Source organism: Zootoca vivipara, chromosome 16 (assembly GCF_963506605.1).
Source record: "Zootoca vivipara chromosome 16, rZooViv1.1, whole genome shotgun sequence".
Lineage (NCBI taxonomy): Eukaryota > Metazoa > Chordata > Lepidosauria > Squamata > Lacertidae > Zootoca > Zootoca vivipara.
In genome coordinates, this window is record NC_083291.1 from 10,577,850 (window position 1) to 10,638,797 (window position 60,948).

At 45.6% G+C, this 60,948-nt stretch overlaps 1 protein-coding gene across 1 annotated transcript; it reads left to right on the plus strand.

The window, feature by feature from the left end:
• The first annotated feature begins 28,495 nt into the window (after positions 1-28,495).
• TYRP1 (tyrosinase related protein 1) lies at positions 28,496-42,209 on the plus strand. The gene is made up of 8 exons (XM_035097391.2): positions 28,496-28,777; positions 29,488-29,962; positions 32,943-33,265; positions 33,520-33,724; positions 35,439-35,606; positions 37,433-37,612; positions 40,260-40,406; positions 41,924-42,209. Exons 2-8 carry the CDS (start codon positions 29,599-29,601, stop codon positions 42,127-42,129), a joined length of 1,593 nt encoding a protein of 530 aa, XP_034953282.1. The 5' UTR covers positions 28,496-28,777; positions 29,488-29,598; the 3' UTR covers positions 42,130-42,209.
• Positions 42,210-60,948: the final 18,739 nt, after the last annotated feature.

Below are 60,948 nucleotides of genomic sequence, written 5' to 3' on the forward strand. Positions count from 1 at the left end.
CAGAGAAGGCTTTGTTACTGGAAGCACACAGGAGCCATCAAAGCCATTTCTGTCTTGGAATCTGCTTTAAAACCTGGACTGCAGTGGATTCAAGAAATCGCTTTCCCCAAGAACAATCAAGTGATGTTTCCTTGAATAGCCTGGGCCCAGCATTGGATTTTTCAGTCGTGGAAGAACAGATCAGAGGCCAGGTAGACCATGGCCTGCTATGTGTTGTTGCACTCCAATGGTCAGGAAGTATGGAGACTGACAACATCCAGCAGAACATCTAGCAGACCACAGGTTCCCCATCTATACTCTAAGTAGCTCATCATCACAATTCTGCCTTAGGGGGCTTTTGGTGAAATGGAGGGTCCCATTAAGGCATAGCCCAGAAGCCATACATCTTCAGCTAGTGTTGGCCGCTTCCTTTTCCAGCACGAAGGAAAGGACCGCTTCTCTTCACATTCTCCAAGAAGCTGTGCCTTGTTGTTTTTGTTTAGTCATTTAGTCGTGTCCGACTCTTCGTGACCCAATGAACCATAGCACGCCAGGCGCTTCTGTCTTCCACTGCCTCCCCGCAGTTTGGTCAAACTCATGTTCGTAGCTTCGAGAACACTGTCCAACCATCTCGTCCTCTGTCATCCCTTTCTCCTTGTGCCCTCCATCTTTCCCAACATCAGGGTCTTTTCCAGGGAGTCTTCTCTTCTCATGAGGTGGCCCAAGTCTTGGAGCCTCAGCTTCAGGATCTGTCCTTCTAGTGAGCACTCAGGGCTGATTTCCTTCAGAATGGATAGGGACTCCATGGGACTCTCAAGAGTCTCCTCCAGCACCATAATTCAAAAGCATCAATTCTTCGGCGATCACAGGTAAACACAGGTAAGCTGTGCCTACCTGTCCCAAAGAAGTGAGTGGTGGTTAGAGGTGACAAAAGGTCAGCCACACCCGGCATGAGTTTAGGGGGAACGTGGCTTGGATCAGTGACTACAAGAAAGAGAATGAGGAGGTGTTTGTGTGAGAAGACCAAGGACAATGCATCTTCATTAATTGCAATGACAGGATAGGTTAATGAAGTTATTAATCACCTGGCTCTAAATTAAGGTGCCATTATTTATTCCCTTAATCAGTGTCAACGTCAAGCAGCCATTAAGGTTTATGTGAAGTTTGTAATTGTAAGCTATGGGAAACGTGTGTTTGACAACCATTTCATCAACATGCACAGTGATGTATGAAGACCAACTTGTTTCCCGGAGCTTTATTAAATTCTACACGAGAGTGTTCCTAGCCTGACTCCTTTATTTCCCAGCTGTCTCGTATGACAATAATAATTCTTCATACAAGAAATCTGGAACTCTAGCATCAATGGCCACACACACCATGATTCCAATTCTATTAACTTCCCCCATTACTACCGTATTTGTGTGGGATATATAGCTATATCTATCTGTACGTATAGCTACCTACCAACCAAGCATGCAATCAATGGCCACAACACAATAGCACCCAGTCTCCAAATTCTGAAAGGAGCAGCAGTAACCTTCAGAATGTGAACACAAGGCTTCCAGGAGTGCAAATTATTTTCAGTTTATCGGATATTTTATACCAGGCATTGGCAACCTCTGGCCCATGGGCTGGATACGGCCCATGGAGGCCGTTTATCTGGCCCACAGACCGCCCGTGAACCAAGCCGCCCGATCGGCAAGTCCCTCGCGCACTGCGGTAAACCGGCGCAGTGCGGTGTGGGGACTCGCCGAGCGGTGCCGGAAACTGCGTCTATGCAGCCGCAGAAGCGATTTCTGGCACTGCAGACATTTTGGAAATGGGCAGCCAGCACCGGAAATTGCTTCTGCATAGCTGTGGACATGCACAGAAGTGATTTCTGGAGCTGCACTGCCCATTTCCAAAATGTCCGCAGTGCCAGAAATCGCTTCTGTGCAGCCGCAGACATGTGCGGAAGCCATTTCCGGTGTTCCGGAAAATGGGCAGCGCGGCACCGGAAATCGCTTCTGTGCCTGTGCAGCCCATGTCCGGCCCACGGACAATAGTCCGTGGGAATCCTCCGGCCCACGGGCAGAAAACATTGCCGATGCCTGTTTTATACTGTTGGAATGCTGTTTAGCAGAAGTCCGCAAAAGTTTCCATTGTTAACTATACATTTAAAGCACTACAAAACCACTTGTGGCTTCCCACAAAGTACTGCGGGAACTGTAGTTTGTTAAGGGTGCTGAGCAGTGCTTTCCCCCCTACTCATATTGAAATACTGCCCCTCAATGAGGCCAAAATTAGATATACAAAATGTTTAGGGGTATGCATACCCCTGCGTCCCCTCAGGAAAAAAAGCACTGGTGCTGAGAGTTGCGAGGAGACATTTATTCCCCTCACACAGTGATAATTTGCATGAGTTTTCTCAGAAGAGGGATTTATTATTAAATCACTTTGGGAATTGCCACTGTGTAAGGGGAAGAGGGGATCTCTTAACAACTGTCAGCACCTTTAACAAACTATAGTTCCCCTCATTCTCTGTGGGGAAAATGGTATGTTACTTCTTAAAATATATGGCATAGGTGGGACCTATGACAACACTACAAAATCTTTCTCCCCATCAAATTTCCCTCCTTTCTTCCTCCCTCCTGCCCATGCTCTGGTTCAAAAGAAGTAAATAAATAAAATTATTATCCCAGGCATGGGGAACTTGTGGCCCTCCAGATTATCATAGAATCATAGAGTTGGAAAGAACCCTTAGGCTCTTTGAGTCCAGCGCCCTGCATTGCAGGAATATCCAGCTGTCCCATATGGGGATTGAACCTGCAACCTAGGCATTATTGGCACCATGCTCTAACCAACTGAGCTATCTCAGGTGTTGAAGAGTTGAAGCCCAGCAACATCTGGAGAGCCACAGTTCCCCACCACCACCACATTAGCTGGATTCCTTCTTATCTTCCACAACTTTTGACTTCAGAAGCAGAAATCATTCTCTAATCTGACACTTTCAAACCTCCTTAACCACATTAGAATATTTTTTCATGTCATGAGGGAGTCCTTTAAATGCAAAACTCTGCAACACCCTAAGACTTTTACACGTATTTCTGTAATGAACCATGATCAGGAATTATGAAATCCTTGCGTTACAAAACGCGTGTGTTATGCAACCAGACTTTGGTTGTCCAAATGCCAACATATTCCCTGTGAAGAAACGACGATAATCCATTAGAATGTCTTGTAGAGTGAAGCTGTAAGTTATTGTATTAAGTTATAATAAGCTCTCTTCAAATGTATTATAATGAAGGGCATGGTATAAATATCCCAAATATCTTTGGGACTTGCACACTGCCACTTTCAGTTCATCGCTGGGTTTAATTGGCAGCATAATTCCAAGCCTGGTTTCCAGCTGATATTAAATAAATGGAATGTGTTTTGTCGCTTTCTAAGAAAGAAAAGGAAAGGAAAAAAATCAGTGTTAAACAAGTTGCAAATATGCTCGGGGGATGCAAGGATGAGGAGGAGGGATTTTGACATCATAACCTCTAGCTTGTCAGCGCTGTGCACCACTGACTTCGGCTACAAATTGATTTTAATCCGCTTTCTCTGAATTCATCCCTAGAGAAGAATAGGTACACTTGATAAATACCTAGTGAGTTTGCTTCCAGAGTCTCTTTCCCTTACATCTGCAAGCAGCCTTTAAAACAAACGAGAGCAAGGGAGCAAAATGACACATTTCATTACATGCTTGGTTTGTAGATATAGATAGATATAGCTATATACCCCACACAACTAGTAATGGGGGAAGTTAATAGAATTGGAATCGTGTGTGTGTGTGGAGAGAGAGAGAGAGAGAGAGAGAGAGAGAGAGAGGGAGAGAGTCCAACCCATAGGTCTAATGGACAACAGACCATAGCTGCCAAGTACCCCGTTTTCTCCGGGAAAACCCCGATTTTACTTACCTTATCCCGGTGGTCCCCCGTATCACTTCGTCTCCCATTTTTCTCCGTTATTTTTTCCTGCCGGCGGCCATTTTTTCTTTCCGATTTGCCCTTCAAAAGTCGCATCTACGCATGTCCGGAAGTGCATAGACGTGACTTCCGGTGTCGGCGGCAACCATTTTTGGTGCCCATAGATGGGCGGATCGACACCGGAAGTTGCGTTGACGCACTTCCTGACATGCGTACAAGCGACTTTCGAAGCCGGCGACAGCCATTTTTGGTGCCCATAGAAGGGCAAAGTGACACCAGAAGTTACGTTGACGCAACTTTCGGTGTCACACGTCTGCTGTTCCCGGATTCTGCAATCCGGGACTTGGAAGGTAAGCAACAGACACATACGCCGAAATCGATATTTACCCCAGGAGATAAATTCTTATTGGTGCCAATAAAACAGAGATGTGATTTTTGCCACAAACACAGTGCGGGGAGAAAGCATTGAGTGCTAACCGCATCACAGTCCAGATCTAAATCAGGCTCCATGTAGCTCTATGGATTTGTTTGTTTTTCAAAGTCACGATTGCAAAGCACATATCTTATATATTTTATTATCTATCTATCTATCTATCTATCTATCTATCTATCTATCTATCTATCTATTGCATTTGTATCCAAGGAGCTCAAGGTTCTGCCTTGATCATTTAATCCCAGGCAGAGGGCCTTCTCGGTACTGGCACCCACCCTGTGGAACACCCTCCCATCAGATGTCAAGGAAATAAACAACTACCTGACGTTTAGAAAACATCTGAAGGCAGTCCTGTTTAGGGAACTTTTTAATGTTTGATGTTTTATCATGTTTTTAATTTTATCGTGTTTTTAATGTTCTATTGGGAGCCGCCCAAGGTGGCTAGGGAAACCCAGCCAGATGGGCAGGGTATAAATAAGTTATCATCATCATCATCATCATCATCATTCCCACAACAACAACCCAGTGAGGCAGGTTAGTCTGAGAGGCAGCGACTGGCCCGAGGTCACCCAGTGAGCTTCATGGCTGAGTGGGGATTCGAACCCTGGTCTCCCAGTTCATAAACCAATACGAAAACCATTACACCACACCAGCTCTCACAGTTTGGCCTTATGGTTGTATCAAGGATGGAAGATTTATACAATCTGAAGAGAACCCAGAGCATGATTGTATCAAGGGGCTGAATTTTGCATCTGGCACCAAATCCAGGGTTTCTTGACAATGGATGTAGTGATATTGAACCTTTGCATCCCCAGTAAAAGTTAAAGGTTGCTGCTTTTTATAGCTATTTTAGCCTGGCTCTGGGAAAGAGAGTCAAGAGACAAATGCAAATCTGTTTAGGAAAAGAAACTGCACTTGTCTTTGGTGCCAGTAAGGCACTGCTTTTTTTGTTGTTGTTTCTTTCTGCACTTTATTTAACCTTCTCCATGAGATAAACTCATGACTGGTATCACAGTCTGCCCATAGTTTCTCTTAATACCTGAAGGAATTCTAGCCTTCTAATCTAACCAACCACATGACTAAAAGGATCTGGAAATGCTCCGACTTTTACCATGAATGCACAACACTATGTGGTCGATCGCCACATGTCAAGCGAGGAAAGAAAGAGGGAAGATTTTCAAAGGCTGGAAGAGAAAAGCCCGGAATCTTCAGAGAGAGCGAGAGGAGCAGCTTCAGGGCAGTAAGAGATAGCACTTCACACCGTGCATTGCATAATCGGCGTGTGGAATTCCTTGCCACAAGGTGTAGAAAGTGGAGGTGGGGAAGGGCTTTGCTTGACAAGGGAAATGCCCCACCTGCAATCGGAGGCATCTCCAGGGAATGGATCAGGACACAGGGATTTGTTCAGACTAGCTGAATCACAGGGGCATTGTGCAGCTGCATTCCAAAAAATAAAATAAAAAATAAAAACTAGTAAATACAGGTATACCACTATAACAGCCCCTCCCAGTGTCCCTATTTTCCAGGGACAGTTCCAGAAGTCGCCCCTGGTTTCTGATTTGATCCTGGAATGTCCTGCTTTTCCTAAAGGTAAAGGTAAAGGGACCCCTGGCCATTAGGTCCAGTCATAACCGACTCTGGGGTTGCGACGCTCATCTCGCGTTATTGGCTGAGGGAGCTGGCGTACAGCTTCCAGGTCATGTAGCGAGCCAAAGCAGCACATGGAAACACTGTTTACCTTCCCACTGTAGCAGTACCTATTTATCTACTTGCACTTTGACGTGCTTTCGAACTGCTAGGTTGGCAGGAGCTGGGACCGAGCAACGGGAGCTCACCCCGTCGCGGGGATTCGAACTGCCGACCTTCTGATCGGCAAGCCCTAGGCTCTGTGGTTTGACCCACAGTGCCACCCACTTTTCCTTAGGATGTCCCTATTTTCATTGGAGGAATGTTGGAGGGTGTGTCATTGGAGGAATGTTGGAGGGGAGTTATGTGACCCCCCCCCCCCAAGCCAAGGAGATAAATAACTTTACAACCTTTGGAAGACATCTGTAACCGCACTTCTCTCAGTGAGGAAACTGCCAGAAGGCCCTCGGAGCTGGACCTCATAAAATGATGGTGATTATGGAATAGGATGAGTGGGATATAAATGATAGCAATTACTACTACTACTACTACTACTACTACTACTACTACTACTATTGTTGAATAGAATGTCCCTATATTCATCAGAGAAATGTTGAAGAGTATGCTATAAATGGAAAGTGTCTAAAAGGCCATAGTTACTGTGGGGGGTTTTAGGATTTGGGGGCATGCAGTCACCCAACACTGCCATTATGCACTTTTAAAATGTTCTTTCTTTTAGCACATGCCAAAAACAACAACAACAAAAAAACAGCCACTGACCTTAGCTTGGCACTCTGCTCAGCCCAGGGCAACCACCCAGCTCACCCAGCCCTTAAGGCCAGCCCTGGCTGTGTGGTCACTGATAGTTCCAGTGGAGGACCTAGTGATGTTCTTGTAGAGCAGTGTTCTACAAGGATGCCTCTGGAGACCAGTTGCTGAGAATCGGGTGAGATAAATTGTGCTCTGGTTTCAAGCACATTAAGTCACGTCACCAACGTCAAAGATGGAAGCATCAATTCCTGGGGAGGCTGCGAGTGCTATGGGCTTTAAATAGTGCCTCTTGACAACCTGCTACCGAAATAAAAACCCTCTTAATCCATGTTTAATAAGGGAAGGATTGTGGGTTGCGAAGACATTTCAGTGAAGGTGTTAAGGATAGAATGGAACCAATTGAGTGGGAGTCCAGGCTATGTTTGCAAGGCTGCACTAAGCAGCTTAATTCTCCCAACGCACACACACTTTGGCATCTAGCACGATAAAGGGTTTTAGAGAACTCAGTTACTTGCTCACCATTTTACAAAATGTAGCTGTTACAAAATGTAGGTTATTCCAGCTGGTCTTGCCTGACCATGATGTTTTGTTGTATGCGTAGTTTTTTCTCATGTGAATCAACAGAGCTCCCTTTGCTTTTTTATTTACCAAGGGGCGCGAGTGGTGGTGTGATCTAAACCACTGAGCCTCTTGGGCTTGCCAATCAGAAGGTCGGCAGTTCGAATCCCTGTGACTGGGTGAGCTCCAGTTGCTCGGTCCCAGCCATAGCTGCCAAGTCTCCCGTATTCCCCGGGAAACCCCCGCTTTTCCAGCTGTTCCCAGCAGAAAAAATGGATTTTTTTGTTTTTCCCGGTTTATTCTGGCACGGCGGTCATTTTGGAACTGGGCGGAGCATGCTCAGACGCGACTTTTGATGCAGCTCTACCCAGTTCCAAAATGGCTGCAGTGCGACTTCTGGCACGGCTGCCATTTTGGAACTGGGCAAAGCAGCATCAAAAGTCGCTGCTGAGCATGCTCCGCCCAGTTCCAAAATGGTGGCAGTGCTACTTCCGGTCTGCTACTTCCGGTCCGATCCCTTATTTCTCCGACAGGAACTTGGCAGGTATGGTCCCAGCTCCTGCCAACCTAGAAGTTCAAGAGCACATCAAAGTGCAAGTAGATAAATAGGTACCACTGTGGCGGGAAGGTAAAAGGTGTTTCCGTGCGCTCTGGTTTCTGTCACAGTGTTCCATTGCACCAGAAGAGGTTTAGTCCTGCTGGCCACATGACCCCAAAAGCTGTCTGCGGTCAAACACCGGCTCCCTCGGCCTGAAGTGAGATGAGTGACACAACCCCATAGTCACCGTTGACTGGACTTAACCATCCAGGGGTCCTTTACCTTTTCACCTTTTTACCTTTATTTACCATGGTGCACTCTCTAGGAAATCATGGATCTACATCAGTTTGAGAGGTAATGGATTTCCCTCCTCCCACCCTCCTTATAATATTCCCCCACCCCACCCCAGCTCAGCCAGTTGAACATGTTCCATATTAATGGGCCAGCTGGGGAACCTCTGTGCCCTTGCCACTCAAACCCTACACCTTCCAAAGGATTCTTGGATTCACACTCAGTTCACAAAAGACACTGGTTGGACTTCATGCCTCCCTGTCATCCCATATTTTTATTTATTTGTTGAAATTATATCCTATCCTTCCTCCTCAGAAAGCCCATATGAGTTGAGAATGCACTTTAGAATACTACCAATGTTTCCATGCTTCTCCCAGAGGAGATTTGTATAGGAGGTCAACCTTTTGGTTGGAAAGCTTGCCTTCCTTTACACAGCTTCTCACTGAAGTACATTGCAAGAAGAAGAAGTGGTGTTTGGACTTGATATCCTGCCTTTCACTCCCCTTAAGGAGTCTCAAAGCGGCTAACAATATCCTTTCCCTTCCTTCCCTACAACAAACACTCTGTGAGGTGAGTGAGGCTGAGAGACTTCAGAGAAGTATGACTAGCCCAAGGTCACCCAGCAACTGCATGTGGAGGAGTGGGGAAGCGAACCCGGTTCACCAGATTATGAGTCCACTGCTGTTAACCACTACACCATTGGTCTAGATAGCGTGTGTTCAGTCTACAACCTATGTATTCTAGACAGTGCCGGATTTACATATAAGCTAAACAAGCTATAGCTTAGGGCCCCACTCTCTTGGGGCCCCCAAAATATTTAAGGGGGGGGGCCTGGGTGTACTTTCCCAAAATATAAGATAAAAAACAAATAAAAGAAAGCCTACATACAGCAACAGTGTTTTGTGTTGTGTAGGCTCCTTCGATGTAAGTAATGGGATGGGCCCTGCCTGCTAGCCTGCTCCCTAAAATATCACTGGTTTGTTCATTTCTATGCCTACATTCTGCATGTGCAAATGGGTTTAGATACCTATTAGGTCCATAAATTACCATACAGCATATATTCAACATAAAAAACAGCAACAATTTGTTGTTGACAAAGGACAGCTGGACATATAAAGGGCCCCATTACCTTCAGTAGCTTAGGGCCTCATCAAACCTAAATCTGGCCCTGATTCTAAGGTTCATATCACTTATAAAGTGACACCCCCACAACCCCCATTGGGTTTTAGACTAAAGCCTTTATTAGTATGGGTTGAGAGGATTGCACTTTTGATTCCGGTGCTTCAGTTACAATATAAAATACAAAACGCAGTATTGAAACAAGAATTTCCTTGCATCTGAATGATACAAAAAGCCTCAAAGTCATCACCACTTTGACCAAAGTGGGATGATGTAGAAGCATATGACTGTGGATAAAACGAAAAGCTTGTTCCAAGGAATTTGCTGTGGGATATATACATATAATTCCTGGCATTTCTTAACCAAGTTGGTTACAGTTTCACTATTGTTACAGAACATGAAGAAAAGGTCATCCGGAAATCAGCAGGCTGGCAGTTATGAGCAAAGGTGGTTTGAGGAAGAGAAAAGGTGGTTTCAGAAAATCCATTTTGTACGTCATTCAATTTGCGTAATTGCGACTGCACTCTGCTGCTGCACCACAAGAGGTCCAGTGTCAGACTCTCTAAGTGTCCCTATTTTCCAGAGACGTCCCTGATTTAGAGAAACTGTCCCGGTTTCTGATTTCCTTAGGATATCCCTATTTTCATTGGAGAAATGTTGGAGGGTGTGGAGTTATCCGATGCCTGAGCTGTCTGAAGGCATTCCTGTATAGCGAAGTATTTTTTAACATTTAGTGTTTTGTTTTATTTTTATATGTGTTAGAAGCTTCCCAGAGTGCTAAGGCAACCCAATAAGATGTGTAGAGTATAAATAGTAAAATTGTAAAATTATCATTATGGAATGGAATGGGATGTCCCTATTTTCATCAGAGAAATGTTGAAGGGCATGCAGTCTGACTCTCAGCATGAAAAAGTGGGATTCGAATCTGGCGCTCTGCTGGTATAAACCAAGAGCTATTGAAATGGCTACAGTGCTGTGCTATATATGCTACACATGTTCTGTTTCCGTTGGGCTGAAGGGTTCTGAAACACAATATTTCTGGTCATCAGAAAGCTGATCTAGACATGTATGAACCTCAGCCTGACCCATCATGAATGTCCATAATAGTTTGTGATCTTTAGGAGAAACAGCTTGCTTTTACTTCAGGTTCATAAACAGCACAGCCTGAAAGCAATTTCTGTTCTATAATTTGCTCACTGCTGTCACCCAGAATTTTTGTATTATTGTTGCCAGTGTTGCCATTATTATTGCCTAATGTTTTCTGGGTGCTGTTCTAAAAGTGAGATTAAAAAAAACCACACACAATATGGCCCCTGATTACAGGCTTTGCACATGATACACCAAACGAAAAGGAGAAAGAGAAATCAAAGCAGATTCTGGCATAGGTTCTTCATAAAGTTTCTTTCTTTTTCTTTTCTTTTTTAAATAAATCTTTATTAAACATTCAACACATATTTACACAACAATATTACCATACTACAATTGATACAAACCACCTGCACAGATACTACAGGGGGGGGGGGGAGAGAGAGAGAAAGATACAGAGAATAGGAGAAAAAAAGAAAGTAAATAATAAAGATAAGAAAGATAAAATAGGCTTCCGATTGTTCTCAAAAAACTGAGTCTCATTATTATTTTGTACACAGTATCATATTATTATACTTTATTTCCTTAATTTCATTCAGATTTTTTTTGTTTATTGTCTAAACATTACAAGAATCATTCAAGGTCTGCCAGGAGATTTTTGCTATCACAATAATTTTTCAAATATTCTTTAAATATTGTCCATTCTTTATTCACCTTCTGCATTGAGTACCCTCTAACTCTCCACGTCATTTTTGCCAGTTGAATGTATTCTAACATTTTTACCTGCCATTCTGACTTTGTAGGTGTAATTTCACTCTTCCAATTTGTTGTGACTAGAATCATAGCTGCCAAGTCTCTCGTTGAAAAATCCGTTATCAGCAGCGGCGCGGCACCGGAAGTCGCTTCTACGCATGTCTGGACACGCGTAGAAGCAACTTCCGGTGCCGGCGTTGCCCGATTTCCGGTGCCCAGACATGGGCAGAGCGGCACCCAAAATCGGTTCTGCGCATGTCCAGACATGCGCAGAAGGAGCCTCCCTGGTAGGTAGGAAATTGGGGGATTTACGGGATTTTTTCTATTCGGGATAACAGCGGGAAACGGATTAAAATCCGGGGATTTCCCGCGGAAAACGGGAGACTTGGCAGCTATGACTAGAATCCTGGCTGCAGATGTTGCATACATAAAGAGAGGTCTTACTTCTTTCTTGATTTCTATTGACATTATCCCTAAAAAGAAGGCCTCTGGAATTTGAATATCTTTTTTTAATTCATTATATATGATGTCCGAGAACTCTCTGATTTTTTTCACGTTCCCACCACATATGCATATATGAACCTCTTCCCCTTTTATATCTCCAACAAGTTTCAGATCTATTCTTGTACATTTTGGCCAATTTGGACGGGGTGAGGTGCCACCGATACAGCATTTTCAAAATGTTCTCTCTTAGATCGTAACACGCTTACAATACAAACATAAAGTTTCACAAATGTTTAATGCCCGGAGATTGTCCCATGGTGGGGAAACAGTTCTCGTAAAAAGGAGCCAGCTGTTCCACCTCACTTTTGGAGGGAAAAATTCAGTCATGTTGCATTTTACAAAAAAAAGTTGACTGTTGTGAATGGGGCATTCAAAAAGAGGGGCCAGGAAATGCTTGCAATCCAGGGGACACTCATTCATTGGTGTTGCCACTGATTTCAACATTGACTTAAAGAGATTAATGCCCCAAAATGGCTAGTAAGGAGCAGTCAACCAGTCATCTTTAAAGAACCGGCGGCAGCTAGACTGGTGACTGGGAGTGGCCACCGAGACCACATAACACCAGTCTTGAAAGATCTACATTGGCTCCCAGTACGTTTCCGAGCACAGTTCAAAGTGTTGGTGCTGAGCTTTAAAGCCCTAAATCAGGAGTTCCAAAACTAAGGCCCGGGGGCCGGATGTGGCCCAATCGCCTTCTAAATCCGGCCCGCGGATGGTCCGGGAATCAGCATGTTTTTACATGGGTAGAATGTGTCCTTTTATTTAAAATGCATCTCTGGGTTATTTGTGGGGCATAGAAATTCGTTCATTTTTTTCCAAAATATAGTCCGGCCCCCCACAAGGTCTGAGAGACAGTGGACCGGCCCCCTGCTGAAAAAGTTTGCTGACCCCTGCCCTAAATGGCCTCAGTCCAGTATACCTGAAGGAGCGTCTCCACCCCATCATTCTGCCCGGACACTGAGGTCCAGTACCGAGGGCCTTCTAGTGGTTCCCTCGTTGCAAGAAGCCAAGTTGCAGGGAATCAGGCAGAGGGCCTTCTCGGTGGTGGCGCCCGACGTGTGGAACGCCCTCCCATCAGATGTCAAGGAAAAAACAGCTACCAGATTTTTAGAAGACATCTGAAGGCAGCCCTGTTTAGGGAGGCTTTTAATGTTTAATAGATTATTTTATTTCATTTTTCTGTTGTAAGCCGCCCAGAGTGGCTGGGGAAACCCAGCCAGATGGTCAGGGTATAAATAAATTATTATTATTATTATTATTATTATTATTATTATTATTATTATTAACCTCTTGGAAAAAGGTGTGGGTGGTTGTTTGCTCCCCATTAGCCATTTTAGAGGTTGTGCCCTCTTTATCCAGCAGTCCAATGGTCCCTTTGAGGGCATTTTGGGCGCTATAAGCACCACCAGTTCTCTATCTCTGGGGGTGGAAAGAGAGATCTGACCTCGAAGAAGGAAATGCCAGATTCCTTCTCCTTACCACAGCTGAATCATCCAGTGATTGCCCTACCAATGCCAAAACTCTAAGATTGGCAGGCTGAAAGAGGAGGGGTGCCAGGAGAAAACTTGGATTCAAATAATCCTAAGAACAAAGGAAGATCACAGCTGGATCAGGCCAAAGGCCCATCCAGCCCAACATGTTGTTCTCAGTGGCCAACTACATGCTTAGGGAAGCCGCCAAGGAGGACTGGACTTGTAATTGCCAGTAAATGGCATACAGAGCCATCCTTTCTCGCAGCAATGGCTGGTACCCACTGGGATGGCTTTCTCCTCCATGATTTTGTCCAATCTTCTTTTAGAGCCATCCACATTGGTGGACATCCCAACCCCCTGCAGGAATGAGTTTCATAGTTTAGCTACATGCTGTGTAAAGAATTACTTTCTTTTATTTGTCCTCATGCAGTTTTAAGATAGATACCCAAAACAACTGGCTGATTCCGATGGAAAACTAAGTTTTCTTATTGCTTTAGCTATTACGAAACAAATGAAATACAGCACTTTTTTATAAAAAAACACCACACCACGTAATTTCTTCCACAGCACAAGCTTTTCTTAAAATAGCTGTACATTTAAAGCAATTTAAAATTCACACTTCTTTCTGAACATTTTGTTAGCTACAATTTTTGTCTCTCAGGTGCTCCCAAGAGCACTTGGAAACGTTCTCTCCTGCTGTTGCAACTGATCCCATGCTGTTTCAGTAGATTTCTCATGCAGCAACAGAGAAAAAGAGAGAGAGCGAGAAACAGGTTTAAAATTGGAGCCAATAATATGAGTGGAGGCAGACCAATTTGGCAGGTAGTCTGTGACTGTTTCACACCTCATCTGAAACTAGCCACCTTCCCAGGACGCCTCTTTTAAAAATGGAACACATAAAGTATAAAAAGAAATGAACACTAAAACAGCAACAGATATCTTCAGAAGCAAGCCCTTTCGAGTTGAATGATGAAGAAAACTGCCCTGCAGATGATCTAACTGTACTGTCCTCAGCGGTATTGAGATCTAGGTGGGTTGGCTGTTTGAAATGGGTGTGTTTGGGCCTCATTTCTAAAGTTACTTTTGCAAAGATGAAGAGGCAGCAATCTGTAGTAAATCAAGAGGCATGGGCACATTCAGGCTGGAAGCATTTGAACTCGTCACCCCAAGCCCTGCCTCCCACAAACTGCCCCACACAGCAGAGCAGAGTGCAAGGAGTCTTGATTTTTTATTTTTTAATGTGTTGTGTGTCCACATCTAATCATGCCCCTTTCTAAAATGTGTTTTTGGGTGTGTTGTGTTTTTTTTCCTTTTTGTAAATCTGTCTAAGAATAAAATAAAATAAGATAAGCTTCCAACATATATAAAAATATGACAAACATTAAACATTTTTTTTAAAAAAAACTTCCCTCTACAGTGTATCTACAGTGGTACCTCCAGTTGCGAATGGGATCAATTCCAGAGGTCCAGCCGGATCCCAAGGTTTCCGCAAACCGAGGATCACTGTTCTGCGCATGTGCGCATGGCCAAACCCAGTCCGATACTTCCGGGTTTGCCACTTTTGTAACGTGAAGTTTACGTAACCAGAGGGTTACGTAAGCCAAGGTGCTACTGTACAGGATTGCATTGAGACAGATTTGGGGGGGGGGGGTCGGTCAGTTGACTCCAACATTTCTCCAATGAAAATAGGGATGTCCTAAGGAAAAGCAGGACATTCGGGGATCAAATCAGAAACTGGGACAGCTTCTCTAAATCAGGGACGTCCCTGGAAAATAGAGACACTTGGAGGTTCTGCCACCGCATGTTTATGGACTGGCACACTGGCATTGAAATGAAGTGTCAGCCAGCTGTAATGCTTGCATAAGTCTATGCTTTGCCCATCACTCATTTCAATGAGCACCCCATTTAAATTAGGTCTTCGTCACCGCTAAGGTACCAGCCTTTCAAACCAATAACATTGTGTGCCGAGGTACCAAGACATCCCCCCAATAACTCACATTTTACACAATATTTTAAGTTTAAGGTTTTTGGCATTAATTTGGCCACAACTTTATTTAAATACAACTGATGTGAGTGGTTGCTTAGGCATTGGTTCCAGCCATCTGTCCCCCGCCTGGGACAGATCTGACTCCCACTAGCCTAGGAGGGGAGCCAGTAGGTAAGCACCCTCTGGGAGAGATCAGGGCAGGGGCCCACGCCCTTGACCTCATCCCTCCGATGCTCCCCGAGGCTCATGTGCGGCCCTGGCCCCTAGCAGGATAAATGGACAAACATGTAGCGTCCCAGGATTCCTTTAGAGGAATACCCCTAAAGGCAGCAGCAACCATGAGGGGCAGGCCCAACCAAAATCCGTACCCCTCCACCATCCAATTTGAACCAATGCCTAACCGCCAACTTTACAAGTTGTGACTTATTGCAGTGTAGTAGGCAAAAACCACCCGGCAATCAGCCAAGTGGGCAAATTCCTACCAGGCCCCTGATCCAAAACAGGCGACCCCATGACAGGCGCAGCAAGGTCAATGCAAAGAACATCTAAAATTAGCGGAGGGCGGGCGGGAGATTCGTTGCGAGCAGCAAAAGTGGAACTGAAAGCTGCTCGCTAAACATATATAGGGTAAGGCTGTCAATCAATCATTTGCTACATGCAAAATTCCCCAGCAACAGCACACCCACCAATCACACATGTGGCCATCCAAACTGACCCGCCTCTCCAACCCTGGGATGTCTTGTTAACCCTTCCACAACCCATGTTCTCCTTCAAGGGGAGAACCTGCTTTATATAGCAAGCACGTCTCATGTAAAAGGGCAGTTCTCTAGTCTTTAGATGGTTTCAAAACTAGCAATCGCTTCTAATTAGGAAACTTACCTCTGTGCTTATTGTCTAAAGCTCAATTATAAGCAGGGGAGAAAGGAATAGCTTCTCTGGAAGCTGAAATCCCGGTGTTTAGTGGCTGAATTTCAGTCGGGTCAGCATTTAGAACTTACGAACTGGCAAGGAAACACTTTGCACTCACATCATAGAAATGATGCCTCCGGGGGAAATGATGACAGCTGTTATTCTGGAACTATTTCAAAGTGTCTACAACTGACACTTTCTTTTAATTTACACCTAGCTGCAATATTCTTCCAGGTCTCCCTCAAGCCTCAGTGGGCACCAGTTTGTCACCTATCATACATCATTCAGGAAATCCAGATATGTCTCAGCCCATTAATGCGCTGCGTGGTGAAGGCAGTCATGACTCCAGTCACTTACGCTGAGGAGATGAACTCAAGCGTGAAACTGAAGGCCCGGCACATGCTAACATTGTCAAAGCATCGTCCCAGGAGCTGCCCAGTCTCTCGATTCTCTCTTTCAGCTCCAGGCCACATGTTGGAAGGAAGCCAGTTCATATTATCAATTCACACCTGACCCTAAATCTGACTGGCTTTCAGAACCATCTTCTCCTAACCATCTATGATGTTGAAGTTGTGCCCATCTATATGAAAGGGACTTAGGGAGGCATTCATTATGGCCACAAATCAAGTCATTAGGTGTCTCTGCATTCAGAAACCAGCCTAAACAGTTTCAAAGTGTTTAAAAAAAAATTACTTAAATATTTCGTTACACCTTTCACAGTAAAAAAACCTCAGTTCACATATCAAATCCCCATAAAGCAGGTATCAAAAAACAGAATGAAACCTCATCGCGAATGACACAGAAAAGAAATTTGCTCTGAAACCAGCAGTAAAATAACAGCAACAGTTGAAATTGAAAGCATCATTCAGCAAAAAGCAGATTAAAACAAGCAGGACTTTAAGGCCTGTTTAAAGGAGCCAAATGCACGTCCCATAAAGACGGAGACACTACACAGGAGGTCCCATAGCACAGTGACAGAGCACCTGCTTTGCATACTGTCAGAGATGCTTATGCGGCTACTCTAGAGTAACGACTCCTCACAGCATAGTCCTTTCAGGCTTTTATTAAGTGCTGATTATTTACAGTGCTCAGAGCGATCTATATACATGTTGTCTGTCAGGTATCAGTACCTCCGAATGGAGGTTGGCGCGTTTTCCTCCAGCAAAGAAGCTTGGGGAGACCCAGCCTCTTCCCCCGACGTTTCTTGCGCAATTCCGGGGTCGGCGGGACTGGCCTTCCCCCCTTGCTCCCCCCTTCCTGTCCCACCTTGGTCAATGGCTCCGCTACCTTGCCTGAGCCTTGGACACCACTTCCTGATTCTCCGCTGGAGGCAGAACTCTCCCTGCTTTCCCCAGCGCTTGGGGATGGGCTGGAACTTAAGATGGGAGGGACCTCCCGGTATCCCCTGTCCCTCACATCCACCCCCCTCCCAGGCCCCCCTTCCCCCCTCCCTAGGGGCTCCGAGGGTGCCAGGGACGACTGAAAGCCTAAAAAATCCGTGTTGTCGGAGCCCGTGGGTGTAGAAATCTCCCCCCAATCCAACGATCTCCTTCCCCCTGAGAAGACAGAAAGCCCAAAAAGTCCGTGGCGTCAGAGCTGGTGGGAGTAAAAATTTGCTGCCAGTCCTCCCCTGCCTCTGACGTGGTTGACCTCAGAGAAACCCACACCTCTTCTTCAGGATCCTCAAATCCCGCTTCCCACCTCCATGGAGAGCTGCTCTCTGCGACCTCTTCCTCCGGCCCCTCCCCCTCTCCCTCCCTTTCCATGTGCCAGGGCTTGGGCCTGTGGGGGAAGAGGGCATGGAATTCTTCCACTAAGAATTCCTCCTGTATTTCCGTGGCCGGTACCCACTCATTGTGGGATGGCGGAGTGTCTTCCCATGCCATGAGATACTCCAGCCCTCTCACACCTCTCCTGGAATCCAGAATCTCAGTGGCCACATTGAGTTGCTGGGTGCCTCCCCTCTCCCCCCCTCCCTCGGGGGGCTGTTCGCTGCCTCTGAACCTGCTGCTTTCCCTGTACGGCGACAGCAGCGATCTAAGAAATACTGGGTGCACCCTCATGTCTTCCGGCAGTTCCAGCCTGAAGGCTACCGGATTAACCTGTTGCGTGACCGTGAAGGGTCCCAACCTTCTGGGTGCCAACTTTTTGCACCGTCCGCTGGTCGGAAGGCCCTCAGAGGACAACCAAACCTTGTCCCCAACCCTGATGACCTCCCCCGGTCGCCTGTGGCTATCTGCCCCCTTCTTGTACGCTTCCTTGGCCCTCTCCAAGTGCTCTCTGAGCTGCTGGTGCACCGTCTCCAGTTCCTCTGCCCAATCCTCTCCTGTGGGCCCTCCTCCTCCTCCTCCCTCTCTGGGAAAGATCTGAGGTCGCGCCCGTAGTTGGCCTTAAAGGGCGACACCCCTGTGGAGACGTGCACTGCATTGTTGTAGGCAAATTCTGCCAGTGGCAGGCGATCCACCCAGTTTGTTTGCCTCTGGCTGACATAGCATCTCAGGTACTGCTGCAAAATGGCGTTGACCCTCTCCGCCTGTCCATTGGTCTGCGGGTGCCGGGCCGTCGACAAGCTGACCTCCACCTGCAGGAGGTTCATGAGCCGCCGCCAGAACCTGGAAACAAATTGGCGGTCTCGGTCCGAAATAACCCTTAAGGGTAATCCATGCAGTCTGAATATGTGGTCAACAAACAGTTTGACTGTCTCTTCTGCCGAGACCGCCCTGGCACATGGGATAAAATGGCACATTTTGGACATGAGGTCCACCACTACCAACACTGCTGTTTTGCCCCTGGAAGAAGGCAGGTCGGTGATGAAGTCCATGGACACCACTTCCCATGGCCTGTGCGGTGTGTCCAATGGCTCCAGCAACCCTGCTGGTGCTGCTCTGACTACCTTTGCTCGCTGGCAGGTGTCACAGCCCCTTACATAGTCCCGCACATCCTCCCTCACCCCTGGCCACCAGAAGTGTCTCATGACTAAGTGAGTGATCTTGTCCCTTCCAAAATGACCCACCGTTGGGTTGTCGTGCATCTCATTGAGTACCTTACCTCTGAGCTGGGTGGTGGGCAGGTACAGGACTCCCATGTAAAAAAGCAACCCCCTTCATTCTGCAAAGTCTTTGGCTTGCTCCCTCCCACCTCGCAGATCTCTGAAGATGCGGGAGGCGAACTCATCTGCTGCCGTCAGTGCTGTGAGTTCCGCCTCGCTCACCACCGCTGCTCCACAGGACGATGCCGATGGGGGAAACACATGTTGGGGTGCTGGTGGCAACTCCTCCTCCATGTACTCTGGCTTGCGGGAGAGGGCATCCGCCCTGATGTTCTGCTCCCCTGGTATGTAGTGGATGGAGAAGTTGAAGTGCGAGAAGAACTCTGCCCACCGTATCTGCCGCTGGTTGAGCACCCTGGCCGTTCTCCAGAACTCCAGGTTCTTGTGGTCCATGCACACCTGAATGGGGTGCTTGGCGCCCACCAGGAAGTGTCTCCAGTGTTTAAACGCAGAATGGATCACCAAAAGTTCCTTATCAAAAACTGTGTAGTTGCGCTCTGGCTGGGTCAGCTTCCTGGAGAAAAAGGCACAGGGTCTCCACTCTCTGTTGGCATCCAGTTGCAGTAAGACCACGGCCACCGCTCGGTCCGACGTGTCGGTCTCGACGCGTAGGGGCGCGTCCTGCACCACGTGGAACAGGTTCTGGTCTGAGGCGAACACTCTCTTGAGGCCTTCGAACGCTGCTTGCGCCTCTGGTGTCCACCTGAACTTCTGCTTGCCTCTCAGGCAGTCAGTGATGGGAGCCGTAACACGAGAGAAATTCTTGATGAACTTCCTGTAGAAGTTGGCGAAGCCTAGTAGTCGTTGGGCATCCTTGCGAGTCCTGGGGCTGTGCCAGTCCAGGATGGCCTGCACCTTGTCCTTGTCCATCGCTAGCCCCTTGTCTGACAGCTTGTAGCCCAGGAAGTCCACCTCCTTGGTGTGAAACCTGCACTTCTCCAGCTTCACATACAGGTGGTGCTCCTTCAGGCGCTGCAAAACCTCCCTGACATCCTTCACGTGTTGTACTGGGTCATTGGAGTAGATAAGGATGTCATCTAGGAAGACCAAACAGTTCTTGAAGAGGAGGGAGCCTAGGACGTGGTGCATGAAGGCCTGGAAGCATGCTGAGCCCCCTTGCAAACCGAAGGGCATCACCCGATATTCAAAAGAGCCCAGAGGCGTGAACATCGTGGTCTTCCACTCATCGCCTTCCCGGATCCTGATCAAGTTGTACGCTCCCCGCAGATCGAGCTTGGTGAAGATCTTGCCCCTGCGCGCTGCTGTCAGCAGATCGTCCACTCTGGGCATTGGGAACGCCACTGGTTCCGTCATACTGTTCAGGCGCCTAAAGTCCACCACCAGGCGGCGCTGTTGCGTGTCCTTCTTGTCCACCCAGAAAACCGGGCTGCCCCCTGCTGCCTTGCTTTCTCTGATGAACCCCCTCTTGAGGTTCTTGTCTATGAACGCACGCAGATCCTCCAGTTCCTGATCCGACATGGAGTACAGCTTGGCAGGGGGTAGCGTTGCCCCTGGCACCAGGTTGATCTGACAATCAAAGGACCTGTGCGGGGGCAGGTGGTCGGACTCCGCTTCGCTGAAGACCTCCTGTAGGTCCCAATATGGTTTGGGAATCGCCTCTCCCCCCTTGACGTGCATGGTGGCCACCGTGGCTATCGGTGGCCCCTCCCCTTGTTGGCGCTGCATGCAATGTTCCAGACAATAGTCAGACCCAAACGTGATGCATCTCTGGTGCCAACTGATGGACGGGTCGTGGCGTGCCAGCCAGCTCATTCCCAGCACGATGGGGGGGGGGGTCAGAGATGGTGGTGACGTTGAATGCCAGTGTCTCTGAGTGCCTTCCCACCGTCATTTTCATGGGGGGGGGGGGTCTGGTGGGTGATGGCCCCTCCCAGCAACTCCCTGCCATCAATGGTGGAGACGTGCAGGGGAAAGTCCAGTTGCAGAAGTTGGATCTGGTGTGCTTCTGCAAAATCTCTCGAAAAAAAGTTGGTAGAGGCACCCGAGTCGATTAGCGCTAAAACCGTCAGTGGGTACCCATTAGGGAGTGTCAGAGTCACTTCTAGAACCACCCCTGCTCTGGGGGGTGTGGGCTGGCGCTGCCCCTCTGTGGAAGGGAGGGTGGGAGGGGGCTGGGTTCCGTCGATTGCGCCTGGCTGCTGCCCCTTGTCTCCTGCAGCCAGGCTGTCTCGTTTCCCTGCTGTTGCGTTGAGTCTGTGGGGGCGGGCATAACAGTTCCCGCCCTTCCCTGCCATTCCCTGCGATGCGGACAATTCTTGACGAGGTGGCTGGGGGAGTGGCACAAAAAGCAGTTCCCTCCCCTTCCCTCCTTGCGTTTCTGCGTCGCCGGGGTTTGAAAAGCCCGCGCGCGCGCTCCTCCGATCTCCATCGGTTCTGGATCTGGGACGGGTCTGGGCGGGGCTTGGGGCGGGCCCTGGGGTGGGGTTTGGTGATGTGGTCTGTCCTGGGAGCGTGGGAACCAAGGTCGGACTGCGTGCGTCGCTTGTTTGTCGTTCCATCTGGATTCCTGTCTCACCCCCACCGCCAGCGCTGCTTTACTCAACTCATCCATATTCCGCGGTTTCGGACCTCTCGCGAGCTCATCCTTAATGTCTGCGTGCAAGCCCAGATAGAAAGCTGATTTCACTGGGTCACTGTGCAGATCCCACCTCAGTTTGTGCACCAGCATGGTGAATTTTGCCCAGTATTCTCTAACTGTTAATTTCCCTTGTGTCAAATGATGAAGTTCCTCTTTGGTCGCTTCCATTTCACCGTCGCTAGCGTACATTATTTTTAAAGCTTCTAAAAATAATTTTACGTTCTTCATGCACTCATTTTTTTGCGCGATTAGCGGTCTGACCCATTTGCGTGCAGCACCGGTCAAATGCTCCACGATAAAGGAGACTCTGTGCGCGTCATCTGGGAATTCCGCCTCATGCAATTCCAGTGCATAGTTTATTTCCATCTCAAATCCTAGGTACTCTCTAGGGTCTCCGCTAAACTTGGTGACTAGGGTCTGCCCCCTCCTCACTTGGACCAGCTGCTGTTGGGACGCCCCCCACCTCTCACGGCTTTCTGCTCATCCAACTTTTTCTGTAGCTCCAACACCATCACCCTTAGCTGCTTCTCGGTCTCATCTTTCGTTCTCACCTGCTCCACCAGCTTGTTCAACTCCTCCCGCGTTCCGCGCGCTTCCTCTTGAGCGGCAAGCAATTGCTGCTGGGCCTGCGCTGTCAGGTTCCGTACCTCCTGCTTCGCTGCTTCGGCCTCCAGCCTCCAACGCTCAGCATCTTGTGCGCTCATCGCGGCAACTCCAAAGTAGCCAGAAAGATTCGGAGGTAGCTGTCAGAGATGCTTATGCGGCTACTCTAGAGTAACGACTCCTCACAGCATAGTCCTTTCAGGCTTTTATTAAGTGCCGATTATTTACAGTGCTCAGAGCGATCTATATACATGTTGTCTGTCAGGTATCAGTACCTCCGAATGGAGGTTGGCGCGTTTTCCTCCAGCAAAGAAGCTTGGGGAGACCCAGCCTCTTCCCCCGACGTTTCTTGCACAATTCCGGGGTCGGCGAGACTGGCCTTCCCCCCTTGCTCCCCCCTTCCTGTCCCACCTTGGTCAATGGCTCCGCTACCTTGCCTGAGCCTTGGACACCACTTCCTGATTCTCCGCTGGAGGCAGAACTCTCCCTGCTTTCCCCAGCGCTTGGGGATGGGCTGGAACTTAAGATGGGAGGGACCTCCCGGTATCCCCTGTCCCTCACACATACCATCCAAGTGTCCCTACTTTCCATGGACAGTCAAAGGAGGACTGAACTCCTTCATTTGAGGCTTTTAGGAAGGGTTCTAATGGTGCCTCTTTTCCATCCAGCCCTCTGATTGTTAAGCTAGTCTTTGAGTTGTCTTGTAGGATCATTGTATTTTATTGGGGGAGGGAGTTGATCTGTTTTCTGTTTTGACAGCTACTGTAAGGCACCTTGAGCCTTGGACAGGCAGCTTAGAAATGTTTCAAATCAATACATTTAACAAAGCTGTTTTTCTATTTCTCCATTGGGATAATACTCTGTTGGGATACTACTCTGTTGGGAGCTATCCAGAGTGGCTGGGGCAGCCCATTCAGATGGACGGCATACAAATAATAAAATAAAATTATTATTAATATTAATACAACTTATTAGAAATATTTGTGTAGCATCAAATGTCAGGTGGACTCTAGGTAAAGGTAAAGGGTAAAGGGACCCCTGACCATTAGGTCCAGTCGTGACCGACTCTGGGGTTGCACACTCATCTTGCATTATTGGCTGAGGGAGCTGGTTTATATCTTCCAGGTCATGTGGCCAGCATGACAAAGCCGCTTCTGGCAAACCAGAGCAGCACATGGAAACACCGTTTACCTTCCCGCTGTAGCAGTTCCTATTTATCTACTTGCATTTTGACGTGCTTTCGAACTGCTAGGTTGGCAGGAGCTGGGACCAAGCAACGGGAGCTCACCCCGTCACAGGGATCCGAACCGCCTACCTTCTGATCAGCAAGGCCATGGCTCAGTGGTTTAACCACAGCGCCACTGCACTCTACTTGCTAGCAATTAGAATGTTCCTTCAGAAAGCTATCAAGAGGGGTATCATCAGGATTATCTTTCTTACCGGTAGTAATGGATGGGTTCCTGTTCAGTGGTTCAAGAGCAGCTGCAGAAAAATATGCTAAAAGATCATTCAATAATAGAAATATGTAAGCAGTAGGCTGGAGATGACTTGCATTGGCCCCAGTTGCATGCTTATACCGAGGCCTCTACGAAAATAATAAAGAGGAAGTACTGACTCTGTGTATGCTTCCCAGAAGCACTTTATTCCAGCAAATTCAAGAGCCCGTTTCATATCTCCAGCTAAGATTCCCCAAGCTTTCCTGTTCCTCATCACTCAGCCAGTTATATTGCAGGTAACTCTATTACAAGCAGAAAAGCAAGGGGTGGTTCAGCTGTGAGCTTCCAAACATAAGATTGCCATCTCTGAAAATGTTTAGTTTTCTAGGGTACCTCATGTGCCTTCTCCTATATCACAAGCACGTCTCCTGGCCCTCATGTAGACAAGAGCCCCCAAGCCATTGCGCAAGATAGAAGCTGCCATGTTGGCCCAACCCAAGGTAATTTCAGGATAGTTAGAAAATAGCTGGAAGCACCTTTTCTTTCATGAAACACTTGGCAGTAGTTGCCCTACTGAAGATCTAGTCTTGTGCAGATCACTAGCAAACCATCACCCTGTTGCCCGTGGCAGATCAGCTCAGAATGAAGAAAGGGGATGTTATTTTAATCATATGCCTCTTCCTCTGCCATACAGTGGCTGAGAACAGATTCTAAATAAAGCCTTTGTTTGAAAAACTGGGGCATTGTGAATGAGCTATCGGTTCTGTAATCTCAGAACTGTTAACTGGTGCCCTTTTGAAAGCTGGAATTTTCAAAGAAACCAGAAGCCTATAACCTCTAGCAAAGATCAGAAGCTGTTGCATGCTTTGAAAAATCCCTATTCAGATTTTAAATTTAGGGCATTTCCAGACCTTATAACCCCCACCCCCACCCCGACTGCTTTATTAGGTTTAATACCTACCGCTGAAAGAGGAACTAGACACCAAATCACCTTGTAATAAATAAATAAAAATGGGGTGGATAAGGCAATAGTCAGGAAAAGGTTCAGGAAAAGGTGAGCCGAAAGCTATTAATTCAAATTATAAAAGAAGAGAATACAAACATCAAAAAGAGAAAAAGTGAAGTGGGGAAATTGTTGTTGTTGTCGTCGTCGTTGCTGCTGCTGCTGCTGCTGCTGCTGCTGCTGCTGCTGCTGTTGTTCCCCACCCATCTGGGTGGGTTTACCCAGCCACATATATGTATGGCTTCCAGCACATATAAAAACATGCCAGTGTAAGCTAGATAGAATTTGTGTTCTGGTAGTTATGACCTCAGATATGCAGATGACACAACCTTGATGGCAGAAAGTGAGGAGGAATTAAAGAACCTTTTAATGAGGGTGAAAGAGGAGAGCACAAAATATGGTCTGAAGCTCAACATCAAAAAAACCAAGATCATGGCCACTGGTCCCATCACCTCCTGGCAAATAGAAGGGGAAGAAATGGAGGCAGTGAGAGATTTTACTTTCTTGGGCTCCTTGATCACTGCAGATGGTGACAGCAGTCACGAAATTAAAAGACGCCTGCTTCTTGGGAGAAAAGCAATGACAAACCTAGACAGCATCTTAAAAAGCAGAGACATCACCTTGCCTACAAAGGTCCATATAGTTAAAGCTATGGTTTTGCCAGTAGTGATGTATGGAAGTGAGAGCTGGACCATAAAGAAGGCTGATCGCCAAAGAATTGATGCTTTTGAATTATGGTGCTGGAGGAGACTCTAGTGTTGGGAAAGATTGAGGGCACTAGGAGAAGGGGACGACAGAGGACGAGATGGTTGGACAGTGTTCTCGAAGCTACGAACATGAGTTTGACCAAACTGTGGGAGGCAGTGCAAGACGGGAGTGCCTGGCGTGCTATGGTCCATGGGGTCACGAAGAGTCAGACATGACTAAACAACAAGTTATGATGCTACCACGGGCATCAACTAATAGGTGCCTATCGACAGTGCTTTTTCCCCCCTTAAAAAATGTTTAGGGGTACTCTCATTTTCCTACTCATATTGAAATTGTTGTTGTTTAGTCGTATTTCATATTGAAATACTGCCCCTCAATGAGGCCAAACTTAGATTCACAAAATATTCTTTAGGGGTATACGTACCCCTGTGTACCCCCAGAAAAAAAGCACTGCCTATCGAACTATCACAAACTATGTCGACACAGCACTTTATTTGCAATAACTGTAGTATCAGGAGTAGAAGATGTAACACCCAAGAATCTCAGTATTGCCATTCAGAAAGCACAGCTTCTTAAGAATAGTGGCACTTATACTAACCGCCACAGTTTCGTACCTGAGGAGCAGGAGAATTCAACTGGAAAGGCCTTCATGCCCTCTCAGTGTAACAGAGCAATGATAAGGTGTCATAAAATTGAAAGCGGTCTTGATTTGCCGCCACCAGATCAGAAGTGAACATCTCCTTAAAGACAGTGTGCCTGCCGGAATGAATTCTCAGGTACTTCATGGCTAAGTGAAATGTGATATTTATTGACTTAAGAAGACACTGTTAGAAATGATGCATAAAACCCATTTCTGAGCACTACATTTTTAAAAGACTTGAACAAACTCAGACATATTTGGAGGAGGGTGCCAAAATTTGGGAAGAGCTTGGCAATCAAGTCCTACGAGGAGAAGTTGAACGAGTTGGCATATTTAGCCTGGGCAAGAGATGATTCCAAAGTGCTATGATAGTCATCTTCAAATTTGAGAAGGGCAGTTACACAGATAATGGAGCAAAAATTATTTTCTGTTGCTCCAGACAGGAGGGCCAAAACAAATGGCTTCAATTGACAAGAAAGGAAATGTTAGGTCAGATCTACACCATACATTTAAAAAATATCCAGTGCACATTCAAAGCACAAAACCTGACACACACACACACACCCCAAAAAACACCTGGAAACTGTACTTTGTTAAGTATACAATTCTGTGAGGTGGAAATGAAATGACAGTTCCCCTGATTCTTTGGTATAAGTCATCTGTTTCAAAAGTGCAATGGGTGTACTTTACATGCATGGTGGAAATCGCCCTTTGACTATTAGGAAGAACTTCCTGGCAAAGACTGTTTGACAATAGAACAGGCTGCTTTAGAAAGAGGTTGACTGTCCTTCCTTACAGGTTCAAGAGCATCGGCCAGCAGCTGGACTATATAACTATATAACCCTTAAAGTTTCTTCCAACTTCCAAGTTTCTTCCAGAGCCAGTGTGGTGTAGTGGTTAAGAGCGGTAGACTCGTAATCTGGGGAACCGGGTTCGCGTCTCCGCTCCACCATATGCAGCTGCTGGGTGACCTTGGGCTAGTCACACTTCTCTGAAGTCTCTCAGACTCACTCACCTCATAGAGTGTTTTTTGTGGGGGAGGAAGGGAAAGGAGAATGTTAGCCACTTTGAGACTCCTTCGGGTAGTGATAAAGCAGGATATCAAATCCAAACTCTTCTTCATCTTCTTCCAACTGTATGATTCCACATCTTGTTCAACTCACAGGTACAAATGCTAGGACCAGCGCTAGGCACCCCTTGCCCACATCAGTGATGCCCATTCGTACTCCTTCTCCTGAGTCCAAGAGGATGCAGTCAGAGGGAAATGCACAAGATTCACCTGAAAAGCAAACGGGACCAGATGATTTATGCTCCATTACCTGGGCATGAGATTACACTTCTCTGCAGTTCTCTGAACTTCTTATCTTAGTGCACCATAAAGAGCCCAGAAAGATGAACATGCTAGATTTTATCTGCCTTTCCTTTCCCCCCCGATTGGCTTGATTTCAGTATATGTAGAGGCATAGCATGGGGGTGGGGGCGTGTATACATATTTTGTATGTATACATGGCCCCGTATACATATTTTGAGGGGGCACAATCAGGAGCCCCCACGACCAGCACAGTGGCAGCTGAGGCAGGGCAGCAGGGCAGTTGGTCTAGCTGGCAGGTGGATGAAACCAGCAAGCAAGGAACCAGTTGGAAGTGGACTCCATACACAGTGATGGAGGAAGGGGCGGGGGGGCATCTGCCTCGGGTACCATCTCTGATGGGGGTGACAAGAAGGCCCCTTGCAGGAGGCTCGCCCCGCTGCCCCTGTTAATGTAACTCTACATGTGAGAGATATTTGACCCATGCCTAATATTTGTCGAATACTTATTTACTTACAGTGGTACCTCTACTTACAAATTTAATGCGTTCCAAACACACATTTGTAAGTCGAAAAAAATTGTAAGTCGAATCCCATAGGAATGCATTGGGAGAAAAAATTTGTAAGTCGAAGCAACCCTATATAAAAATTCGTAAGTAGAAAAAAATCCTATCTAAACCGCATCCAAGATGGCGGACGGAGCTCTGTTCGTAAGTAGAAACATTCATAAGTAGAGTTATTTGTAAGTAGAGGTACCACTGTACTTACTTACTTACTTACTTACTTACTTACTTACTTACTTACGTATTTATTTATTGGCCATCACATCTGACTTGTTGGCCAACATGCTTGTTGGGACTATTGGCCATGTGCTGATCGAATATAGAAGAGTTGGTTGTGGCATCACTAGAAAGCAGTTGACTTCAGAGGATTTGGCTCCTTGTGTGCAATTGAAGGTCTTTGTTTTCCAAATAGCTCCTTCCTCCTTCTGTGGTGTGTGATATGCCTTTGCTTCATTTTCCCTCCCCCCCCCCAAAAAAAAATCTCCTTGTGGCCCTTCCTTCACACACAGAATAAAGAAAGCTTCTTTGGTTGTGGGCTCTCTGTTTTCATTGCAATTACTTGCCCCTGACCTTTCCTAAAACGTGTAAAATCACAAGGAGATCCGCATGAAAGGAATCATGTGCTGCCAGAGTACTTATCCGGGGAAGCTCATTGAAGTAGAAAGGAATTAAGAGGAGCAAGAAAGAGAGAGAGAGAGAGGGTCACGCCAAACCAAATTGTTGGCAAGGCCGGGATTAGAAAGCAGACAGAAATCCAAAACAAAGTAGTTCGGCTTGGTTTAGGGCAGCAGCTGCAGCAAGAACGGCAACCTAAAAGTACAATCAGCCAAGAAGAAGAAGAAACAATTAACTAATAAAGAAGATAACAAAGCAGAGAGATCTTCTGGAAAAAGTATGTATTAAGATTGTTTTGTTGTCAACAAAGTGATAAAATGCTGGTGTGTATAGGAACAGATTTGTGGGATTTGGGGATGGAGGGCAGTTTGGAGATGCGTCTGCTAAAGCAGGAATTCAGAATGATCTCTTGCAAGCAGCTGCCTGACTGGAGCATTCTAATAATCAGTGTGTGGAAAACGTCCCCACTTTCCTGAATGGGAAACCCATAATTGTTCTGGTTGAGCAAAGGGTTGAAGTTAGAGGGATGTGGACAGAAATAGCTGGATTAAAATGGTTCTCGTATGAAGCAATTTAAACTGCAATCCTTGTATACTCAGAAATGAGTCCTACTGATTTTGCAGGGGCTTACTCCCAGGTAAACGGGATTAGTTTATACATCCGGTGAGGGACATGCTGTGTAAGTACTCCGAAGGAGTGACACTGATTGCTGCTTATGATTATTATGATTGATGACGACGATGCAGCGATCCAATAGACAATTGCGCTAAACTCTCCCTCTAAAATGCAAACCCTCAAAAGCAAATAAGGAGGTTTATTTCCATTTGTGAAGGAACATCGTCTACACCAAGCAAATATAGGGCAAAAGATTAAGAAATGGGCCCCCAAATGTATGGGTGAAAAGTGGGTCGTGGGTCTGAAAAGCTTGAAGATACCTGCTCTACAGCATTTCAATGCCCTCTTTCATTTTTGTTTCTTCCATTTTAGAGTTTTCATCACTATATGGAAAGGAAGTGAATTCACTGCATCTTGGCTCACAAGAAAGGACACTGACTTAGATCCATTCACTGTTTTTATTGTTGAATTTGGACCATCGCTATGCATCTATCCATATTACTTCTCTTTGCCCTGCTCGGAGAAATTAGTGCTCAGTTCCCCAGGCAATGTGCTACTGTTGATGCGCTGACAAGAGGGGAATGCTGCCCAGACCTGTCTCCAGTGGTGGTTCCTGGTTCAGACAGGTGTGGGTCATCTTCTGGAAGGGGGCAGTGTGTACAAGTGACAGCCGATTCCAGACCCCATGGACCCCAGTACATGCACGATGGGCGAGATGACCGTGAACAATGGCCTCTACGCTTCTTCAACCGAACCTGCCAGTGCAACCGGAACTTCTCTGGATACAACTGTGGAGCCTGTCGAGCTGGCTGGAGCGGACCTGCCTGTGATCAGCAGACACAAATAGGTAAAGGCAATAACAAGAAAGGGAGCATATTTGTGTGTTTTGGAACAGAGGTGCCCCTCTTTTCTGGTGGTTTCAGCCTTTTCAGTAACTTAGGCTGACATTTCTCTGAAAAATTGATCATCCATAATGATTCAGTTTTCAGAACATCTGTGAGCTCGCAAGCAAAATAACACCACATTTCAAATGTGTTGGCGTCTCTGCCTCTAAAGATTTTATTCACAGCAGAAGTTTTCAGTCTCTTAGAATGCAATACCCCCCTTACTTGGAATTAAGTCTTATTGTCTTTAGTATATCTTACACCTAGGCAAGTGGGTGTTGGATTTGCAACTTAAATCAGAATATGAAAGAATTACAAATAACATAAACAACCTTTTGGAAAGGTATGCATTATAATGACTAGATTGGCAATTGTGGGGCCAAATTCATTGCTTTGGTCAATAGCACCACACCTTTCTCTTCCTTCTGTATTAGCAAACTTCCTGAGTGGGATGAGGTTAGGAAATACAACAGGGAATAGAATAGAATAGAATAGAATAGAATAGAATAGTTGGAAGGGACCCCAAGAGTGATCTAGTCCAATCCCATACAATGCAGGAATCTCAGCTAATTTGTAAAAGGGCAAGAACTCTGGCCACAGAAGTAAAATAGTGCTGGATTAATAGTTCAAATGATTCAAATTTTTCAAGAAGTCTCTTAGGATAGATTTATTTCTTGAAGTTTATACACCAGGTGAACTCGAAACTACCAGTATACATTGACTTTAAGGCTATTTGTTGAAGAAGAATTTTCAAAACAGGTCTCTGTCCTGGCATATAAACTTCACCTGGTGTATAAACTTCAAGAAATAAATCTATCCTAAGAGACTTCTTGAATTTTATTTTATTTTATGAATCATTTGAACTATTAACCCAGCACTATTTTACTTCTGTGGCCAGAGTTCTTGCCCTTTTACAAATTTTCTGTGTCTGCTCCAATCAAGAACTCCAACTTCTTTAGGAATCTCAACTAAAGCATCCATGACAGATGGCCACCTAACCTCTGCTTAAAAACCTCCAAGGAAGGAGAGTCCACTGACCACTGTCCGAGAGAGTCCGTTCCACTGTCAAACAGCTCTTACCATCAGAAAGGTCTTCCTCATGTTTGAGTTGGAATCTTCAATCTGTTAAAATCATCTTGAATCCTGATTCTGTCATCTGCAGCATTAGCTACCCCCTCCTAGTTTGGTGTCATCTACAAATTTAGAATTCAGTAATGAAATGGGGTGCTATTTGGAATGCCAGGTAGGTTTACCACCTTCACCAAGAGTTCACCTTGAAGGAGTGACAGCAACAGGTATTATTTCAATCTGAGGGGGGGGGGTTCAGGGAAGACGTCAGTAAGAGATGCTACACTATTCCAATGGAATGATTTTAAGAAGAGGGCAGAGATGCCCCATTATCTTGTTGTTCCCAGCATTAGAGACATCAGTGATATTTTTTCTGGCAAAAGAGGTGCCTTAACTCACCATGAACACCTCCCTTGTTCTCTTAAGATGGCAATGGTGCCCACCTGAGAGATACCTGGTGAGCTCCGGCTGAAAAAAGGCCCCTGAGAGATATAGTAAAAAGATTGCAGTTCCCAAATTCACATGTACAACAGCAATGTGTGTGGTATGTTCTTTTGATCTCTCCGTCCTTGGAGGTTTTTAAGCAAAGGTTGGTTGGCCATCTGTCATAGATGCTTTAACTGAGATATCTGCATTGCAGATGACTAGATGACCCTTGGGTCCCTTCAAGCTCTACAATTCTATGATTTCTGAATAGATATTTTGCACTGAGGTGCAATATATCCCAGATGTGCTGGAAGTGCAGCCAGCTTTTATGCCTGCCTGGCGGAACCCACAGAAGACTGGCCCTGCCAGGTCCACCACCAGAGCACCACCCACTCACCAGGACCCTAACTGACCCAACCAAATTTAAAATTTGGGTGGGCGATCCTGCCAACTGCTGTAGCCGACTGAGGCCAATGCAGCCCTCCCTCGTTCTCCAGCAACCACACCAGGCCACAGTCGCTGCCACTAGTTATGGGTAAGTGGTATTTATTGCAATTAAACTTGATTGATTGTTTTTCTCTAGCTCAAACCGTTATATTATCGTAACAAAAGCCAGCATTTAGGGCTGGTTCATATTATGCATGTGTAACACCTGGTGGCTGGACAGTGTGAAAGAAAACCTTTAAGTGTCCCATGTCTTTTGAACTCCTGTAAAATTAATAAATTCTGGCTCGCAGGATACAAACACACTAATAACCTGGGGAGGAAACAGCTGTGTGGTCTGTCATACATAGAAATCTACTGATACTGGCAAATGCACATCTGCACCATCTGCACTGTGAATGACCAAGAGTTATGTGCTAGCCATATTTATGTAACGTTCTGCTACTCAAGACATCCATACCTGTGTTTGTTTCTGTTTGAATTGCCAGCAAAAAAGGATTCCGGTGTTAAGTTATGTGTGCAGAAAGAGACTTTCTGTATCTACCCATAGTCCACATCAGCAGAGGAATCGTGGCGAAATTTGTGTGTGCACTAAACAAATGTTTGACATGTGCCTGGTTCCTACAGTCTGCTTAAAGTAATTCCTGGATAGGAACGAAGCTCCATAGTGTAAATATGGACACTGTCCTTGAAAGATTATAGATTATAGATCATCAGAGGTTACTATTTGCTTTCGCAACGGAATCTCCATCTCTTCTTAGAGTTCCAATTCCCAAATCTTGAAATCCATAATGGAAGAATAAGAGAAATCTTTGGATTTAACTCCTGCATTTATTCCTGAATAAAATACAACAATCACATCATGCCGGAGAAGCCAGGTTCTGATTCTGAAGGCTTGGGCTTCATGGATATTCCTTTCTATATTGGCAACTGAGAGGCATGAATTATTGGTTTCCTATTTATATTTCCCTTTAATCCACACTATGATGTATTTTTAACCTTTAGTCAGAAGAAACCTTCTGGATCTGAGTAATGAAGAAAGGAATCGATTCCTAAGAGCCTTGCAACAGGCCAAGAATACCATTCACCCTGACATTGTGATAGCCACAAGGAGACGCGAGGAGATACTGGGCCCTGACGGCAATACACCACAATTTGAAAATGTGTCCATTTATAATTATTTTGTGTGGTCCCATTATTACTCTGTCAGAAAGACATTCCTTGGACCAGGGCAGCAGAGCTTTGGTGGAATAGATTTCTCCCACGAAGGACCAGCTTTTCTCACCTGGCATAGATACCATCTACTACAGTTGGAGAGAGACATGCAGGTAACGGTCTTTCTGTGATGCATATGCTATGCTACCAAGTCAAGGTGTGAACACGTTCCAAAATGTCTCCCTTTAAGGAACTACATCCCCATTCCCATCCATATAGTGAAACATTACTAGACTGGCATCATAGGAAGAAATGTCATGATTTAACGAGCTCAGGATTCCAGCTGACTTTTATCTGCAGCCCAGAGCAGCTCACCATTAACCCAGGTTGTTGTTGATGTTGTTGTTGTTCTTGTTCATCTCATCAGGACATGCTACAGGATCCTTTCTTTGCCCTCCCCTACTGGAACTTCGCAACAGGTAGAAACACCTGTGACATTTGCACAGATGACCTCATGGGAGCAAGAAGCAACTTTGACACCACTCTGATAAGCCAAAACTCAATCTTCTCTCAGTGGCGTGTTTTGTGCGAGGAGATTGAAGACTACGACACGTTGGGTACCATTTGCAACAGTAAGTCTGGGTTCTTTGAGCGTACTTTGTTGTTGCTAGGCCACTGCCCCCAAAAGAGCTAATATTCTCATCTTCTTCCCCTGGTGACCAGAACTGGAAACGAAGAGGCAAGACAGAAGCAGTGGTGGATCTCGGGGCCTCAAGTTTCAGCAATGCCAAAATTCAACACTCCTCCTGCCACTCACGATCCTTTCTAGATAATAGTTGTGGTGTCTGCTGTTGCACCCCGAGGCTTTGCTCCGAGTGTCACCAAGCCAGTTGTGCTCCCCTAACAGGAGAATGGGACAGTTGCGCTAGAGTTGTGTTTTATATTTACAAAGTGTAAATAAGAGTACAGGAAGCTCACCAAAAACTAATCAAGTTAACTGTAGCCAGTAAGCCAACCTCTGCCCAAGGCAAGAGGCACAGTTCCTCCTTTCCTCTTTATCTGAGCTGCATCATTAAAACCAATAGGGATGAGTTCCTGTCCCATCCATTCTTGAGGCCCTGCAACTCTAACATGGTGTTGCAGATCAGCCTCAAAGGCACCTTGTATGCTGCCCATGACTCCCACAACTCTGTGTGATGGGTGTCAGAAAATGCCCATCACCCACCAAGATACATAAGGGTGCTAGCCTGCTCTATTTCCTGCCATCTTTATTTTCCACACCTTGCTGCCCCCAAATTGACTACCACATCAAAGCAAGTATTGATAGACTAGATAGGTTTTACAGCTGATGCAGCAAAAAAAAATGAACATGTTTGGCAGATACATACACTTTGCTTCCATGGAACATGGTGGCCTTGGGTGCTGGTCTTCAACTGATGGGTTGGGATTCATCAGTGGGTCACAGACTGTTCCAGGGTGGATCAAAACAGGAGTGGTAAATTATTAAGAAATAGGTACATATTTGAGTTAAAAGTGGTTCCTGGGTTTGAAATAGTTGACGATAAATTGCCTTTGATAGTTCATTATCTTGGCATTGTTCCACATATGGTTTGGCTCATCTTAAATCAGCAGTAAAAGAGTCTAAAATCCTTTATTGGTCATTGTAGAGAGTCAGCATAATTCTCACACTATACTGACTTTGGAGTTTGGGGGGGGGGGTTCCCTGCTTGAGCACCAGTTCCCAGAACCCCAAGCAGAACCTGATTTTACCACCGTGGGTTGGATCCAACAAAGTCCATTGCAGAATAATTTGCACACATTCCTCTCCCAAACCTACCCCTGCATATTACATGCACATGCAGAGAGACAGACAGACAGACAGACAGACAGACAGACAGACAGACAGACAGACAGACAAGTGTCTGGTTGGCCACTTTGAGAATAGGATGCTGGACTGGATGGGCCACTTATTCCCAGGCAAGTGTGCATATAAGATTGCAATTGACTGCAACTTTTGAGCAGGGATCATTGTGGTCACTTACATAGGTTTGCATGGCCGTAGCTCTGGCTGTGAAACCTGACAATGATTATTAATAGCTTAGCTATCACTGCAGCAGAACTATTTCCAAGGCAGAAAGGCTACAGCTCTCTTATGCATATCTGATGGTGTTGCCAGTGAGAAATCCCTTGCAACGATTCAAGCAGTGCACAGAGTGGTCCTTAGCCAAAAGCCGAAGACATTGCCTGTTTTCTCTGAGTCTGACCCTCTTTTTCCTAGGCTTTGTAGTCTGCTAACACATCAAAGCTCATCCTCTTTCTACTCCCTCCCCTTCCTTCATATGCCAGGCACAGAAGGTGGCCCAATTAGACGAAACCCTGCTGGAAATGTTGCCCGCCCAATGGTGCAGCGCCTGCCTGAACCACAGGATGTTGCTCTTTGCTTAGAAGTCGGATTGTTCGATACGCCTCCGTTCTATTCAAATTCAACAGACAGCTTTCGTAATACAGTGGAAGGCAAGTAATTCTCAAATAAAAGATCTGAAACCAGAGGGACATGGAGCTCGCCACACTCACCGAGTTTGCGCGGGGTGAAAACGAGTCAAATTATTTTGCAAGAGAAAGAATCTATTTAGCAAACCACCTCTTTTTATACCAAGCCCATCATTAGGTGAGGAAAGTATTCTCAAGGTCTGGAAGTCAGATTGGGTGAAATGGAGACCCCCGTTATATCATTTACTATATTTCCCTAAACTGGAATAGGTTATAATAATGTACATTTCATTCATTCCTTCATTAATTTATAGAAAATTTATAAACCACCAACTATCACGCCAGTTTCATTGTGATCGCAAAAACATCATAAAATTGTAAATGCATAAGATGCAGAACAAGTGATCAACACTGAATCAATTATGAGTATTCCTTCACTTAAAAAAAGAAAAGAACAGAAAACATAAATCACTTACCATATCACTTTTTTCTCAATTAATAAAAACAGAGCAAATGAAGTGTTTTATTGCCAATTTCTCCAAGTATCCCCCCCCCCATGGCTAAATGTTGGTTTATAGGAGTCAAGGCTTTTCATTCTGAAACCCTGATCCATCAGAAAAAATAATTTCATTGCTAGCAAATACTTTCGAAGGAGTTTCAACATCCTTGACTTACAAACACACACACACACACACACACACAAAGGGCCTTATGTTTCAGATCTTTCAGGACATGTTTGCTGCGGGGGGAAATAGTATATAGAGCAGCAATCATGTTTATCCATTAGATAATACTGTCTAGATAATACTGATCTGGCCAGACCAAGGTTCTTACTCATGTGTGAGTCAGTTTCTTATGTTCCTCTGACATTTACAGAGAGGGATACATGGGAAAATATTGCTGTACAGTGGTACCTCTACTTAACAAATAACTCGACTTCCGAATGTTTCTACTTACGAATGGAGCTCCGTCCGACATCTTGGATGTGGTTTAGATAGGATTTTTTCTACTTATGAATTTTTAGATAGGGTTGCTTCGACTTATGAATTTTTTCTCCCAATGCATTCCTATGGGATTCGACTTACAATTTTTTTCGACTTACGAATGTGCGTTTGGAACGCATTAAATTCGTAAGTAGAGGTACCACTGTATTATATCTGTTTAAATATAAAGCCAATGCAGTGTTTAACATCTAATTGTATTCAGGCCACTTTGAGCTTTTGGCCTCGCTGCAGAAGAAGGTAGAATATTCCCCACCTAATTATTTCAGTTCTTCTGATGACCAAGATTCTGACATTACAAGAATTTGTTTAGAGGTGAGCTGGAGAATCAGCGCTGAGAATTTCTGGGCTCCCTGAAGCAGAAGGTCCTTCTCCAAAGTCAATCTGCTGGCAGCCATTCAGGAAAAGACATGTGGGGAGCGGGAGGAACAGCTGGCCCGTTAGGATACATAAGAACATCTTGACACTTGTGTCGGCGGTTAGAAAATGCACGTGGTGGTTTCAATTATGTTTGCTGCCATTCCGACCCAGAAGCTGCCGCTGTAGCTTGATGCAAGACAGATTTGTGTTTGTCTTTCACCACCAACGTGCAACATTCCACTTTGCTTGCGCAACAAACCCACGAGCAAGCAAATCACTTTGTATTTGTATAGTATCGTTATTTAATCTCAAAGTTGAGTGTCTTGAGGAAATAGCAATTGTGAAGAGTCTGTGATATGCACGGAGCAATGCCATTTCCCTAAAGAAGTCAAGAGAGTGGTCCAAAATCATGGCAAACTGAATTATTACCAGCTGCTTTAAGCTCACTGCTGTTTCCGATTTACACCTCTTCTTTATTCTTACGCGCAGGTTACAGTGACCCTTCGGGGAAGTACAATCCAGCTGTACGTAGCCTTCACAATCTGGCCCATCTGTTCTTGAACGGCACTGGAGGGCAAACCCATTTGTCCCCAAATGATCCCATTTTTGTCCTCCTGCACACATTCACCGATGCTCTTTTTGATGAATGGCTGAGAAGGCATAACCCTGGTGAGTTCTTGTGGTTTGCATTATTTCCATTCTTTAACCTTCAGGCAAAGAGAACGATTCGCCCACTACTCGAGTCCCACTTAGCAAAGTGGGTGAGAAGCACAGGACAGGCTTCCTTCCCCACTTGCACAAAGGAGCTGCTTTGATCCCCTTGCAGAGGCCTGGGCTTGGGGCTCAGGGGCACAAGCACATCATTTTACTCCTTTCTCCAGAAGCAGAATAATATTTAGCCAAAGAAGGAGCTATTGTCTTGGTTGATGATGCAGGATAAATTACACCCAGGGATCACAAGATCTTAATGGAGTTTTCCCAGGTCAGTTGACCAGAACAGTAGAAATAGTTACATACTCTTTTCTAATCGCATAAATTCACAAATCACACACTGCTGTCCTTCATTCTCTACCATGTTTCCTCAAAAACAATACACTGTCTTATATTTATTTTTTCCTCAAGAAGACACACTATGGCTTATTTTCAGGGGATGTATTATATTTTATTACACGTCTGGCCTCGCCTCTTCCTTGGCGACCTCCAGAACTGCGCCTATCACTATGTCTTATTTTGGGGGTATGGCTTATATTGCGCAAATGCTTAGAAATCCTGCTACAGCTTATTTTATGGTTTATGTCTTATTTTCAGGAAAACGGGGTACCTCTCTTGCAAACAAAGAAGGGGGGGGATAAGCCAAACAATGTACTTGCTGTTATATTTGCATATGGTCTTTAAAAATCTTCTAGCCATTTTTGTGTGTGTCTTACAATAAGTCAAGTGGCAATTCTGGCAAGTTCAAAAAGAGCTGTTTGTTACTGCTGTAAAATCACATAAGTTTGTGTCATGTTCCCCTAACAAATACAAAAGAAAAGCAGATGGCATGGCAGGAGGCAGCCAGTCTCTCTGGGTTTCTGGGCAAAGAAAGAGCAAAAGGAAGGAGAACAGAGAAGAAGCAAACATACAAGGCTTCAAGAGTATGTTTTTCAGCTGCATTTTCAGGGGTTGACTCTGAGGGTGCTCAGAAGCTTATCAGGGAAGGCAATTGTTGGTGGATAAACATAATTGACCGATTGCTTGTCCACCTTTGCTGATCTCCTCCTGCACCTCCTACAATGAAAAGTCACAGGAAAATGTTGAGCATGAGCCCTCTCTCTGCTTCTGTGAGGCTAGGATGACATCACTGGTGTCCCCTGCAAGGATGTCCCAGATTGCTTATTTATTACATTTGTTGGTCACCTGACACGGAAGCCTCAGGGAGAAGGGTCACCAACCCATCACCTACCGGTATGGGTGCCAATGTACTTCTGATGGCACTCATGAATGGTCTCAGCAAATAGCCCTTGCTTCCGTCTTATTTATTCTACCTCTCACTTAATTGAAGAACTAACAGGGATGATCTGGGGTAAACTGAGCCTCCCCCTATTGTTCCCTTTAGCCTATCCTGTATTCCCTCATGCACTCGAGGGTTTTATTCTTTTTCTTCTCTTTTTCTGATGAGTCCTCTTCCAGCGCAAACGTGGCCAGGTACCTTTTAAAGTTCAGGGCTATATCTGAGACTATCCCTTGTGTCCACAGTATTGGGAGTTCTGCCTCTAGAAATCCCTTTCTGTAAAAGCTTGCCTCTCCCCTGAGGTAACTTTATGACACCCTGGGTGGGTCTGTCTGCCTGGCTCGCCCTCCTGGTGCACCTCAAAGATACAAACTAACTGTCGAAGGAAGTGTTGTCTTTTTAATGGATGCCCTCCTGAATGAGTTTTCATGTACCTTGGCTGGAAAAATAACACAGACGATTTTCTAATTGGCACTTTAACACTGGAAATTTTATTGCTCAAGAACGTAATGGTTGCTTTAAGGTTTCCTTTGTACAAGCTTAGTTTCAACAGTCATAACTTTGTTACTCGTGTACTAGATAACCTATCAACTACCTCAGCGTTTCTCAACCGCTGTTCCGCGGCACACTAGTGTGCCGCGAGACGCTAGCTGGTGTGCCGCGACGTGCGGTGACGAGAAGGGCGATTTGCATTGTCACGTGCCTGGCGGCCGCCAATATTCAACACTAACCCGCCGGAAAGCAATATTTCTCCTCCTCTTTCCCAAAGCTCAATGCAAACGAGCCTGGCGGCCGCCAATACGCATCACTGACCCACCAGAATGCAATATTTGGCAAGTGTTTCTTACAGTCATAATTGTAATATAGGGCGGCACAGAGTTAAATTTTTTAACTTTTTTAATGGTGGTGTGCCTCATGATTTTTTTCATGGAACAAGTGTGCAGTGGCCCAAAAAAGGTTGAGAAACACTGGACAACCTAACCTAAACCTACTCTCCTAGAACTTCTTTTCAACCACCTTCACACTCCCGCTCCCCAGCGCCCTCTCAACTGACAAAATGGCTCTCCCTTCTCTTTAAACATTCAACCATTCCCCTCCCCTCCTGGAATGTCCAGTCAGTCAACACGGAGTCTGAGTTAACCCTTGATGGGTCGGGTTGAAAAGGCTATACCAAACAGTGTAAAATCCCTGTTGCAAAATATTGACAGTCTGGAGGCACCCTTATTTTTTGTAATCTGGGACTGGCCACAAAGGCTCCATGTGTTAATGTTATTATCTTTACCAAGTTCCTGAAACTGAACAAGCAAAACATTTTCCCCCCTTTAGATATCTCGATCTACCCACTAGAGAATGCCCCCATTGGACATAACAGACGGTACAACATGGTACCATTCTGGCCCCCCGTGGCCAACAATGAGATGTTTGTTACAGCACCAGGAAATCTGGGATACAGTTATGAAGTTCAGTGGCCAAGTAAGTTATTCAGCCTCTCCTTTTCATTACATAACTCTTTCTTCTTTTCTGTTCAAGTGGTTCAAACGTTGATTTACTATTTACAAATATTCTGTGCATGAAATAGCTATTAAGGGCTGTGCTCCTTTCCACAGCTGCTTAAACTTGAACTGTATCTAATTCGAAGCCCAGATTTTTTTCAATCTACGTAGTTTGCTTCACCTTCAATGAACAAAGAAACATTGAGTGGGAAATGCACACTGAATATTCAGGATTCAACAACTGAGTCGATGGAGCAAACAAAGCAATAAAAAACAAGTGCAATCTCCTTACCTAGTATAGGAAAACTAAATGATCCAAAAAGACACTATCAGAGTAGTAGATTGGCTCCTTAGTTTGCCCATGCTTTCTGTCCCCACGTTTACAATTTAGAGATAATTTATTCTGTTTTGTAAGGAAGGTCAGTTTGGCTACATTAATGCACAAATTCTGAATACATAGCCTAATGATAGTCTATTTTAAAAGATGTTTCCCCATTCTGATTTAAAGAGGAATGAATTCAGGTTGCATGACTTGAATTAAGTCTCTCAGAGACCCACCATCACACAGCTCTTGAATTGCTGTGGAACTTCGTATTAGACAGAAAGAAGTACTTATTATTATTATTATTATTATTATTATATTATTATTATTATTATTAATTTTATTAAGAATATTACAATGAGTTAAAGTAAAAGAAATAAGTGCATAAAACATTTTTAAAGTTGCAATCACCAGCAACTTGAAATGACTGGGACTTGGTATTATCCATAAGAAGAATATTCAAATGGATTAGACTTTTATCTACATCCAGTGGATTCTCGGCATCCCAGGCATGCGGTCTGAGTCAGCGGCGGATGAGGGGAGGGGAGCGGAGCAGAGGGAGGAAGAGGCTCCAAATGGCCCCTCGATGAGGGCAGATCTGAGGACTGAGGCACCCCATTTGCAAAGGAGGCAGTGGCTGCCAGAGCCTCTTACCTCTCCTTGGTGGGGGGCAGTGGCACCCTCCCCCTTGGCCGGCCCAGGGGCATGTGCAGTGTCCCTTTGCCAGCCACAGCCCAGAAGAGGAGGGGGAGGAGGAGGAGGAGGAGGAGGAGGAGGAGGAGGAGGAGGAGGAGAGTTTGGATTTTATATCCAGCTTTATCACTACCCAAAGTGTCTCAAAGCGGCTAACAATCTCCTTTCCCTTCCTCCCCCACAACAAACACTCTATGAGGTGAGTGGGGCTGAGAGACTTCAGAGAAGTGTGACTAGCCCAAGGTCACCCAGCAGCTGCATGTGGAGAAGCGGAGACGCGAACCCGGTTCCCCAGATTAGGAGTCTACCGCTCTTAACCACTACACCACACTGGCTGAAGGCCCAGCCCAAGTGCCCCTCACACCAGGCCCCCTCACGCCCTTTCCAAATCTGCACCAGGGTCATGACCCCCCCCCGGCCCTCCCGTGTCTACATCACTCAAGACTTTAACCCTGTGTGCCCTTCCTTCTGCTTCTTTCTAGCTCGGGCTCTCCAAGTCACGGAAATCATCACTATTGCCATTGTCACTGCCTTGATCCTGGTTGCAATTATATTCGGTGCTGCCACTTGCATCGTCCGTGCCAGGAGAAACAAAGATGATCTTCATCAGCCGCTTCTCACGGACCAGTACCAGACCTACTCAGACGATTATGACAGCATACCAACCCCAAGCCACTCCAGGGTGTGAAGTGTCAGCGGTTTATCTGCACCCTGTAGCATTCGCTCTTTCTGATCTGATTCACAATAAAGAACATGAAGAGTGACAAAGCCTTCCTTAGATTTCATCTCGCCAGGGAAATCTCGAGTCACTTGTGTCGGTAATGTGTGTTTTTCTGTTAGACTGGCTCGAAATTTCCCTTGAGTTCACTCGCTTCACTCCTTAGCCACCTACCTATGAAATAAACGCCCTGCACTTCCACATTGTCAAAGTCTGATGATGAACATTTTCCGCTAGTAGCTGGGTTGCAGTTTATTAATTGCAGCTTCTTCCATTTAGCTTTCTTCTTCGAGATTCTAATTCTTTGCCTCTGCATGGGCAGAATTAAGCTGAAATGAGAGGGTGGCTTTTCCGAACATTTTCAGCATCTTCTAAAAGGACCCAGTCTTTCAACAATTTGTTGTGGATTAATTGAAAAGGAGGCAAAAGTGTTCCCTTGTCCAGGAAATGATATCCACAGTGGACTTTGTTTGTCCACAGTGATTCTTGATTGGTCAAGATCACCCATGTGACCAATCTAGAAAGCATTCCTTCCATTCAAAACTGGCTTAGTTTCCCTCAAGTGAAATTGGCTTGTGGATAATTCTTATTGGCTATATATCATTATGATGTAATCATACCCACTTCGTAAATTGTAAATGCCTAAGATGGCAGAGAAGCAGAGGCACAAAGGTGAAAGGATGGCACTGAAGAATTTGCTGGGGGGTGGGATGGAGAATACACCATGAACGGTCCCCTCCCCACACACAAAACATTTACACATTTCTCAAACAGTAATTTCAACCCTAAAATCAAAATGTACAAATTTTCCGTCCTCCTGCCCCAAATGTGCAAATTTTCAGTCCTCCTACCCAAACACACGATAGAACCATAGCTGTCAAGTCTCCTGTATTCCCCGGGAAACCCCTTTTTTCCAGCCGTTAATTTATAAAACCCCGTAAATCCCCCGGATTCTTACCAGCCTGGGGAGGCTCCTTCTGCGCATGTCTGGAGTCTCTGGACATGCGCAGAAGCGATTTCTGGCGCTGCAGCCATTTTGGAAATGGGTAGAGCATGCGTAGAAGCAACTTCCAGGGGTGCTCTGCCCAGTTCCAAAATGGCCACAGTGCGACTTCCGGCGCTGCGGCCATTTTGGAAATGGGCAGAGCATGCGTAGAAGCAACTTCTGGTGCTGCTCTACCCAGTTCCAAAATGGCCGCAGTGCGACTTCCGCTGCCGCGCCACAGCATATCCCGGATTTTTCAATCTGGGAGTTGGCACCTATGGATAGAACTCAGTGGGTAGAGCATGAGATTTTTAATCTCAGCGTCATGGGTTCAAGCCCCAGGTTGGGCAAAAGATCCTTACATTTCAGGGAGTTGGACTAGATGACTCTTGTGTTGCCTTCCAACTGTATGATTAGATGACAGCCAGATGCAAAAGGAATCAGATGTCTTGCATCTTTGATAGTTGTATAAATTTCAGACGGTGCAGCTCTTTTGCATCAATGCCATGCCTCTACTTTTACACTCAGGAATCTGTTCTTCTTGCTATGAGTCCCCCCCACCCCCAGCACTTTGTTCTGAAACAGTCTGCAGGTTATGTCTACATGCAGCTTGTATCATACATTAACTTATATCCTTGAGTAACATATGAGGTTCTTATGAAAGAAATATAGGTTCATTTGATTCATTTTCATATCTGCAGAAAGAATGTTCCCATCTTTTGCAAACTGCATGCACATCAATTTAAATGAAGGGATAAAACAATTGCATCAGAGGGCCAGGAGATGGCAGTGCTAGAAGCAATTTAATTCTTCCTCGCCGGGGGGGGGGGGGGGCACTGATCCATTTCTTTAAAATCTGATGCGTGAAGGGGCTACGTACAAGGAATCACGTCCAAATTCCCATTCAACATTTGGAACGATTTTCAGACAAAAAACTTGAACGTTTCATTTTAAAGAAGACACCACTGTAATATGTGCTGTAGTTTTGAATAATCACAGGTTATTTGAATACTCTTTAGCTCAGTCAGTAAAGCATGAGACTCTTAATCTCAGGGTCATGGGTTCAAGTCCCACATTGGGTGAAAGATTCCTGCATTGCAGGGGGTTGGATTAGATGACCTCTGTGGTCTCTTCCAACTCTACAATTCTGTGATACTATGACATTTCAGTTGTTCGAGGCTGCCACGATCTGAGGCATGAGTGGCAGGAATGCCGGGACTGGGGTAAGGGTGGCGGCATTACTAGCAGAGGCCGATTCACGGCCAAGATGCCACAAGCACATGCCAGGATAGGGCCAAGGCTAAGGCAGTCCAAGGTGCCGGCAAACGATCAACCCAATTCCCACCTCAGGCCACAAGCAAGAGGTTGTCCGAGTAGCCAACTAATGCACAAAGGAGCTGAATACTTGTTATGTTTTATCCAGTGTTTTTTTTGGGGGGTGCAGGGGTACGCATACCCCTAAACATTTTGTGAATCTAAGTTTGGCCTCATTGTGGGGCAGTATTTCAATATGAGTAGGAAAATGAGAGTACCCCTAAACATTTTTAATAGAAAAAAAGCACTGGTTTTATGTATTTCATTAGCTGTTTTGAACCTGTTAGGGTACACACACACCCATACACGCTTACCGGAGAAGAGCTGCCATGAAACTCAGTGGCATTTACTTCTGAGTAGACATGCTGATGATGACATTGCGAATATGCTATCACTCAGGCAGCCCTAATTGCCATGTAGTCAGTGTATTTTACAGTGAATGGCTAAAGAGCCAGTAAGAGTTGTGTAGTTCATCCTAGTTTGAAAACCCAGGTTAGGTTGAACAATGCACTTTAAGCAGAAAAAAAGATTACACTATTCATAGAATCAGAGAGTTGGAAGGGACCCAAGGGCAATGCAGAATGTCTGAGTCAAGTTCCACAGGAGGGGATTCACTGGGACATCCGATCTCAGTGATCATGGGCAGGAGGAGGAGTTATGCTAAGACAGACCATGTCATTACCGAGGAGGCAGACTTAGTCGTTGTTTGAAGACTATCTCTGCCTCTGGGTCTGGTCTTGACCGGATGGATACTGGAATCAACAAGGGAAACCCACATGACCTGAAGGTGTTGCTGTGCAATGCTAGGTTGATGATTCATAAGACCACTGCCATCCATGACTTGACCGTGAATGGAGGACTTGACCTGGCATGTGTAACAGAGACTTGGTTGGATGAAGCAGATGGGCCTGTCCTAGCTGCTGCTGATCCATCAGGTTTCTTTTACACACAGCAACCCATCCTTGTGGGCGGGGAGGGGGGGTTGCAGTGATTTTTTAGGAAGTCATTAGTTTGCATCAGGCATCCTACTGGGAAGACCCAGTTCTCGGAGTGCATGTTGTGGAAGTTGGGCAATAGGGGCAGTACAGGATTCCTTCTGGTGTACCGACCTCCCCGCTGCACCAAGGATTCCCTGCCCAAGCTGCTTCAGGTTGTGGTGGATGTTCTCCTGGAGACACCTAGTTTGGTTGCCCTAGGGGATTTTAACATCCATGCCGACACGACCTTACAAGGGGCCGCCTGGGACTTTGTGGAAAGCATGGCCTCCATGGGGCTGTCCCTGAATAAGTTTGGCCCAACTCATAGTCACGGACATGCCTTAGACCTGGTGTTCACCTCTAGTGACATGGGTGAACTGACACTAAGTAAAAGTGAAACAAAAGAAGTGTCATGGTCAGATCACTTCCTGGTGCAACTGGACTTCTCCGCGACCCTTCCCCTCTACAGGGAGGAGGGACCAATTAGGATGGTCCACCCCTGTCACTTAATGGATCCAAATGGTTTCCAGAGAGTGGTAGGAGATGCTTTATCCCATGTTGATGGCTTTCAGCTGATTTCCTGGTGACCCGTTGGAATATGGAGCTAACCAGGGCTATTGACTGTCTGGCTCCGAAGGGCCCTCTCTGATTGCATGGAGCCCGGAAAGCCCCATGGTTTTCCCTGGAGCTGAGGGTGATGAAACAATCGCTGAGACAGCTAGAGCGCCGGTGGCTTAAAACTCACTCTGAATCGGACCGGACACGGGTTGGACCTCAACGTCGAACCTACCAAGTGGCAACGGCGAATAAGACTTTCTTCACCGCCTCTATTGCATCTGCAGAAAACAGTAGCAGGAGAAAGTTTTTTGCAGATTAAGTCACTCAGATTCAGAAGGAGGTAGACACCACCGTGGGAGCAGGGCTGAGGCAGGAGAGTGCTGGTCTGGTCAAGTTGCATGGGATCTATTTCAATCAGTTACCCCCGAGGATGTGGACAGGCTGCTTGGATGCGTGAAACCAACCACCTGTCTCCTTGATCCTTGCCCATCCTGGCTAATAAAAGCAAGGTGGGAAGGGCTGGGCGATGGGCTCTGCAGAGTGGTGAATGCTTCCCTCTGTGAGGGAGCGCTCCCAGAGCCGCTGAAAGAGGCGGTCATTAAACCGCTTCTTTAAAAAAACATCTTTAGACCCAGACAATATGGCCAACTATCGCCCAGTCTCAAATCTTCCATTCTTCAGCAAGGTGATTAAGCAGGTGGTTGCTGAACAACTCCAGGCACGCCTGGAGGATGTGGACCATTTGGATCCTCATCATAGGACTGAAACTGCCTTGGTTGCACTGGTTGATGATCTCTGGCGGGCTAGGAACAATGGTGAGAGCTGTTTCCTAGTTCTGCTGGATCTCTCAGCAGCTTTTGATACATAACATCCTTGTGGACCTCTAGACTGTAGAGGAGCTGGGAGCTGAGGACACTGCTATACAGTGGTTCCGCTCCTGGGCTGTGTCCAGAAAGTGGTGGGGGGGGGATGAGTATTCAGACCCCTGTGCCCTCACTTGTGGGGTGCCTCAGGGTTCCGTCCTCTCCCCCATGCTTTTTAACATCTACATGAAGCCACTGGGAGAGATCATCAGGGGGTTTGGGCTGGGTGTCCATCAATATGCAGATGATACCCAGCTCTACCTCTTGTTTAAATCGGAACCAGTGAAGATGGTGAAGGCACTGTGTGAGTGCCTGGAGGCGGCTGGAGGATGGATGGCGGCTAATGGATTGAGGTTGAAACCTGACAAAACATAAGTACTGTTCTTGGGGGACAGAGGGTGGGCTGGTGTGGAGGACTCCCGGGTCCTGAATGGGGTAACTGTGCCCCTGAAGGACCAGGTGCGCAGCCTGGGAGTCATTTGGGACTCACAGCTGTCCATGGAGGCGCAGGTCAGTTCTGTATCCAGAGCAACTGTCTACCAGCTCCATCTGGTACGCAGACTGAGTCCCTACCTGCCTGCGGACTGTCTCGCCAGAGTGGTTCATGCTCTAGTTATCTCCCACTTGGACTACTGCAATGCACTCTATGTGGGGCTACCTTTGAAGGCGATTCGGAAACTACAACTAATCCAGAATGTGGCAGTTAGACTGGTGACTTGGAGCGGCCGCCGAGACCACATAACACCGGTCCTGAAAAACCTACATTGGCTCCCAGTACGTTTCCGGGCACAATTCAAAGTGTTGGTGCTGAGCTTTAAAGCCCTAAACGGCCTCGGCCCAGTATACCTGAAGGAGCATCTCCACCCCCATTGTTTTGCCCGGACACTGAGGTCCAGTGCTGAGGGCCGCTCAGTCCATGCGGTAGACCGGAAGTCCATGTCATGCTGACCTTTAAAGCCCTAAATGGCCTCGGTCCTGTATACCTGAAGGAGCGTCTCCACCCCCATCGTTCAGTCTGGACACTGAGATCCAGCGCTGAGGGCCTTCTGGCTTTTTCCTCGCTGTGAAAAGCAAAGCTACAGGGAACCAGGCAGAGGGCCTTTTCGGTAGTGGCACCCACCCTGTGGAACACCCTCCCACCAGATGTCAAAGAGATAAACAACTACCTGACATTTAGAAGACATCTGAAGGCAGGCCTGTTTAGGGAAGTTTTTAATGTATTGTAGCTGGATCAGCTTTCTTCTTTGTTTCTGTTCAGGGAAGTTTTTAATGTGTGACATTTTAATGTATTTTTAATCTTTGTTGAAAGCCGCCCAGAGAGGCTAGGGAAACCCAGCCGGATGGGCGGGGTACAATTATTATTATTATTATTATTATTATTATTATTATTATTATTATTATTATTATTATTTCAGCATAAGCATCCATGAGAGATGGCCATCCCACCTCTGCTTAAAAACCTCCAAGGAAGGAGAGCCCACAACCTCTTAAGTGAGACTGCCACCTCAAGTTCTTCCTGATGTTTAGTCAGAATCTCCTTTCTTGTAACCTGAAGCCCTTGGTTCGAGTCCTACCCTCCAGAGCAGGAGAAAACAAGTTGGCTACATCTTCGATCTTTCCCCCCCCCCATGAATGAATGAAAAAAAAAATGTTTGCTTAACCCTAGACAACAAGTCATTGGAATAAGGTTTTGATTTTCTGAAATATGATTCAGGTGCCTTGCCGCATTTCAGGGTAAAGGTTGCCATTAAACCAAACATATTCTTATATTGCAGCACTGAAAATTGTAAAGGCTCTTGAGAAAGATTGACGCAGAACACACGCATCTGCAGCAGTGCAATGTATATACCATAATGATGTGCTGGTTGATGCTTGCACTGTGTTGGAAGCAGCAACAACAAAACAAAAAAAACCTTTCTTTTGCATTCTTTGTTTTTCCCCCCCATGATGTTCTTGATTCCAGAGCATCAGATTCCACCAGTCTGATGTCAATAAAAAGTCAAAGAGCACAGCTCATTTTTAAATACCACAAACTTTTCTCCGTCCCGCCCAAGGGAATTTGAGAGGCTTTGCAAATAAATCATTTGCTTATTAAGAATTGCTCTGGCAAGTGGATTCCTCTTGTGTGTTCTTTGGGTTCTCATGGATTGTGATGTATAATTGCTGTAGTCAGTTTATGCATTGATGACATCATTTCCCAATCTCTCTCTCTCTCTCTCTCTCTCTCTCTCTCTCTCTCTCTCTCTCTCTCTGATGTAAATGTAACTATTTCCCAGCCACCACTATGCAAAGCTATCTCAAATAGAGATGGATGGGGTCCCCTCGGGGTTGATTTGGGTTGGGACGAAAGTGCAGAAGGAAACAAGGGTGGCGGTGGAAGTCCTACGATTAAAATCCAAGCTGGAAAATAACCTGGGCGTCTTTATGCTTGCATTATTTTTATTACAAGTTGCAGAGATTTGTATTTTGAAGCCAATGAATTATGACGCATTGTGACATCTCTAGCCATTCATGAGGCTTGTCTTGTCTTATTTCACATTGAAAAAAAATGCTTGTTTTCTGAAAGGCAAGCTCAGAACAAAGCAGAGGTATGACGGCAGGGACATATACAAAACATGAAATACTGGCATGGAGAAAAAGATCTGATTATGAGATGGATGATCAAAAGGGAATGCAGTTCATGGATTTAGAATAGGCAAGGACCTGGTCAGCATTTATATTTCTTGGAAGCCCACTTTGAGAAGGGGCCAAAGTAATTAAGCTGAGATTTAATCTTTAACCACAAGTGTGACTTCCCCCCGAACCTTTCTGATGGGAGGGCAAACTGTGGGTTGATTCTAGTACAGGGACCATAAGTTGTTGACCTCAAGTTTAGACCAACAGCTATTTAATAAGAGTTCCAGGGCTCCCAGGACAACCAGGTAACTGAGGAAAGAAACACAACATTTCTAGACTCCTTTATTTTAGGTGGCTACCCCCCCAAAAAAGTTAATGGGCATTCAAATGGTGTGTGCGCGCCCCATCATGTGATTGATTATGCAGGGTGGAGCTTACCTGGGCCTGATGGGAATCGAATGCTGGAGATGTGTGAAGATGGGCTTGAGGGCATCCTGAGCAAGTTTGCAGATGACACCAAATTGGGAGGGGTGGCTAATACCCCAGAAGACAGGATCACACTTCAAAATGACCTAAACAGCTTAGACAACTGGGCCAAAGCAAACAAGATGAATTTTAACAAGGAGAAATGTAAAGTACTACACTTGGGCAAAAAAAATGAAAGGCACAAATACAGGATGGGTGACACCTGGCTTGAGAGCAGTATATGTGAAAAGGATCTAGGAGTTTTGGTAGACCACAAACTTGACATGAGTCAACAGTATGATGCAGCAGCTAAAAAAGCCAATGCAATTCTGGGCTGCATCAATAAGAGTATAGCATCTAGATCAAGGGAAGTAATAGTACCACTGTATTCTGCTCTGGTCAGACCTCACCTGGAGTACTGCATCCAGTTCTGGGCACCACAGTTCAAGAAGGATACTGACAAGCTGGAACGTGTCCAGAAGAGGGCAACCAAAATGGTCAAAGGCCTGGAAACGATGCCTTATGAGGAACGGCTTAGGGAGCTGGGCATGTTTAGCCTGGAGAAGAGAAGGTTAAGGGGTGGTATGATAGCCATGTTCAAATATATAAAAGGATGTCATATAGAGGAGGGTGAAAGGTTGTTTTCTGCTGCTCCAGAGAAGCGGACACATAGCAATGGATTCAAACTACAAGAAAGAAGATTCCACCTAAACATTAGGAAGAACTTCCTGACAGTAAGAGCTGTTCGGCAGTGGAATTTTCTCCCAAGGAGCAAAGGTGGAGGTGAAGGTGGAGTCTCCTTCTTTGGAGGTCTTTAAGCAGAGGCTTGACAAGAATGCTTTGATGGTGTTTCCTGCTTGGCAGGGGGTTGGACTGGATGGCCCTTGTGGTCTCTTCCAACTCTATGATTCTATGACACAGGTTGCCCATTGATACAGCAAGCAGTGGATTTCAGTACATTGCACCTACATGCTCCTTTGGTTATAAAAATGGACTGTACTTCCCATTTTATTTGTGATTGGAACTGGCCTGAGCAGGGCCGTCTTAAGCCTATCCGGCGCCGTGGTTCAAAGATCCCTCCACCCACCCCGCCCCCCGTTTCCCAGAGTTGCTGACCTTTTTACAGCACTGCCAGCAGCTTTGCAGAGCTGGAGGAGACGGGCAGCGGCTGGAGGGCGGCTCCTCTGGCAGGGAAGAGGCGGAGGCTCCGGGCACGGCGCTGCTTCAGCGTGACAGGTGAGGGCACTGCGCCACGCCCAGCCTAGCCTCCGCCTCTTCCCTGGTGCCCATGCCTCGATGGCCATGGCAGGCAAAGGCTCCGGGCGCGGCGCTGCTTTGCCGTGGCAGATGAGGGCAGTGAGCTGATGCCAGGAGGTGCTGCATCCAGCCTCCACCTCTTCCTAGGCGCCTTCCAGAACTCAGCGCAAACTTGGCTCCCTGGTGCCCCGCGCCACTTGCCTCTATGCGCAAGATGCCCCTGGGCCTGAGTTGAACGAAACATGCCTGCTACTGCCACCGTGTGCAGTTTGAGCCTGAGACTTCAAAAGCCTATTCCTCAAGCCATGCAAGACCTGTAATTTCTATAAATGCATATTATGAGTTGTGCGCTTTAAAGAGCAATGAACTAACTATATAATTTGGCAACTTTCAAAGGCAGACCTAGGCCCTGTAATAATACTGGAATCGGTAACAGAAATGATATGTTTGGAGGGTGTAAAATGATTACTCCCTTAGGTGCAGTACTAAAATACTTATTTGGTCCATTTAGCAAGTACAAATAATAGCTGCTCGATACAAGATACAGTTTATGGAATGCAGCACAACTGAGTGAAAAGATGGGCCTTCAGGGCAGTTATGGAGAAGAAATTCCTTTGCATGCATTACAGTATCTGGTTCTGATCATCCTTGAACTAGATGATATTTTGGGACCATTCCAATGTACGCTGAGTCCAGCCTTCCTTGATGAAGCTGTAGCCAGGCCAAAATTGATTCCCCATTGCTCAAACAGCAAAAGCTAACTAGAATAGCTTCCCCTTCGTTCCTCACTTCTATCCCTAAATAGAGTTCTGATGGGCTAGCCAAAGCCAAAGTTTGTCAACATATAATAGGAACTGTCCTATTACAAGCCCATTCAAAAAAGGGGGGGAGGCTTCGAGAGCTCATTTGTTCCTATGAGATTTTTTTCATCTCTCTCTCTCTCTCTCTCTCTCTCTCTCTCTCTCTATATATATATATATATATATATATATATATATATATATATATATAATCACCATGCTGCAACCGATCAATGATGCAGCTCACATGAGGTCAAAGAAAGTTTGTTAAGTTTGGGTGTGCATCTGAAGTCCTGGGCATTTGTCCAAACCATGAATGAAAGGAGACAGTATGGGTTGTCATTTTTTAAGCATACATGAAATCTACAACTTTTAATTTATAGTTCCTAAGAGAATTGTAGTAATAGAGGCCATTCGAGTGTGTAAACTACATGCTGTCGGTGCACATTTAGTTTGTCCTTTAAATAGATACATTTTCTAAACACCACAAAATGTTCCGTGATTACATATGCTTTGCATCCAAAATAACTCTCTCTAATGCCATTATATCTAAAATGAAGGGCTTTATAAGAAGTTCAGGGCATATATTATCTTTGTTGAACTCAGGGGGTGGGAGTGAGGGACTTCATCAACAGAGAGGAAAATACATGGGAGGGTTCAAAGAAATTATGATTATGATTATTATGATTATTATTCCCCACCCACTGGCTAGGTTTCCTAGTCACTTTGGACAGCTTAAAGGTAAAGGGAGCCCTGACCATTAGGTCCAGTTGTGACCGACTCTGGGGTTGCGACGCTCATCTCACGTTATTGGCTTCCGGGTCATGTGGCCAGCATGACAAAGCCGCTTCTGGCGAACCAGAGCAGCACACGGAAACGCCGTTTACCTTCCCGCTGTAGCGGTACCTATTTATCTACTTGCACTTTGACGTGCTTTCAAACTGCTAGGTTGGCAGGAGCTGGGACCGAGCAACGGGAGTTCACCCCATCGCGGGGATTCGAACCGCCGACCTTCTGATCGGCAAGCCCTAGGCTCAATGGTTTAACCCACTTACACTACATATAAATACATAGTAAAATGTCCAGCACTGATCACTACTCATAACTGGAGAGGTGAGGAACAACCTTAGACTAATTTATTATTCTCCATCCCTCTGTATATTGCACCTTCAACAAAAATTTCCCAGGTTTCTTACTTATAAAGAAACTACAAAACAATTAACAAACGATGCAGGTGCAAACCAAGATAAAGGCACCAGAACTCCAAAACCATATGCCCATTGCTGTGGTGTTCATGTGGAAAAGCAATGTGGGTTGGTTCCAGCTCATCAGTTTTGCTCATTAGACCCATTGAAATTAATAGGCAAGGACTAGCTGTAACTCAGGGTTCCTCAAGATGCTCTGTTTATTAAGCAGCCATCAGTGGAATGCCATTCAAAGACTACTGCAGATACTAATATTGGACATCATAAAGCAATTGGATGCATAAAAACTGACTCCTTTGGAAATAAAAATTGTCCAGACCCATTCCAAAGCGTTACTAACCAGAACTTCTTCAAAACAGGTACAAAAACAATCAATGATACATCCAGAAAGTTGTATAAAGCACATGCGTATTCAAAGAGGCAACTCCCTTCAAAATAAAGATTTGTTATTGAATACCTTCATCACATGACCTAAGGTTAAATACTCACGTGAAAGAGCAGAGAACACCAACAGAGAACATCGACCTCAACAGAGAACATCAACATCAACATCAACCTGCTTCAATTGAATTTTCCAATGCTAAACCTTTCAGCAATATAAATACAGGCATTCTCCATTTCAATGTGCAATTAAACAATTCTACTTCACAAGGACTTCCACTAGTGCAACTGGTCTGCCCCCCCTCCCTCCATGCCTTCCCGCACTACCCTAATTGGTTTGGGGAGTCAGAAGCAGTGCACCGACAGAATGATCTCATAGCACTACATTTAATTTCTCCCTATGATTTTTTCATCCTGTCACTTTCCTAACTGCATAAAGTCCACGTTTGTTACGTTAAGTGGGTTTGTTGTGACAGGGCAACAGACTGCTTTAATACACTTTAATTGTGCAAATCTAAATTCCCAATATGCACTTGAAACCCTCCTCCAAAATATTGACAATCTAGAGGTGGCCTCACTTAAGAACACAAAGAGAGTCTGTTAAAAACAAATGGGAATTCCTTCTCTTCCGCCATTTTGTTTGTTACCACTGCATTGGACATGTATGTTATACTCTGTTGGTGGCAATTTCTATAACATTATTGCAACACATACAAATTTATTCAGCGCTATATGACATGGAGACGCATTTGGCTTGTGGTTCGGACAACCTTCTGCATCCCTTTAAGACATTAAGCATCTCCAGCACATTGTCTAATGGCTATGGCCATAAAAGGAAAAAATGGAAACTTCTGAGATCAAGAGCTGAAAGACAAATGATGTGATGTATTTTAGCTTTCACCAAGTTTCTCTTAGGGTCATTACTTCCAAAACACGACTGCTGCATTGCTTAATTGATTTACATTCTGGGGTTTCAACCAAAGATGTGCCTACAGCACAGTGACCTGAACTTAACAGGGATTAACAGGCCCAGACTCCCTCATCATGGCTTCAGGTAATGGGAATGTGAAGCTTCTGCTATCTTTGAAAATCTGGCCAAGTTCAGTTAAAGGTGTAGAAGTTCAGTTGACCAGAAATTTACAAAAGCCTGAATCCTACATCACAATGTAGAAGGAAGTGAAGCTGAATGGCTGCTGTGAGAAAGGGATTTGTTTATCACCAAGTGCCTATTATTTTCTGGCTGATGACTACAGCATGAAATGAATGACTCTTACAATGTGAGACCGCAGAAAGGCTTTCATCCCTCCTCATGTCATGTCAGATGAAATCCTTCTGAATGAGTCCTACTTGCACATTTTCCAGCCGGATATAAAACCTACTCCTGAGGAGTATGGGTTGTAAAGGGGGAAAGAAATGGTGAAACATAAATATTGCAAGACTTCATCGATGCAGAAATCAAATTATGTACAGCCCTGATTGTGCCTTAGATTTGATCTTCTACCATCACTGCGGCCAAATGAATCAGGCTGGGGTGTAAATGGTACCACAACATTCTGTAACGTATCGCTTTCTCTAAAGGTGTTGAAAGTTTAAGTATAGTTAATAAATATGTAAAATGGAGTGAGGTTCATGAGCCATTAATTTTACAAACATCTGTGTAGGAAATAAAGATACAACTTTGTCCTCTAAATCCCCCCCCCAAAAGAAAACAGCTGAACTTGTTCTTCCTTTATGTTTCATTTGAGAAAATACCCCCCAGGTTTAAATGCAGAGGGTATACATACTACCTCAGATATGCAGATGACACAACCTTGATGGCAGAAAGTGAGGAGGAATTAAAGAACCTTTTAATGAGGGTGAAAGAGGAGAGCGCAAAATATGGTCTGAAGCTCAACATCAAAAAAAACCAAGATCATGGCCACTGGTCCCATCACATCCTGGCAAATAGAAGGGGAAGAAATGGAGGCAGTGAGAGATTTTACTTTCTTGGGCTCCTTGATCACTGCAGATGGTGACAGCAGTCACGAAATCAAAAGACGCCTGCTTCTTGGGAGAAAAGCAATGACAAACCTAGACAGCATCTTAAAAAGCAGAGACATAACCTTGCCGACAAAGGTCCATATAGTTAAAGCTATGGTTTTCCCAGCAGTGATGTATGGAAGTGAGAGCTGGACCATAAAGAAGGCTGATCGCCGAAGAATTGATGCTTTTGAATTATGGTGCTGGAGGAGACTCTTGAAAGTCCCATGGACTGCAAGAAGAACAAACCTATCCATTCTTAAGGAAATCAGCATTGAGTGCTCACTGGAAGGACAGATCCTGAAGCTGAGGCTCCAATACTTTGGCCACCTCATGAGAAGAGAAGAATCCTTGGAAAAGTCCCTGATGTTGGGAAAGATTGAGGGCACTAGGAGAAGGGGACGACAGAGGACGAGATGGTTGGACAGTGTTCTCGAAGCTACGAACATGAGTTTGACCAAACTGCGGGAGGCAGTGCAAGACAGAAGTGCCTGGCATGCTATGGTCCATGGGGTCATGAAGAGTCGGACATGACTAAACGACTAAACAACAACAACAACAACAACAACAACACATACTATGCTATATATATTTGATTTTATAGATGTTTTTCAAAAGCACATTTGAACTATTCCAATTGATGGTCCCCATGGGCTGCACTGAGCGAATTTCATGGATTGATAACACCAGCCGGCCACCTGTAATTGTATATTGTTACCAATGACAATTGGAAGTGATGGAATAGTCACCTGCTCCTCCACCACACTGTGTGGCCAACATAGCTGCCAAGTTTTCCCTTTTCTCATGAGGAAGCTTATTCAGCATGAGGGAATTTCCCTTAAAAAAAGGGATAACTTGGCAGCTATGGTGGCCAATATCTCTTTGCCAAGAGCTCAAGGGGTGGGGGACACCAATACATCATCTTGCCAAGGATACAAGGGAGCCTAGGTATGGCTGTTGCTCCCTCTGCTCTAGAGGACAGCTTGCTTCCTGAATGCACATGTGTACTCCATCCGTTTCTCTAGCCTCCATGCAGCCCAAGGTGCTGGCAATGCACTACACCACAGCATGAAGCAGAAATGCATCCTGGTTCTTCCTGAGGTGGGTCCACCTCACAAGAATAGAGTTGCACTGAGCATTAGAGCCCCTGAGTCTCCTCTTTAATTTTCATTACCAATGAGTTACAAAACAGATATGAGCAGTGGCACAACAAAAGCACCCCCCCCCTTTTTTTGTCGCAAGCAGCAGGAATACAAAACTCACTCATGGTCTGTGAAGACATACAGAGTTGTGGTCATAGAACAATACAGAGGAGCAGTAATTTGATGGCAGCGATGGCAGCAATTGTGTAATAATCAATAGCTGCCTTTGATAAATCAGCCACACAAAGTCTATTTATAACAATAGTGGACGGGTGGCATGGCTGGCTGCATTTTTGCTGCTTACCAGGAGGTAGAAGCTGGCATGGTGCAATGGCACAAGAGAGAGAGAGAGGGAGAGAGAGGGAGAGAGAGGGAGGGAGAGGGAGAGAGAGAGAGAGAGAGAGAGAGAGAGAGAGAGAGAGAGAGAGAGAGAGAGAGAGAGAGAGAGAGAGAAGTGTCCTGGATTGGCTCCACTGGTATGTTTGCCCCTTGCCACCACCTCACCCATTCTCCTCTATCTCTCAGTAAGCATCAGCAGCACAATCGACTGGTGGCCTACAGAGACCGGGTAGGAAGACTTTGAATTTGATATCCCACTTTATCACTACCCGAAGGAGTCTCAAAGCGGCTAACATTCTCCTTTCCCTTCCTCCCCCACAACAAACACTCTGTCTGTGAGGTAAGTGGGGCTGAGAGACTTCAAAGAAGTGTGACTAGCCCAAGGTCACCCAGCAGCTGCATGTGGAGGAGGGGAGACGCAAACCCGGTTGCCCAGATTACGAGTCTACCACTCTTAACCACTACACCACACTGGCTCTTGTGTGGTGAAGGGGCTTGTGTCTGCCTCCTGAAATAGCATGTGGAGCCATTTCCAGCCATGCTCCTGATGGTGGGCTGGCCTGGAAGAGATCCACTAGCTGAGAGAGCAGATCTATCATGAGATTTGCTCAAGCGCCTAAGCTTGCTGTGCGAAGTTGGATCACTGCTGCACCTGAGGAACATGGGAAGCCAAGTCACATCATTGGACCATCTACACTGACTGGCATCACTTCTCCAGACTTTCAGACAGGGAAGTTTTCCCAGCCCTATCTAGAGATGCTGCTTTTTTGAACTGCAGTACCTCCACAGGGCAAAACAGCAGCTTCAACAGATGACTTCATCACAAATAAGCACTAGAGCTTGTTGCATCACAGGGCAGTCTGGGATATTTCTTCAGAAGTAATTCTTACAGCATAAAGATATTCCCAGATGAGGTGTGATCGTTCGTTTCTCCTGGATGGTGTGAACAGATCCATGGCTTGATACAGAGCACGAAAGATGGGTATACATAATAATTATCTCACCCTCCTTTGCTAAATAAAAAGAACACAAAAACCGCAATGAAGGAAATAAAGTAAGTAACGATGTTTTCACCAAAACTAATATAGCAGCTTTGATGACCTTAAATATCTGGAATGAGATCTTATCTCCAACACGGAACACGTTCCTGTGCCAAACTCTCCTTTAAGCTGAAAATGCTTTCATTAACTTCACCAAGATGACTCAGAGAGTTAAGTAGTATCTGGTATGACTCAGGAGAGACTCCCGCCATAAAATTTCATCTGACCAAGCAAATGCCATTCCTGAATTCAATAGGCGTCGGCCAATTTCAGCAAGCTGAAAAGCCTGTCACCCTCCGGTGGAGAAGCTTGTATGAAAGTTAAGTCCCTGGGTGTAAGGATTCTTTCTGCTGTTGCTTGAGATTTCCCAGGCAAAACACTGAAGACTTAGACTGCAATCCTAAAACCAGCATAAGCTTCACTGAAATCCATATGACTTACTTCTGAGTAGACACGGTTAGGATTGCACTGTAAGCCTGTGCAATAAGGCGCCTCCAGATGGCCTGTTTATGGAACAGTCATCCTGATTTGCTTGCATAAAGCTTATCCAGAGGTTAGACCATGTCCTATATTTATATATCCCCCAATATTTCTCCAAGGAAAATCGGTACATCCTATTTCGCCACCATCATGATTTTATTATTTATATCCCACCCATCTGACTGGGTTTCCCCAGCCACTGTGGGCAGCTTCTAACATATAGAAAAACATAATAAAACATTAAACCTTATAAAGTTCCCTATACAGGGCTGCCTTCAGATGTCTTCTAAAGGTTGCATAGTTACTTATCTCCTTGGCTTGTGGGCTGCATAACTCCACATGCTCTAACATTTCTCTAATGATAATGTTGGACATCCTGAGGAAAAGCAGGGCATTCTGGGATCAAATCCGAAACCAGGATGGCTTCTGTAAATCTGTAACTGTCCCTGAAAAATAGGAACACTTGGAGGGTCTGTATTTATTCCACACCCTCCAAGTGTCCCTATTTCCCAGTGACAGTCCCAGGTTTACAGAAGCTGTCCTGGTTTCGGATTTGATCCCGGGATGTCCCACTTTTCCTTAGAATGTGCTTATTTTCATCGGAGAAATGTTGGAGGGCATGGAATAGCATGTCTCTATTTTCACTGGAGAAATGTTGGACGGTATGTTATTCTGATTTGCCTGCACAGTGTTTATAAATATTCCTGCTAATCATTTGTCCATCTCACACTTTTCTGTTCATTTCCCTGTCACTTTCCTGGCTGCAAAAAGTCTGTTTGTTTGTTTTAAGTAGATTTGTGGCACCGGGGCAACTGAGAATTTTTTCCCACTTCAATTGCACAAGCCTACATTTCTGTTGTGAAGCTGAATCCCTCCTGCAAAATACGGACAGCCTGGAGATGACCATTACTGTATGAACAGCACATACCATCACTTCCATGTCTTGCTGTTGCGAAGAGAAGCTTGGCTTCCCTTCAAGGCTTTTAGGAGCTTGTTTCACATGGAGGCAGTTTCCTTCATATACCCTTAAATCTGTATAGTGGCTTCATATCCACATCATGAAAAGATAGATATGGTTGATCACACAGCCTTCTGGACTAAGCTCCTTTCCAGATACATATTTCCTAATCCTCCCAGAGGTCACCACCGTAACACAATTCCTATTAAAAGCATCATCTCACCCAAGCACTTGGCCTTCTGGCTTACTGAGCACCAGTGAAGCATTTCCATCCCAATTTCACAGTTGTGCCACTGTCATCGCAACGCCACGATGAGTCTCTTGCATCTCACATCCCTCCCCCCTTTCAAGGATTTGGAGAAGAAGTGAGAAAAGGAAAAACTGCAAGTCGCACATGCTTGCTTCCTCACTTCTCGACAACTCAAACTGGCATCAGACATCTTGACTCCACGTCAGGCTGGGCTGGTTATTGTTCATTCACAAGGAAGGCCACTCCTATTTGATCCAGAAGGTAATACATGCCATGAATGATGAGATATCTAAGGGCTGCTTAAGAGGTGCATATTTATCACCTGAAGATTTTGGCATCAAGTAGTGACTTGCGTGGGTGAATGAGTCATCGGGAAGATCAAACACCACAGACAGAATTTCATAGTGCCTCATCTAAAGCACTGGGCTTTCCATTGGTTCATACATTCTGCTGAAAATCACATGTTAAGAATTCAGCTGATAAGAACGAGTTGTGTGCATGGACATGTGACATAGGAGCCAACTCCTAAGGGCCTGGGTCCCTCTGGCCCCCCCAATAAAATATTTGAGGGGGCCGGGCCTCCCAAAGTTGATGGGTATTGCCATTGAAATAAAGGGGTGCACCAAATCTTGTGATCAATTATGTGGGTTGGGGCTTGTTGTTGTTTAGTCGTGTCCGACTCTTCGTGACCCCATGGACCGGAGCATGGCAGGCTTTCCTGTCTTCCACTGCCTCCTGCAGTTTGGTCAGACTCATGTTGGTAACTTCGAGAACACTGTCCAACCATCTTGTCCTCTGTCGTCCCCTTCTCCTTATGCCCTCCATCTTTCCCAACATCAGGGTCTTTACCAGGGAGTCTTCTCTTCTCATGAGGTGGCCAAAGTATTGGAGCCTCAGCTTCAGGATCTGTCCTTCCAGTGAGCACTCAGGGCTGATTTCCTTCAGAATGGATAGGTTTGATCTTCTTGCAGTCCATGGGACTCTCAAGAGTCTCCTCCAGCACCATAATTCAAAAGCATCAATTCTTTGGCAATCAGCTTTCTTTATGGTCCAGCTCTCACTTCCATACATCACTACTGGGAAAACCATAGCTTTAACTATACAGACCTTTGTTGGCAAGGTGATGTCTCTGCTTTTTAA

Excerpts from the sequence above, each read along its gene's own strand:
- TYRP1 (XM_035097391.2), top strand. The coding sequence starts at position 29,599 with ATGCATCTATCCATATTACTTCTCTTTGCCCTGCTCGGAGAAATTAGT. Across the intron at positions 29,963-32,942 it reads TGATCAGCAGACACAAATAG|TCAGAAGAAACCTTCTGGAT; the intron begins GTAAAGGCAATA and ends TTTAACCTTTAG. Across the intron at positions 40,407-41,923 it reads TTATGAAGTTCAGTGGCCAA|CTCGGGCTCTCCAAGTCACG; the intron begins GTAAGTTATTCA and ends GCTTCTTTCTAG.